The following is a 72,089-nucleotide window of genomic DNA, read 5'->3' on the forward strand; positions in this document are numbered from 1 at the left end:
CGTTTCTGCAACAATGCGTACTCTTGCAATACATCAACATGAAGATGATGTGTGTTCTTTCTTTGGGTAAGTGTTAAAGATGAAGGGGTTGAGGATTGTATGTTCAAATTAGTGTTTTCATCAGGAAAAGAAGCGTTCTCCATTCCTAGAGTTGATAGAGAAAAATACGGAGACTCGAAACTCATGAAATATCTCAGGTTTTGGGAGGGAAGGCCATATTCTCAAGTTTAGAGTTGATAGAGTTTGTGTGGCTTATGTTTCTGGAGGGAACGCTTGTAAGTTGGCATTTCAAATCATTAGTCAAATGGTTAGTTAGATTCTTGACAAGAGAACGAAGGATAAGAATGATAAAGACGGCGGCTACCTACCAAAGAATGTCATTTTCGCTTTTTGTTGTGCAGAAAAGTATCACATAAAATGCACAATTTAACATTTTCATTTTCTCTCTCTAAGCCAACGTGGCACTTCTTACAGGGCCCAAAAGTGAGTCCAACTTTCTCCAAATGGGTCCTCAAGCTTGCTACAAACGGTTGGTATTATTAATTGCATGAGGGTAAGTAGAATAGGGATTTATTATCCTTGGGGTGCGCATGCTTCGTGCAGTTAACGGGGTATCACCGTCGAGAGCTATGGTCTTAATAATGGAGTCCCAAGGGGCTTGCCTATGGCTTAACCATTGTTGAGCTATTAGAAGCTTGACAGTAACCGGTGCCGACTGGGCTATGATAAACCCTCTCTTCTATTCCTTGCAATTAATGATATTCCAAGCCACGGGTATAGATGCTTGAGTGCTTATCTTTGAAAGTAAAGAGGAGTAGCAACTAGGGCTTGAAGTGCCAAATTACAAGTAAAAATTTACACCTAAAACTTAGTTAGAATGGCCGACAATAGTAGAGAGAGTGAAATTAATGTTGATGGCTTTGATTTTGCTAATGGCCAAGCTACTAATGATGCCCCTATGCTTGTGAACCATCTTGTTACTAGGCTTCAACAAGACATGGGCAACCCATCCCTCCAAGGTGAAGTACAACAGCAATTACACATCCATGGGATTCTCCAATCTCCTCACGTAGAAGAGGGAGTGCCTATGAAAGCTCCTAGTGAGATTTCTAAAAGAGGGCTCTCTGCGGTGAGAGAAGAGGAGGACCCATACGAACGACCTAGAAGCTTACAAGTTGACGGGGCAACTCCCTCACGAAGGAGAGCCCAAATCTCAACGGTAGAGCCCCCACCGAAAGAACGAGAAAGAAGTGAATCTCCTGCCACCTTGGCAGAGATGGCACCACGAAGACGGCGGGCAAAACGTTCTCCAACACCCCCTAAACTGAGAAGACCATCGGATAGTCCTTCTCACCGTAATTCAAAGAAGGAAGAAATGAAGTATGAGAAGAAAAAGGCGAGAAAGAGGGCACCCTCTTCTCCATCTTCATCATCCTCCTCCTCTTCTAAAGGAACTGATGGTGCGGCTCCCAAAGAATCCAAAAGGAGAGGCCATAGGAAATCCTATGCCGCTTGGAAGAGGTCGTCCAAGCTCAAACAGTTCAAGGAGGGAGGAAAGAGTATCTTTTTTCTTACCTACGATGGCACCTTTGGTGCTACGGACAAAGCCTTGGCCTTTATTCAACAATTTGATGTGGCATTCGGAGATGAGGGCTTCACGGAGTCCTCTAAGATACGTCATGTAGCCATGTGGTGTAGCCTACGAGCAAACGGTGAAGCTCCACGAACATGGAAAGCTTTAAGAGCTTCCATTATGAAGCCGTTTTTGGCTAGAGATGCCAAAGACAAAGTGCTCACCAAATGGCGAAGCTTGAAGCTCTCTCCCTACGAATCTATTCACAAATACGTAGACAAGTTTTGGGATTTACATCTCAAAACCACTGTGTACAAAAAGATAGATTTTGGAGAGCAAAAACAACAATTTTGTGCGGGTTTATCTGAAGATATGGCGGAGTATGTCAACTCCCAAAGGCCTCGCACAACTTCAACGGTCATACACCATACTATAGTGGCTTCACAAATCCACTTCCAACAAGGGGCTAAGAAAAATCTTAAGCCCATGGAAAGTAAAGACCGTAATGAGCCTAAGGGGAAGGACCATGTCCAAAAGTTTCCCAAGGGCAACTTCAACAACAACAAAGCTAAGGAGAAGGGAGTCTACAAAGGCAAAAATAAACTCTCTCCTGAAGAGCTAGAGTGTTATCACAAGGATAACCGTTGTTTCAAACGTGGGGAGCAAGGGCATGCTTATCATGCTTGCCCACAAAAGAACACACGCAATGAACCTCCTAGAGCTTCCATAATTGAAGTTAAAGAGGAAGATGCTCATCGCAAAGGATCTCCTCTATGCCATGCTTAGGGGAAGGTGAGAGAACATGATGCTTTCATTCTCTTCGACAATGGCTCTACTCACAATTTCATATCCACGGAGTTGGCCACTAAGCTAGGCATCCAAGCCCTTTTGAGATGGGAAATCCCCTACCAGCCCATAGTGCTTTCAAGGGAGAAGAAGTCCGAGTTACTCCCTTAATTGGGAAATTGAGGCTTCATGTCCAAAGTTATGTGGACAAAGAGGATTTTTTCATCTCTCCCCTTAAGCATGAGGATGTAATCCTAGGGGCACCATGGTTTGATCGCATGGCGGCCAACATCAAGTTTCCTGAAAGGCAAATTTACTTTAATTACAGGGACAAAGACATGTACATATATGCTAATGAGTCAGGTAACACTATACCTCTTGTACATAAGCAAGCTTTTGATAAGTCAATAAAGAGCTCTATTTCCGTGTACATGATATTTGTAAAAGACTTTCAAAATGAACCTAATCTCTTGTCAAATAAAAATAAAGGGAATAAAAAAGAATTAGGGTTATCTAATTTCCTTAATGAATTCCAAGATGTTTTTATTGACGATATCCCTAATGAATTGCCTCTAAAACGAGGGGATGATGACCATGCAATTGAGCTTCTTCCAGGAAGCTCACTGCCTAACAAACCTCCTTATCGAGTTTCTCAAGCTCAACAAGAGGAAATTATGTGGCAAGTGCATGAGTTGGTTGAGAAAGGAATGGTTAGGCCTAGTTTATCTCCATTTTGTTCACCAGTTTTATTAGTGCAAAAGAAAGATGGCACATATTGTGTGTGTGTCGACTATAGAGCACTAAATAGGATCACTATCAAAAATAGGTTTCCCGTTCCGCGGGTAGAAGACCTATTTGATAAGCTACAAGGATCGACCTACTTCAGTAGGATTGACCTAAAAAGTGGCTATCACCAAATAAGGATTGTTGATCAAGACATTGTAAAGACCGCATTTCGCACTACGTTTGGTCCCTACGAATTCATTGTCATGCCTTTTGGCTTGACCAATGCACTAGCTACATTCAACCGCATGATGGAGAAGCTCTTTAGGCCTCACCGCAGTTACATTGGAGTGTTCTTTGATGATATAATCATCTACGCCAATTCCTTGGACGAACACAAACAACACCTCCATGTAATTTTTCAAGTTTTGCGAGAAAATAAGCTTTACATAAATCAAAATTTTCTTACAAGAGATTCAGTATTTAGGTCATATTATCTCTAAAGATGGCATCCAAATGGATCCATCAAAGTTAGAAGTAATAAAAGCATGGCCTAACCCAAAGAATTTGCATGAATTAAGAAGCTTTATAGGTATGTGTGCATACTATAGACGCTTCATAGAAAAATTCTCACTCATAGCAGGACCATTGCATGAACTAACAAAAAAGAACGTTCAGTATGCATGGACTACCAAGGAGAACACTGCTTTTGAAAAGCTTAAAGAGAAGCTTATCTCTCAACCTGTGCTTACACTATTGGATCTCTCAAAACCATTTGAGGTCTAATGCGACGCTTGTGGTGATTGTCTTGGAGCCGTGCTGCTCCAAGAAGGGCACGCCATAGCATATGAAAGTCGAAGGCTCGACCCAGTTGAGCAAGCTCTAGGCATATATGAAAAGGAACTCCTCGCAGTTCTACATGCCTTAGACACATGGAAGCACTACTTATTGGGGACTCCTTTCATTTTGCGAACGGATCACCAAAGTCAAGTACTTCATGACGCAAACCAAGCTCTCCGACAAACAAATGAGGTGGGAAAATTTTCTTTCGCAATTTCATTTTCATATTGCTCACATTGTTGGCAAGCATAATCAAGTAGCTGATGCTCTCTCAAGACGACGGAGAGTGAATGTGGTTTCCTAAGCAACTCACAATGATCTATCTTCTATGATAGATGAGTACGCTATCGATCCCGATTTTAAAGATGTGATGCCAGCCCTTGCACTAGGCAAGAAGGAGGAACCATTTACCCTACGTCAAGATGGTTATCTTCTCTATGGTAATAGGCTATGCATTCTAACTCATTAGTGAGAAAGTAATGTATGAATCTCATGCTCCTCCATATGCGGGGCATAGAGGGATTCAAGCTACCCTAAGAGGGATAGAAATATACTTCTATTGGCCTACCATGAAAGCGAACATACAAGAGTATGTTTCAAAATGTGTGGTTTGCCAAAAGACAAAGTTTGATAGAGGGAAGCAACCTGGTTTGCTTCAACCTTTGCCAATCCCTAATTCACCATGGGGGAGCATATCCATGGATTTTATCTTTGGATTGCCTAAGTCTATCCATGGGAATACGGGAATATGGACAATAGTAGACAGGTTCAGCAAACAAGCGCATTTCATACCTGTCAAAAAGACTATTAAGGCCCATCAAAAGGCAACCCTCTTTATATCATAGATCTTTAAGTACCATGGCTTGCCAATGTCAATAGTGTTGGATAGAGATTCTAGAATGACCAGCAATTTTTGGAAGGGTCTCTTTGAGAATTTAGGTACAAGGCTAAATTTCTCTTCGGCCTATCATCCGCAAACGGATGGCCAAAGTGAGATAGCTAACCTATCAATTCTTGATCTACTAAAAGCTTATGTCACTGAAGTAGATCAAAGGTCCCAATGGGAGAAGTACTTACCTTTAGTGGAGTATGCTTGCTTCTTTGTTTGTAGAGTTGATTGCCCTTTTCGAGAAGTTATTTGTGACAAAATAACATGCTAGGTTCTATAAAAAAAGGGACTCAGATGTCAAGAAATGATAAAAAATTAGGGAAAATTACCCAAAAAATTGTAATTAATTTGTGGATATTTCAAGAATACCACCCATTCAAAAAGCATACCCCATATTTTGTCATTGATTGTGGTAAGAAATAGATTTTTAATGACAAACATCCTGTCTTCATATCAAAAGAATCAATTTTTTTGTCTTTTTGAAAAAAAAAAAAACCACTCTAGGGTTGTTTTGGAGGTTATGGACAATTGGGATGGATTTTGGGAATTTATGCCAAAATAGTGCCGAATTAAAGGGGCATTTTGGTGAGAAGTTGGACTACAAACAACTCTAGAGTGTTTTAGCAATATTTTAGGATAAATTAAAAAGTATTTATGTTAGTTATATTTAGAGTGTGAGGTAGAAGAAAATGATAGACATGGTGAGGGAGATAGATATATAGAGTGTCTTGGATGCCTATAAATATATGATATGGGGTTAGCTTGGAAATTCACATATAGGCACACAGCTATATGCTTGATTTGTTGGGCAATGGCTTCATCATCATTGAGCAAGGTGAGTTTATTTTTTTATACTATTGGCAATGTCCCCTTGTTGATTGATTGCCCAACAAGATATTCGATGGTGAATCTTATGGACTATGGAGGTTGTGGTGGCAGTAAGATGTTTGCCATCATTTCAACTTCGGATGGAGACATTCAAACGCAAGTGGCAGATGGACTACAAACTTGGCTAGATATTGAGTAGTTTCTATGGGTTTCTAGAGGTCATAATGCTAAACCCAGTTTTTTCATTGCCCCCAAGGTTCCAATTGTAAGAGATCCATTATCCTTTTGACATGCTCCATGGCTCCTTTTGAATCCAAAGGCCCAAAGGGAACTAAGAAAACATGTATATAGTATCTGTATTGAGCGTGACTATAGAAACTTTGATGATAGGTCCGGAGAATGGCAAAAATGCAACTTTTTTGTACCTTTATTTTTGCCCAAAAAAAATTTAGTGAGGTAAAAGCAACCATATGTTTTGGTCACCAACCCATTGAATTTAACGAGGCATTTTATCTCGGGTCCTACAAAAATCCCCACTCTTATTTATATACAATCAACTGTAAGAAATTGCTGTTTTGGGCAAAATGCATTGGTCCATCAACTTTGGAGGCTTGTAGTGAACAAGGGATGAGAAAAATTACAAGCTTCTCATTTTTTCCATATGTAGTAATTATTGAACTATAAGCTCATGAAAGGATTTTTCAAAATGAGTGGATCTACTATGGTTTTGGATTTTTTTCCCAAAACCCTGAAAGGACACTTTTATGTCCTGTTAGGTTACCATTCTAGTGTTAATTAAGCATGTTCAGTCTAGAATGAGGTATCCAACATTGATCAAGAGAAGTAAATGTGGTGGGCACCTCATTTGCAAGAATAGCTCGTGCTTGATAAATGCAGTATTCTTGGAATGGAAAATTACTAACATCATTTGCTTCTGTTGGTATGTTTAGCTCCGAAAATGGAACACTTAGTTGCTTTCATTGTGGCAATTGTCCAATTCTTCTTTGAGAGCTTGTGTCACATGTATTGTCTGAAAACCTAGTGCGACGAGACCTAGGCACTTGCAATTAAATCTTGCAAAGCAGATGGTTATGGGAGCAGTGGTGCGTGAAAATGGGGAGCAGCTGAATAGTAATGAGCTGCTCTTTGTGCTAGAGGAGATGCGGCTACTAATTCATACACAGAAGTAAAGCTCTCTCATGTCTAATATATGTATCTTGTGTGCTCCCTCTATATGTTCTTACCTGCATCTTCGTGGTTTGTATCTCGGATTCAAACATTGGATGCGAGAAGCTACAACAACACGAATTGGTGTTGGTGTCGAGTTCCAATTGATCTGGTTAAAAAATAGTTGCAGCTACAAGTTTTTTCACGATCTTCTTTTTCCAGGACAATCCACAGATCAAATCAAAAGATGCCAAGTTTCAAAATGTCAGTCAATGGCCCAGGATGTGGTGTTGAGCTTGTAAATAGAATGCGGCAAGACGGTAGTGGAGACCTCCGAAAAAATTTGGGTTTGCTTTGATCGTGTCCGTAGAGTAGCAATGGCAGCCCATGTCTACGACCCTGCGTAAGACCTATTGGTCCTATTCTTTTTCTTTTGTTTGTAACAAATATTAATCATTGCACTCTATAGGATCCAAGAAATGCAGACAATAACCATTTGCAAGATGAAAGAAGAAGACACACAGGCGCAAACCATGTTTTGGGAAATGATGATTTCAATGCTTTTGGAAAGTGGGCACCTTCCAGCAGATTTTAGAGGATTCATGGCAGATGAGGCTGGGGAAAATTAGAGAGCTGTTCGATCTGTATATTGCGATTGCAGGCATAGCCTATGAGAAAGATATGGATTTGCATCCAAGGATTTGTATCGAGCTTGTGGCGGTAGACTCTACAAATGAGGCTGACATGCTGAGCATAGTGATGGGTATAAACAAGTAAGTACCTTGATACAAGTTTGCATCAAGTGCTGACTTTATAATCAAATAATATTGTCAACCTATGCTTGTCGATCTAATGTAGATTGAATGAGACGGGATTCGTGGCAACATCTTACACTGATATGTTATGGATGGTGCGAGCAATGGGGCTTGCCTCGAAGGAGGCAATCATGGAGAAATTGCCTTGTGTTGTCTACAATTGGATGCAGGCAGACACTGACAAGAAAGTAGGGAGAAAACCATGGTATAATGTGCCCGTGGCTCTAATGTCGCAACTACTACATCCCGTGGGTGCCACTTTGGTTTTTTTGCACAAGTTTACGTTAGATATTGCATATCGCAAAGTTTATTTATCAATAATGCAAATACATGCAGGAAAAGTACACTCTTCCATTGAAAAAAAAAATTGACGAGAAGGATAGAATGCTTCCTTCAGAGTTTCAAAGCAATTACAAAAAAGGCATTCTTTGAAACAGATGCACCATCCAAAAAAATAACAAAACATGCGCTGGCCATTGTTGATTCAACGTTAGAAGATGATTGGTGGAGGTATGTTGTTTTGATCTATCATGCAATAAAGTATGGAATTGATCCTTGTTGGTCTCAATGCAGGACATTGCGAACAATCGAGTGGACCAACCGCCCAAAGTGCCTAACAGAGGAAAGATTGTACGGGCTAGCATGTGCAGATCTTCTACCTGTGAAAAAAACATTCATTCTCCGTGCAATGGTGTCAACAAACTAGGAAAACATTAAGAGTTTGGACATACCATAGACAGGTAAACACATTTGAACATCACCTTAACAGTGTACCTATTTGGCTTCGAATGTGGTTAAATTGTAATGATATATGTTTTCACAACCCAGGAGAGTCAAGTGTGTTTAGGGAGTGGTTGTGGATTGAGGTTTTTTGGGCATCAATTGCAAGAGAAGTAGGGAACGTACAAAGCAGCATCCGAAGTATACATTTGAGCTCTATGCCTGGTCTAGACCTTGATTCGTTCATCGATGATGCCAAGCTTACTCATAGAGGAAAGACCTTCGCTTATGACTTGGCTCTAATGAAGAAGGGAACTCAATCAAAGGTGGCCAAAGCATTGCCCGATGCAGGAAAAAGATGCCTTTGCAGGTTAGATCAATTTATTCGGTTGCTTTTAAAAGAGCTTAATGTTAAGTGATTGTGATTTTGTAAATGTATCAGATGGTTGCGAAAGTGTAAGTGAAGGAGTACGAGCGGAAGTGCGACGCGAGAGAGAGTGCGAGAAGAAGAGCACGACGATATGGTGAACTCGCTCTACTGTAATGTGTAGAGCATAGTGAGTTCTTATTAGGTTTTTACAAAAGAATATGTGTACATACCTGGCAGCCCGCCCACTTACCTGGGCGACCACATTGGGCTTTATACCCCAACAACCTCCCACTTAAAGTGCAATGTGGTACTTTAAGTGTGAGAGAAGCTACTATACAAGCTAATATACAAGAGATGTAGAGAAGTGATGTACTACCCTACACCTAACTGCTTGCGAAAATGCGCAAAGCTCTCTGAGGGAAGTCCTTTTGTAAGTAGATCAATAGGATTTTCTATGGTGTGAACTTTGACAAGCTGAAGTTGCTTATCCTCGAGCATTTCCCTGATGAAATGATACTTCACATCCACATGCTTTGTCTTTGAGTGATAAATTGGATTGCGAGCCAATTGTATAGCACTTTGACTATCACAATATAACACAGGCATCTCTTCTTTGATTCCCAAATCTGTTACTAGTCAATTAAGCCAAATTGATTCTTTGCATGCCTCTGATGCTGCAACATATTCAGCCTCTGTAGTAGACTGAGTAACACAATCTTGTAATCTAGAACGCCATGATACTGCTCCACCAGCCAATGTAAAGACATACCCTGACGTAGACCTTTGGTTGTCTAAGTCACCTGCATAATCTGAGTCTGTAAAACACTTTACACTTAGCTCCTGACTCCCATAGCATATACGCATACTCTTTGTAGCTTTCAGGTATCTCAATATTCCTTTCACTGCCTCCCAATGTTTCTTGCCTGGGTTTGACATATATCGACTTACTACTCCCACTGCAAATGCAATGTCTGTGCGAGTAGCAATCATTGCATACATCAAACTACCCACTGCAGACGCATATGGAATCTTATCCATTTCAGCCTGTTCTTCCTCAGACACGGGACAATCTTGTTTGCTAAGTTTCACATATGGTGGCAATGGAGCACTCAGTGCCTTTCCCTTCTCCATATTGAAACGTTGCAAAACCTTGTCAATATACTATGTTTGAGATAACCAAATCAACTTCTTTGATCTGTCTCTCTCAATGCGCATACCAAGGATATGACTTGCCTCACCCATGTCTTTCATGTCGCCATCTTTGACTTCAAAGCTGAAATTTCTTCCAAGTGCTTGCCAGCAATCAACATGTCATCCACATACAAAATAAGGATCAGCCAACTACCATCCTTAGCCTTCTTTGTATATAGACAGTGTTCGAACTCACTACGTTTGTAGCCTTGAGAAAGCATAAACTTGTGGAATTTATGGTACCATGCCCTCGGTGATTGTTTTAAGCCATAAAGACTCTTTAACAACTGGCATACCCAATCTTCCTTGCCTTTCTCAACAAACCCTTCTGGCTGCTGCATGTAAATTTCCACATCTAAATCACCATGCAAGAACGCTGTCTTGACATCCATTTGGTGCAACACCAAATCTAATATGGCAACCAATGCAAGAAAGCATCTCAATGTAGTCATCTTGACCACCGGAGAGAAGACTTCATCAAAGTCAATGCCTTGTTCTTGCTTAAAGCCCTTGGCAACAAGCCTTGCTTTGTACTTTGGCTGACTATCATGAGCGGTGATCTTATACCTGTAAACCCATTTACAAGGTAGAGCCTTTCTGCCCTGTCGTAATTTAACTAGCTTCCATGTCTTGTTTTTATGCAGAGCTATCATCTCTGACTGCATGGCCAATTGCCAATTCCCGGAGTCCTTCATTTGCACTGCTTCCTTGTAACATGAAGGCTCATTGCAATCTGTCAACATGACATAATTCATAGATGGAACAAACCTATCAGGAGGTCGCGTGACACGTCCAGATCTACGCACAATAGCTGGCTCAGGCTCAGCCACAACCTGTGGTTCCACTCTATCCTGTCCTTGCTCCTCTTGAGCTCTGACATTTTGTCTTGCACGTGCAGGTCCATCTTCTTGCAAGACAACTCTTCTAATCTCCTCAACCCTTTCTGGTTTAGAATGATATTTGGATTCATTAAAGTGAACATCATTGCTGCGGACAACCTTTCTGGATTCGGGATCCCAAAGTCTGTACCCCATCCCACCAGAATTACCATAGCCTAGAAAGATGCACTTTCTACTCTTTGGCTCAAGTTTGTTCCTAAATTCCTTTGGAACGTGAGTATATGCCTTAGAGCCAAAGACTCTGAGATGCTTGTATGAGGGCATTTTGCCTGACCATACCATCTCTGGCACTGAATCCTTCTGCAAAACCTTGCTAGGAGATCTATTTACAAGATGAACAGCTGTTGATACAGCTTCAGCCCAAAACCCATTTGGCAGTTGTGCATTAGACAACATACTTCTGACCTTCTCTTGTATGGTCCTATTCATCCTCTCAGCAACACCATTTTGAGGAGGATTGTAAGGAGCAGTAAGTTCACGTTTTATACCTTTTGACTCACAAAAGTCCTGAAAGGCCTTTGAAACATACTCTCCACCATTGTCAGTGCATAGGCATTTAAGCTTCTTGCCACTCTGATTCTCCACAAGTGTCACAAACATTTTTAAAACACTAAATGCTTCATCCTTGTGCTTGAGAAAGTAAACCCATACTTTCCTCGAGTAATCATCTATAAATATCATAAAGTAAGAAGCTCCCCCTAGAGATAGGTTAGGCATAGGTCCACACAAATCACTATGAACAAGTGCCAACTATGTATCTCTTCTACTGCTTCTATGCTTATGTGGCTACAGTGTTTGCTTACCATACAAACAATGTTCACAGAATTCAAAATCATTAAATGAAAAGCCAGGCAAATAACCAGAACGAGACAAGATTTCCATTCCCTTCTTGGACATATGTCCTAACCGGCTATGCCACAAAGAAACGTTCGGCTGCTCGGTTACATTGATTACATTTTTAGAGACATTTGATACATAAATCATGTAAAGTCCTCCAGACTTTACTCCATGTGCTACTGTCATAGAACCCTTGGATATCTTCCACATGTTCTGTCCAAAAGTGGTGACGTAGCCAGCATCATCAAGTAAACCTGTGATGATCAAGCTCTTTGTAATTGCGGGAACATGTCTCACATTCTTCAGCGTGAAAGAAGAGCCATTCTGAAACTTCAATTGAACATTTCCAACACCTAAGATCTCACATGTCTGTCCATTGCCTAGCCGAACATGATCTTTAGTGGTCACATAAGAAGTAAACCACTCCTTGTTTGGAGACACATGAAGTGATGCCCCTGAGTGTATTATCCAGTCACTCAATGCATTTCCATCAGATGCTATAAGAAGAGCTGAGTCCATTGTATTCTTCAAGAAGTAGATGTCTACTGACACTAGACTGTCATCCTCTGCAACAGTGTTTGTCACATTTATTTCTTGAATCTTCACTGAGGACTTGTTCTTCTCACCATGGTCTTCAACTTTCTCTTTGCCTTTTTCTGCTTTCCATTCTCTGCAGTCTCTTTTCATGTGACCCTTCTTGCCACAATGGTAGCATTCTATGTCACTCTTGCCTTTAGCACTGCGGGACTTGCTACGAGACTGATTCCTCTTTCCACCTTTGTACTTTTCTATGATCCTTCCCCTGACAACTAAGGCTGTTCCTTTGCCTTTGTCCATTGTCTTTCTATTGGTTTCTTCAGTAAGCAGACTTCCTTCTACACCTGCTATGTTCAAACCATCTGGAGGTGCAGAATTACTCAAAGCTGTGCGAAAAGTGTCCCAACTTTCCGGCAATGTGATCAACAGGAACATAGCTCTAACAGGTTCATCAAACTTGACACCTTGAGCTGAAACTGACTATAGATTGTGTTGAATTCATTCAAATGATTGGACATAGGTGTCCCTTCTTTCATCTTCAAGTCAACAAGCTTCTTAAGCCAGTATACCTGTGAAGCTGCACTCTGTTTCTCATAAAGATCACTCAGCTTTAACCATGCTTGATAAGCCGACATCTCGTCTGCTACATTGAAGTAAACGCTTTCTGCCAAAGTCAGCATAATGGTAGAAAGTGCCAATTCATCCATTTCGCTCCATTCATCTTCGTCCATATCTTCTGGTTTTATCCCCTTGAGCTTTATAGGTTTTATCTGCTTCTTTTGTACCAACACGTGCCAAATCTGCTTCTTCCACAATGGGAAATTGGTTCCATCCAGCTTCTTGATATTGTAAAGAGCAGTGTCCTGTGATCCAGCCATAGCTACGCTTCAGAGTAGTTTACTTTCCTGGGAAAAATTCGGCAGAGTTTCCCCTGTAAACTGACCTCTGAATCAATATCATCCTGTCAAATGAACCAAGAAAGCTTCAGATTCTACATAAATTTCGGCAGAGTCTCCTTTGTAAAATGGCTCTGGTGTACTCAAAAAACAGACCACAAACAGCTAAATAAAACACTGTCTCTCTGACACTGTAAGCTACGGGTAAACATGTCCTGCACCTGTACTGTCTCTCACTGTCCTGTCAGTGTCCTATAAGCATAGACTGCGACAATGCCTCAACGGCAGTAAAGCAAAGATGCAATCCCAACTGTCTAACTCACTATCAATACATCCTAGCTGCCTATCTAAGGGTGCTCGAGGGATCGCTCCAAGACCTGTATTACCGAAAGGATCTCAACATTCGAGAATCCCCCAGCTCAATAAAACCTCACTCGACCCTCAACAAAGGTTGCAGTAAATCTGACAGTACATAGACTTCCCACAAAGTCATACATCCACAAATTTCCCACTATATGATGTAACCGCTGCGGCGGTTGTTTGCTGCGTGACTCACAGCCAACAAACCCTCAACAGACATACATCATCTCTGACAATACATCCCATGTGGAAGTACCTGCAATGTTAGGATGAAATCTGGAATATCAAGCAGCAAACACAAGCTACCTAATGAACTAGTGGATGTCGCCTACAGTTTGTGTGTAGATGCGCCCGTGTCGTATGTGACACGCCTCCAAGAACTATGAGCCGTCCTTCGATGTGTAGACAGCCACAAATCAACACTCTGGGAGTGTCGATATCGTGAGCACCTGTAGTCATAGGCCAAAAACCCCAAATTCGCAGAGTCGGATCTGCACCCGCTGAGACCACGTAGTCGAAAATGGCCTGCGCAGAACTTTGTCGAAGCCGAACGGTGACCGAGATGACCTCAGAATGAAATTCTGAGCACACAAAGCCCTACGGGCTGATCCAGACAAGATTTGGGGCCGTGTCTTTGCTTGTCGAATTTCACTCCAATCTGAGCTGGTGACTCTAGCCTCCTGCAGTGCTGCCCCGAGCCTCGATCTGAGCTCTGATACCAGTTGATGGAGTACGAGCGGAAGTGCGACACGAGAGAGAGTGCGAGAAGAAGAGCACGACGATATGGTGAACTCGCTCTACTGTAATGTGTAGAGCATAGTGAGTTCTTATTAGGTTTTTACAAAAGAATATGTGTACATACCTGGCGGCCCACCCACTTACCTAGGCGACCACATTGGGCTTTATACCCCAACAGTAAGTTCAACATCAGAGGTGTTTCCAGCTTGCAAAAAATGTTGGAGATCAGTAAACCAGAGCACGTGTTCAACCTTTTGCAAGTAGCCCACACCTTCAAGGGAAGAGTCTACCAAGACCTGCCTTGGTTCTTAGAGTATGATGAGGGATGTTTCCCAATAAGTGAGGAAAAAGCAGTGCAAGAAAGAGAAGAAAGAGCACGTGCAGATGTAGAAGTGTCCACAACAGTAGAGTCTAGTGTTCAATTGCCTCACGGTGAGGGGTTTGATACGACTTCACAGGTACTATCATTTTGTGATTTGAAAACACTCTATTTACACGCGCCATCATAGTGGTGGCAATGCAATTTCACTAAACAATTTAGCTTTGTTATGCAGATAGAACAATCTGTTCGCTCTTTTGGCTCGCAACGAGTGGCTAGAATGAAAGAAAAACGTGCATTCTATTGATGTTCGTAAGAATCATAGTCTCAATTGTTCAACTTATTAATTTGGTCTTGTTGTTCAGCAAAAAGAAGTGAGATGTCTGCAAAGGAGGTTGTAGATTTTGCCACAAGTTTAGAAACAGAAATACGTTTAGTGGCCAAAGGTTTCAAGCAAGAATATGGTGTCGATTTCCAGGAAATCTTTTCTCCAGTGGTCAAGATGACCACACTGAGAATGTTGCTTGCTTTGGTTGCCATTGAAGATATGGAGCTTGATCAAATCGATGTCATTACAACTTTCTTACATGGTGAACTCGAGGAAGAGATTTATATGCAGCAACATAAAGGGTTTGTGCGAAAGGGCAAGGAAAATTTGGTATGGAAGCTTCTGAAAAGTCTCTATGGCTTGAAGCAATCATCCAGACAATGGTATCAAAAGTGTGATGCATTTATGCATTCCCTAAGCTATAAGCGCATTAATGAGGATCCATGTCTTTACGTGACAAGACAACCCAATGGACAACTTATTGAAGGAGTACGAGCGGAAGTGCGACGCGAGAGAGAGTGCGAGAAGAAGAGCACGACGATATGGTGAACTCGCTCTATTGTAATGTGTAGAGCATAGTGAGTTCTTATTAGGTTTTTACAAAAGAATATGTGTACATACCTGGCGGCCCGCCCACTTACCTGGGCGACCACATTGGGCTTTATACCCCAACAACCTCCCACTTAAAGTCCAACGTGGTACTTTAAGTATGAGAGAAGCTACTATACAAGCTAATATACAAGAGATGTAGAGAAGTGATGTACTACCCTACACCTAACTGCTTGCGAAAATGCGCAAAGCTCTCTGAGGGAAGTCCTTTTGTAAGTAGATCAGCAGGATTTTCTATGGTGTGAACTTTGACAACCTGAAGTTGCTTATCCTCGAGAATTTCCCTGATGAAATGATACTTCACATCCACATGCTTTGTCTTTGAGTGATAAACTGGATTGCGAGCCAATTGTATAGCACTTTGACTATCACAATATAACACATGCATCTCTTCTTTGATTCCCAAATCTGTTACTAATCGATTAAGCCAAATTGATTCTTTGCATGCCTCTGATGCTGCAACATATTCAGCCTCTGTAGTAGACTGAGTAACACAATCTTGTAATCTAGAACGCCATGATACTGCTCCACCAGCCAATGTAAAGACATACCCTGACGTAGACCTTCGGTTGTCTAAGTCACCTGTATAATCTGAGTCTGTAAAACCCTTTACACTTAGCTCCAGACTCCCATAGCATATACGCATACTCTTTGTAGCTTTCAGGTATCTCAATATTCCTTTCACTGCCTCCCAATGTTTCTTGCTTGGGTTTGACTTATATCGACTTACTACTCCCACTGCAAATGCAATGTCTGGGCGAGTAGCAATCATTGCATACATCAAACTACCCACTGCAGACGCATATGGAATCTTATTCATTTCAGCCTGTTCTTCCTCAGACACAGGACAATCTTGTTTGCTAAGTTTCACATATGGTGGCAATGGAACACTCAGTGCCTTTCCCTTCTCCATATTGAAACGTTGCAAAACCTTGTCAATATACTCTGTTTGAGATAACCAAATCAACTTCTTTGATCTGTCTCTCTCAATGCGCATACCAAGGATATGACTTGCCTCACCCATGTCTTTCATGTCGCCATCTTTGACTTCAAAGCTGAAATTTCTTCCAAGTGCTTGCCAGCAATCAACATGTCATCCACATACAAAATAAGGATCAGCCAACTACCATCCTTAGCCTTCTTTGTATATAGACAGTGTTCGAACTCACTACGTTTGTAGCCTTGAGAAAGCATAAACTTGTGGAATTTATGGTACCATGCCCTCGGTGATTGTTTTAAGCCATAAAGACTCTTTAACAACTGGCATACCCAATCTTCCTTGCCTTTCTCAACAAACCCTTCTGGCTGCTGCATGTAAATTTCCACATCTAAATCACCATGCAAGAACGCTATCTTGACATCCATTTGGTGCAACACCAAATCTAATATGGCAACCAATGCAAGAAAGCATCTCAATGTAGTCATCTTGACCACCAGAGAGAAGACTTCATCAAAGTCAATGCCTTGCTCTTGCTTAAAGCCCTTGGCAACAAGCCTTGCTTTGTACTTTGGCTGACAATCATGAGCGGTGATCTTATACCTGTAAACCCATTTACAGGGTAGAGCCTTTTTGCCCCATGGTAATTTAACTAGCTTCCATGTCTGGTTTTTATGCAGAGATGTCATCTCTAACTGCATGGCCAATTGCCAATTCCCGGAGTCCTTCATTTGCACTGCTTCCTTGTAACATGAAGGCTCATTGCAATCAGTCAACATGACATAGTTCATAGATGGAACAAACCTATCAGGAGGTAGCGTGACACGTCCAGATCTACGCACAATAGGTGGCTCAGGCTCAGCCAAAACCTGTGGTTCCACTCTATCCTGTCCTTGCTCCTCTTGAGCCCTGACATTTTGTCTTGCACGTGCAGGTCCATCTTCTTGGAAGACAACTCTTCTAATCTCCTCAACCCTCTCTGGTTTAGAATGATATTTGGATTCATTAAAGTGAACATCATTGCTGCGGACAACCTTTCTAGATTCGTGATCCCAAAGTCTGTACCCCATCTCATCAGAATTACCATAGCCTAGAAAGATGCACTTTCTACTCTTTGGCTCAAGTTTGTTCCTAAATTCCTTTGGAACGTGAGTATATGCCTCACAGCCAAAGACTCCGAGATGCTTGTATGAGGGCATTTTGCCTGACCATACCATCTCTGGCACTGAATCCTTCTGCAAAACCTTGCTAGGAGATCTATTTACAAGATGAACAGTTGTTGATACAGCTTCAGCCCAAAACCCATTTGGCAGTTGTGCATTAGACAACATACTTCTGACCTTCTCTTGTATGGTCCTATTCATCCTCTCAGCAACACCATTTTGAGGAGGATTGTAAGGAGCAGTAAGTTCACGTTTTATACCTTTTGACTCACAAAAGTCCTGAAAGGCCTTTGAAACATAATCTCCACCATTGTCATTGCGTAAGCATTTAAGCTTCTTGCCACTTTGATTCTCCACAAGTGTCACAAACGTTTTGAAAACACTAAATGCTTCATCCTTGTGCTTGAGAAAGTAAACCCATACTTTCCTCGAGTAATCATCTATAAATGTCATAAGGTAAGAAGCTCCCCCTAGAGATAGGTTAGGCATAGGTCCACACAAATCACTATGAACAAGTGCCAACTATGTATCTCTTCTACTGCTTCTATGCTTATGTGGCTGCTGTGTTTGCTTACCATACAGACAATGTTCACAGAATTCAAAATCATTAAATGAAAAGCCAGGCAAATAACCAGAACAAGTCAAGATTTCCATTCCCATCTTGGACATATGTCCTAACCGGCTATGCCACAAAGAAACGTTTGGTTGCTCGGTTACATTGATTACATTTTTAGAGACATTTGATACATAAATCATGTAAAGTCCTCCAGACTTTTCTCCATGTGCTACTGTCACAGAACCCTTGGATATCTTCCATATGTTCTGTCCAAAAGTGGTGACGTAGCCAGCATCATCAAATAAACCTGTGATGATCAAGCTCTTTGTAATTGCGGGAACATGTCTCACATTCTTCAGCGTGAAAGAAGGGCCATTCTGAAACTTCAATTTAACATTTCCAACACCTAAGATCTCACATGTCTATCCATTGCCTAGTCGAACATGATCTTTAGTGGTCACATAAGAAGTAAACCACTCCTTGTTTGGAGACACATGAAGTGATGCCCCTGAGTCTATAATCCAGTCACTCAGTGCATTTCCATCAGATGCTGTAAGAAGAGCTGAGTCCATTGTATTCTTCAAGAAGTAGATGTCTCCTGACACTAGACTATCATCCTCTGCAACAGTGTTTGTCACATTTATTTCTTGAATCTTCATTGAGGACTTGTTCTTCTCACCATGGTCTTCAGCTTTCTCTTTGCCTTTTTCTGCTTTCCATTCTCTGCAGTCTCTTTTCATGTGACCCTTCTTGCCACAATGGTAGCATTCTATGTCACTCTTGCCTTTAGCACTGCGGGACTTGCTACGAGACTGATTCCTCTTTCCACCTTTGTACTTTTCTTTGGTCCTTCCCCTGACAACTACGGCTGTTCCTTTGCCTTTGTCCATTGTCTTTCTATTGGTTTCTTCAGTAAGCAGACTTCCTTCTACACCTGCTATGTTCAAACCATCTGGAGGTGCAGAATTACTCAAAGCTGTGCGAAAAGTGTCCCAACTTTCCGGCAATGTGATCAACAGGAACATAGCTCTAACAGGTTCATCAAACTTGACACCTTGAGCTGACAATTGACTGTAGATTGTGTTGAATTCATTCAGATGATTGGACATAGGTGTCCCTTCTTTCATCTTCAAGTCAACAAGCTTCTTAAGCCAGTATACCTGTGAACCTGCACTATGCTTCTCATAAAGATCACTCAGCTTTAACCATGCTTGATAAGCCGACATCTCGTCTGCTCTATTGAAGTAAACGCTTTCTGCCAAAGTCAGCATAATGGTAGAAAGTGCCAATTCATCCATTTCGCTCCATTCATCTTCGTCCATATCTTCTGGTTTTATCCCCTTGAGCTTTATAGGTTTTATCTGCTTCTTTTGTACCAACACGTGCCAAATCTGCTTCTTCCACAATGGGAAATTGGTTCCATCCAGCTTCTTGATATTGTAAAGAGCAGTGTCCTGTGATCCAGCCATAGCTACGCTTCACAGTGGTTTACTTTCCTGGGAAAAATTCGGCAGAGTTTCCCCTGTAAACTGACATCCGAACCAATATCAATCTGTCAAATGAACCAAGAAAGCTTCAGATTCTGCATAAATTTCGGCAGAGTCTCCTTTGTAAAATGGCTCTGGTGTACTTAAAAAATAGACCAAAAAACAGCTCAAAAAACACTGTCTCTCTGACACTGTAAGCTATGGGTAAACCTGTCCTGCACCCGTACTGTCTCTGACTGTCTTGTCACTGTCTTGTAAGCATAGACTGCGACAATGCCTGAATGGCAGTAAAGCAAAGATGCAATCCCAACTGTCTAACTCACTGTCAATACATCCTAGCTGCCTATCTAAGGGTGCTCGAGGGCCGCTCCAAGACCTGTATCACCGAAAGGATCTCAACATTCGAGAATCCCCCAGCTCAATAAAACCTCACTCGACCCTCAACAAAGGTTGCAGTAAATCTAACAGTACATAGACTTCCCACAAAGTCATACATCCACAAATTTCTCACTATATGCTGTAACCGCTGCGGCGGTTGTGTGCTGCGTGACTCACAGCCAGCAAACCCTCAACAAACATACATCATCTCTGACAATACATCCCATGTGGAAGTACCTGTAATGTTAGGATGAAATCTGGAATATCAAGCAGCAAACACAAGCTACTTGATGAACTAGTGGATGTCGCCTACAGTCTGTGTGTAGATGCGCCTGTGTCGTATGTGACTCGCCTCCAAGAACTGTGAGCCGTCTGTCGATGTGTAGACAGCCACAAATCAACACTCTGGGAGTGTCGATATCCTCAGCACCTGCAGTCGTAGGCCGAAAAAACCAAAATTTGCAGAGTCGGATATGCACCCGCTGAGACCACGTAGTCGAAAATGGCCTGCGCAAACCTTTGTCGAAGCCGAACGGTGGCCGAGATGACCTCAGAATGAAATTCTGACAACACCCAGCCCTTCGAGCTGTCCCACGAGATTTGGGGCCGTGTCTTCGCCTGTAGAATTTCACTCCAATCTGAGGTGGTGACTCTAGCCTCCTGCAGTGCTGCCCCGAGCCTCGATCTGAGCTCTGATACCAGTTGAAGGAGTACGAGTGGAAGTGCGACGCGAGAGAGAGTGCGAGAAGAAGAGCATGACGATATGGTGAACTCGCTCTACTGTAATGTGTAGAGCATAGTGAGTTCTTATTAGGTTTTTACAAAAGAATATGTGTACATACCTGGCAGCCCGCCCACTTACCTGGGCGACCACATTGGGCTTTATACCCCAACACTTATTATGCTATCCTTTGTGTAAATGACATGCTTATTGCTGGTCATTCCAAGAAGGACTTTGCTGACTTGAAAACCAAGCTGAAAAGTCAATTTGACATGAAAGATTTGGGTGAAGCCAATCACATTTTGGGTGTGCGCATTACTTGTGACCATAAGAGAGGTTGTTGTACGTTTCTCAAAAAGACTATGTGCACAAGGTTCTTGATCGTTTCAACATGCAGAAGGGAAGGCTTTGAGTACTCCATTGCCTGCATATTTGAAACTTAGCAAGAACAGCTGTCCCAAATCTGTTGAGAAAAAGCTACGATGGCTAAGGTTCCTTATGCTTCAGGTTGTTGTAGTCTCATGTATGCCATGGTGGCTACAAGACCTGACATTGCACATGTAGTGGGAGTTGTCAGCAGATTTATATTGGGATGTTGTCAAGTCGATTCTTAGATACTTGAGTGGCACTGTAGATAGACAATTATGCTATGGTCGTGGATAGTCATCCATTCAGGGATTTGTCGACAATGATTATGCAGTCTGTGTTGACAGTTGTAAATCAACAACAGGTTGGATTTACATTTTTGTTGGTTCTGCTATTTCTAGAGATCCGTTCTTCAAGAATGTACATCCATTTCTACCACAGAGGCAGAGTATGTTGCATTGAGTGAGGCATGCAAAGAAGCTATTTGGCTTGCTCGCCTAGTGAAAGATCTTGGATTGGAGCAGTGTACACCAGTTCTTCATTGTGACAGTCGGAGTGCTATTGCCTTGGCTAACAATCCAGTGTTTCATTCCAGAATGAAACACATTGATGTGCGTTATCACTTTAGCCATGAATGCCTATCAAACAAGAGCCTTGATTTAGTGAAGATTCCTACGTCAAAGTAGACAACAGATGCACTCACTAAAAGTCTCTCTAGCCATCAGTTTCAGCACTGTCATGAGTTGATGGGCATTGGGTGAAGCGTGATAATCTTCCATTCTTATGGTCTCCCACATTGGCCATCAAGTGGGAGAATGTTAGGTTTAATGGCCATGTGGCCGACCGCCCATCACTAATTGCTACTAACCCTAAGTGTAGCTATACACTTGTGTGAGCAAGTGTATACTAGGGGCGGTGCACGTGGTGTTCAAGAACATTATTCATGTTGAGAAGCATTTTGGTTTGGAATGTTTCTTCGCTCACTACTGCTAGGGTCTTCTGTGGAAAATGCACAAGTCAAGAAGGATGGGATCTTGGTTGCGATTTCATTGCTTGATCCGCTAGTATGACTGCTTTACCATCTTGGTTATGGGCGTTTCATGTACATGTCGAATATTGGACTTCTAGTCTTTGTACATTTGACCATGTACATCTCATTATGGAGAGAGAGAGAGAGAGAGAGAGAGAGAGAGAGAGAGAGAGAGAGAGAGAGAGAGTTAGTTGGCCGAGGTTGGTGCAGCCTGTAGGGACATGAGTCACAAGGCTTATGGTGCACTGAAGTCTCTAGGGTCCTTAAGTAGGCCACACAGACAGCTTGTAAAGAAGTATGCCTTTGAGAGTTTTCCTCTTAGAGGTCTCCCACATAGGCCCTTTAAAAAGTGGTGCAAATGAAGGGCCAGCTTGCTCTGCAACACAAGAGGGAAATCATTTTCACCTCCGTAGCAACCATTGCATGCTATTCCCAGCTAGTGAAAAAGGCAACGAGAACTACATGCAATCCGTCCAAAAGGCGTTCAAAGATTGTGGGGGTTGGTTGAAACAGCCCCAACCAAAATGGCGCAGTTGCATGCCAGTCAGCACGTTTTTGGCTATGGGGCTTGCAAACTACGTGTTGTGCGGGTCCTCCAAAAGCGCCTTTAAAGGGCTTACAGGGGGAACGCTTTTAACTTCTAAATATTTAAAATCTTTTGGGAAGTGTTTGATTTTAGTTCGAACACTCTTAAATTACCCTTCTGCCTACAAAGTACTATTTTTGACTACACTGCTCACCCGATGTTTCCTGCATATCGAACCGACGGCGGATACACTTCTCTCTCTCCTCTCGATTAAAAATTTTCACGTTGCTGAGAGAGAGGCGTTTGAAGTCTCGCGCGAGACTGACGGCCGCCAAAATGGCGATGGCGATGGTGATGACGCCAAGTTGCGTACAGCAGACGCTGCGAGCGCGCAGCAACCCAGCAGATTGGCAAAACAGAGTGCAGCGCTTGTGGGGCTTCCGACGACAGCATTGGGAGAACTTCCGAAAGGGCAAATCCAATGCAGTACCTACCTCGGCGTCTGCCACCCCTCGCTGCCTCACCGCCCGCAGTGCTCCCGAGTTGAGGCCTCTCTCTGCTCACCATCTCAAACCTCTCTTGCCCCAGAAGTCCAGGCCCTTTTGCAGCGTTGCCAACTCTGCAAGGTCCCATTCCAAACCGAGCACTCCCTTCTATAAGCCTTCAGGTATGTGTACGTCTTTTCAAGGTTTTGCATTTGTTTTACTGCGGTCATTCTTACAAAGTCGTTTCTGCGCAAGCCAAACGTTCATGTGTGTATTTGCACACCTGTGAATGCCGATTGCTCTATGGGTTTCCCTCTAAGACGGAAGGACACTTATCCGAAGTGTAAAGAGTTTTAATGCATAACCAGTGCAGTGTGCTCTGTTGCAGCCAATGACTAGATGCCAACCTTTCAGGAGCCTTGACTCACTAAGTGGTTGTCATGCTATTTTTAGCTGTCAATGACCACGCCATTAGATTTACATAGTAGCACACACACACACAGAGAGAGAGAGAGAGAGAGAGAGAGAGAGAGAGAGAGAGATTTCATTATTGCGAAGGTCAAATATTACCAGTGGACCAAAAGAAACGTATCATGTGGGGTGTGAGTTGATAACCGACTCTTGATGCTCAAGAATTGTGGAGATGATCGTCACAATTGAGAGTCAATATTGTGGTTGGGAGATGAATGTGTATAGGAAGAGCTCATGGCTGAAAAGCAAGCAAAGGCCAAAATGACCTTACGTTAGGACTTAAGAATTTGTTCCTTTGGAAGTTGTTGTGTGAAGTTTGATTTCTAGGATTAAGGTTTTAAGATGTCTTATCCTTTTTTGTTTAAAGTTGAGTACTTATGTTTCAGCCAAGTAAGCTGCGCCAACTTATTTTGTGCATGCCTTTCCTTAAAAAAATTTAAAGTTAATAATGTTTGGTTTTATCTAGTTTTGTTTCGTAGCAAATAAAGTAATTTAGTTTTTATTTTCTTTCTTTTTTCTTTTCTTTTCTTGTGTCCCTTGCTTTTATAGTTTTAAGAGTGCTTTATTTTCTCTTATAATTCGTGAGTTCAGACTTTTTTGAACTTATGAAGGTATATCTATTAGACCAAACCGTTACAAACTGGTGAATCTGATACCATGTCTGGGTACAAAAAAAGAGGATACTAAAGTGAAACTAAAGGTGCTATTGATTGGAAATGTGTATGGTATGTGTGATCATTGACACACACACACACACACACATAGAGAGAGAGAGAGAGAGAGAGAGAGAGAGAGAGAGAGAGAGAGAGAGAGAGAGAGAGAGAGAGAGAGAGAGAGAGAGAGAGACTTTTTCGAGATGCCAAACTCGGTCTATGAGACAAATGAATGTACATATCTGTTATATCTGTCATCCCACGAAAAGAAACGTCGAGTTGAATATAAGAGAGGTGGCTACCATCCCTTTCTCAAAGATTCCAGATACTAACACTTTTGAGTTGAAAGGGGTGTTATAGTTGCAAAGGATTGTGGTTACGGATTGACCAAAACAGCGTCTTAGGTGTCATGTGATTGGTTAGCCGCTTGTAGAGCTCTTGTTGAGTGACAAGACTTGAAGAAGAAGCCCTGACTAATATCGTGCCAGTAGTTGCCATAAGAAGAGAGGATAGTGTTATTCGGAATGATTGGGTGTAAAGGGCACGTAGACAGTGAATCAGGTTGAACGTCAAAGGCGTGAGCTTAATTGGCATCGGTTTGAATTTTAGTATCCAACACTTATACAGATCAGGATGAAATCATAAAAATTTAGAGGTCGATAGCGTGATGTGGCAGATTACCCGCGGCCCAAGATAGAAGAGAGAGATTTTTTGAAAGTGATGGTGTGGCATGCTGATGTGGCATCCATGGCTGGCTAAGAAGCCAATGTAAAAGTGATTTTGAGGGCTCCGACATTATTAGCAGATGCTTTTCCATAGCGTAAGCTTTTTGTATCTGTTGCTTTCAGCCAAGGGCCTTTATAAGTGAGCCTAGAGGGCCACTTTTGCAAATCAGATTGGTAGCTACTGCAAAGAGTACTCCTTTGGCAGTAGTACTCTGTGATTGTATAATATAAAAGATGTACCGAAAGGGGCACCAGACGTTGGGGCGAGTGCTTTCGGAGCAATGTTCTTGTCCATTATTGTAAAGAAAATGGACTCACCAAGGTGTAGGCGAACGATCGCCATAGCACGAGCATCAAGCTCTTCCCACTCATCATTAGTGTAAACACCCTCTTTATGCTCTTTCAATGGCGTTGCAAGGCCCTTATTGACCAAGACATCAAGTATACACTGCTTTTATATCATGAAGTTTGTGCCATCAAACTTCTTGATATAATACTTTTCTTTCTTAGAAGTTCTAGCCATGACTGACAGAAGCAAATGCAAAAGAGTGAGACTAGGAATTTATGGCGAAACTTTTGCGAAACTTTTGGCCGAGTCTCCTTTGTACAGAGATTAAAATCTCAAGCAAAACAAAATCAATGCATAAAATATCAAGTGTGCTCTCTGGACATAAACTGCTCAAAAGAATTGTCGAACGACTGCCAACTTGGTCAAAGCACCTATACCCATCTATACATATCCTATAGCAAGGCCACGAATGGGGATCTCCAACAACCTAATCCCTAAACACAAAAAATTTAAAAGCCAAATCCTAATGCTGTTTTTTGTAAATTGCACTGACCTTGCTGATGTGGTAGGTTGTATGGACTTTTACGATTTGCGTTGGGTGGTTCTAGTAGCTTTTGGAAGTAGATGCTTTTAGAGAGTGCTTTTGGGGCTTTGCTTTTGGGAATCTCTTGTACTGTTTATAAGTGCCCAGAGGGCCACTCTTCAGAGAGCATTTGGACATAGAGTCTCAAAGAGAGCTGGACCCTTAGGGATTTGTACCTTTGTGAAGCAATATACCGGAAGGGGCGCCAGTCTTTGGGGCCATTGCATCTGGGGATAGATATATATATATATATATATATATATATATATATATATATATATATATATATATATATATATATATATATATATATATATATTCAAGTTAAGTTATTTGCAGATTTTGTTTGTGTGTTGCTATTGATTTCTCGCTTGGAGTGCTCAAGCTTGTAACAATGGTATCAATGCTTAGAACGATTCTTCTTTTACGAAGGATCCGATCCCTTCTACAACACACATGGGTTCTTGTGGAGAATCTGATAGAGATGACACCCGTCTGATTGTTGGTTGCTGGGGAGATGAAGAAAGGCGGAGTCCAGCGTGGGCAAATTTTCGATAGGGAATCACGAAGTGCGGAGTACAAACATCAACTGTAGGTTGATACGCGCATGAAAAGATTGATCAAGTACTCCAAGGACATGTGCATGAAAAGATTGATCAAGTACTGCAGTATTTTATCTGATGAATGATTTAAAATTACTGGCATCTAGACATCTGTTAGATATTAGTGAGATGGCATGAGTTGTGGAATGGGGATTTTTTTGGTTTACATTTTCACGTCGTTATTCAATCTCACTCTCTCTGTCTCTCTGCTTTGAATTGGTGTGCATAGTGATATACAACTCTAGAATTTTACTGTCTCTCTAAAGATTTTAGCAAAGAACTCACTCTCTCTCTAGGGTTTATAATCTCTTCCTCCAATGGTAACGCACATAGATACTATCTCTTTAGAATTTATACTTTCTCTCTCTTTCAACCACACATATATGGAGTCTTATGATGATTGAAAATTACATTAAATAGATACTTTATGCTATGACACATGTTTGGTTAAAAAAACTTAAAAGATTGCTGAAATTGTCAAAAAAACTTGAAATGAAAAACTTTCAAATGTTAAATCCCGGTTCATGAAGATATCTATCTAGATGAGTTCATTGGATACTGTTGTGAGTGTATCAAGAGTTCCGAAAGGATAGATGACTGCACAGGGATCTAGGTGCATCAAGATTTTTGGACGGGATGAGATGTCTAGATTGAATGATTGAAATATAGTGTTCATTGTGAACTAAGTGTGTGATTTGTGAAGTGCATGCTTTGTGAATGTATAGTCTTGTGGGGATATTCATGGGCATGGTTTGTTGAAATGTGAAAAGAAAGGTTATCAATCTGATAGCAACAAGATTTAGTAGATCAGGACATCCGTGAAAGATCAGTGCGATCTTGATGTTATTGCTAAATAGGTTACAATCATCATGATATGTCGGAGACCCTCGACAGAATGTGATTTGGTCAATGGCTGATGTCTTTGTAGAAGTATTGGGTTTGTTGAGTCTAGTGCATGGGTACTTATAGTCGGTCTCCATTGAAGAAAAGTTTTGTCCTTTTGCTGTTTTGTAGGCATAATCGAGGGCGATTACAATCCTTTCAAGAGGGGGTAATGTCACAGAGTGATGACATGGCATGCCTATCTCGAAGAGATTGGCTGAGAAGATAAGAAGATTTGAACCTTGAAGATGTGGCCAAGAAGCCTAAGGGGTTAGGGTTTACCTAACCCTTACCAACTTGAAGAGCATCAGCCGAGGGGCCTAAACCATAAAAATTTAAAAGCCAAATCCTACTGTTGTTTTTCGTAAATTGTGTGATCTTGCTGACGTGGCAGACTGTACAGGTTTCTGTGATTTGTGCTGGCTGGTTCTAACAGCTTTTGGTGCAAGATTTTGGGAGTAGATGCTCTTGGACATTAGTGCTTTTAGAGCAAGTGCTTTTGGGGCTCTACTTTTGGGTGTCCCTTGTACTGTTTATAAGTGCCCAAAGGGCCACTCTTAAGAGAGCATACGGACCCAGAGTCTTGAAGAGAACTGGACCCTTACGGAGTTGTACCTTTGTGAAGCAATAATAAAGAAATACTAGAAGGGGTGCCAATCTTTGGGGCTAGTGCATGTGGGGACGAAACTCCGCCGTTGCGTGTCGACTCTCTCTCTCTCTCTCTCTCTCTCTCTCTCTCTCTCTCTCTCTCCCCCCCAAGTTCAATTATTTGCGGTTTTGTTTGTGTGTTGCTATTGATTTCTTGCTTGGAGTGTCCAAGCTTGGAACATAACAGATCTCGACCGATGGAGTGTCCAAGCTTGTAACATAATAGATTCCGGCCGAGGGCCTAAACCCTAACAGAAACAGAAGAAAACAACAACTTACAAATCTCAGCCGAGTGGGCCCAAAAAATAAATGGGTTAGGATTTAAATTTGTAAACCCCAACAACTTATAGAATCCTGGCTGGTGGGGCCTAAAGATTAAAATAAAGCAACACACACACATAGGTAAATTGCGTAGAGAAGGTGCTAACGTGGCAGCTGTACGGACAACTTGCAAATTGCGAAAATCTGATGTCGTGGTAGCAGACATAGACTAGGCCTATGTGAGGCAGTTTTCTCATGTCGGGACATCCCAGCCATGTTTAGCCTTGGGTTTTGGGCATTGGCTTGGTTCCACGGCCATAAAGGCTCCTATAAGCTTGGGATATTTTATCCCAGCCTCTCCTGTTTTTTCCCTTGAGCCTTATGGGCATCTGGTGCCCTTTTTCCATTCTCATCATATTACTCTCCTATTTTTTAAAGTCATGGAGCTTGAGGTCTGGGTCGGGCAGCTTGGTGGAGGTCCTATATAGTGAGCACGGGGGGTACCTCTCCAGAGGAGTGCAATAGAGCTTAGAGGGGGGTGCCCTCCCTTGGGTGGCCCGGGGGGGCTTGTAGCAGATGAGCCATGGAGGGCAGCCCAACGTTTTTGTTGTAGTTTAGTCTAGCGTTTTTGCTCAGCAAATCAGCCCCAACATTTTTCATTGGCAACACTGACATTGCTTGAAGATCATCTCTATGATGCAATGCATCCTTAGGGCAGCCTTTGTCAGGTGCAGCGGAAGAGAATAAGGATTTGCTCGGATCTAGTACTCCGCACACAAACACAAGGGACACTTTACTTCACTTGAAAGAACTGAACTGAACTGAAAGAAAGAGAGAGATGAGAGAGAGAAAAGAGACGACACAGGGATGTCGGGTCCCAACCCTCAAGGGCCCCCTTGCTTTGTTGCCAGAGCAAGTACTTTCTTGATTCTTGCACATATGCTACTACAATGACTAAGTGCCGAGATGTTGATGCTAATGGGTACTGATGCTGGTTCTATGTCGACGACGAGGTGCTGATGGGTCTGTGTCGATGACAATTATGTTGACGACGGGTATTGCGGGTTCTATGTCGAAGACAGGGTGGTTGACGACGAGGTCTATGTCAAAGACGATGAAGTCGACGAAGAGGTACTAAGGGTCTTTGTTGACGGCGATGGTGATTGTGACGACGACGACGATGGTGTCGTCGTCAAGTCCGGGATTTGCTACGATGTTGACTAAGGTGTCGTCGTCAAGATAGGGATCTGTGATGACGATGACAAAGGTGTTGTCGTCAAGATAGGGACTGTGATAACGATGACGATGTCGATGTTGACGACGATGGCGTCAATGCTGAAAACTAAAAACGCTAGATGTTCTGCTATTGTGCAAAACGCTGGCTGATTTGCTGAAATCTGAAAACGCTAGGCTGGTTTGGTGCTAGATGGGGATTCTGGCGAGGATCTACAACCGGGTGGGAGCGGGTTCTCGCGAGGCTAAGATTGAAAACTTAAACGCTGGTGGTAATGGCTGAAAATGTTGAACTACTGATGTTGAAAACGCTGGGCTGAACTTCTGAGAAATTGTTGGGGAGCCTGAGGGTGCCTGCCGGTCTGTTGTGGTGCCTGTCCTTTCTGTGTTCGGTTTCTTTTGCTTGTACTAAGTGCCCAATGGGTTTCTTTTATAGATCGTTAGCAATTTGCCCTACCTACTTTTCCAACAAACTTACAAAAAGAATTCCAAAAGTCACTTTTAATAAAATGACTTATAAGAGGTGTTTCATGCTGTAAACTTCCTGCATGATGAAATGATTGTTCTTGTGCAAGAGAGGGTATGCAACTATAACCGGCTTGGATATGCACGTCTTGCTAGAGGCTCACAAAGTGCCAGGCTCGATCCTAAGCTAGACTATGACTAATGCTAGACTATGGCATAAGCGTGTCCACGTGGCGCAAGTGAAGTGCGCACGTGACATCCCCCTTGTTAGAAGTGAGGCACAACTGCCGAACTTCTATCTATATTTCTGATGCTGACTGATGAATGCTTCTGATACTGTGGATGTATCACCAATGAAAATTCCTCCGAAACGAGGGACTGATGGTACTGCGGGTACTGTGGGTACTGCTGGCGATGCAAACACCGTGTAAGGGTCACTGTCCAACCTTACTACGATTGCCGAATATCAGCCTGGGCTCTATACCAAATAGTGTTAAGTCAATGACTCTGCCTGCTGTAGCAACAACTGTTCCCCAAACACTGACTATGGTGAAAACATTACCGGTGCTGATGGACTGGGGTTTGGTTCCAGAGTCCTTTCCAAAGGTTCAATGAAGAGGGAAATGGATGCACACTACATGCGAATGCGAATGCAGAAGAGGTTAGGGATCTTGTCTCCAACTCCTTCCATATCCGCATACAAGGCTAGGAGATCTTGGTACTCAAGATCTGGGTTGTCATATATCCGATGTCGATCTTCCTTCAAAGATATGACAATGAAGAGGGGATTTGGTAAGTCCATGGTCGGGACTCAAAGATTCTTCTAGGGTTCTTCTTTAGGTTCCTCCCTTGAGTTCGCGTAACCGAAGCACATAGAGCTCTGATACCAATGTCAGGTGCAACGCACACAAAGACGACACAAGGATGGCACAAATGCTACTACATTGACTAAGTGTCGAGATGCTGATGCTAATGGGTATTGATGCTGGTTCTATGCCGACGATAGTGATGTCGACGACGAGGTACTGATGGGTCTGTGTCGACGACGGGTACTGCGGGTTCTATGTCAAAGACGGGGAGGTCGAAGATGATGAAGTCGACGACAAGGTACTAAGGGTCTTTGTCGACGACGATGAAGTCGACGATGATGACGACGGTGACTGTGACGACGACGACGACGGTGTCGTCATCAAGTTCGGGATTTGCAACGATGGTGACGTAGGTGTCGTCGTCAAGATAGGGATCTGCAATGATGATGATGAAGGTGTTGTCGTCAAGATAGGGACTGTGGTGATGATGACGATGACGATGATGATGTTGGTGATGTCGATGTCGAAGATGGTGTCGACTACGACGACGACGTCAATGCTGAAAACTAAAAACGCTAGATGTTCTGCTATGGATCTGCTACTGTGGCGGCACTGTGGCTTGGATCTGCAACCGTCGAGTCGCACTAATGCTGAAATGCAAAAACGCTGGCTGATTTGCTGAAATCTGAAAACGCTTAGCTGGTCTGGTGCTAGATGGGGAATGTGGCGAGGATCTGTGTAACAGACTTGGACATTCCAAGTCAAGAATCAATCGCGACAGCACCAAATAACCACTTCAAAACAATTCACAGATCACAATAGATTTGCACTGGCCCGACAAAGTTCCGTGCCTAGAGATATTGGCCCCAAAGAGTGGCGCCCCTTTCGGTATTTCTTTATGTATTAAAAATCAATGTCAGAGTACAAGAGCGGTTAGGGTTTCACTCTCACTCTGTGTCTAGATGCTCTGAGAAGTGAGGCCCTCACCGCGTATATGAAGATTACAAGGGATGCCCAAAAGCAGAGCCCCAAAAAGCTTCCAGTTCAAAAGCAATCTCTCTCTCTCTCAAGAGAGCAAAATAAAGCAAATTCTCTCTCTCTCTCTCTCTCTCTCTCTCTCAATCTCCCTTGCGTAGCCAAAAGCATGCCAAAAAAAAACGTCGCTTGCTTTTTTTCAGCTTCCGCAAATTCCGGGACCTCCGTACACTGCTGCCACGTGGCACTGGCACCAGATTTTAGGGTTTCCAGCCACTTAGGGTTTCAGCCAGCAGTTAGGGTTAGGGTTTCTGCAAAATTAGGGTTTTTGGTAGAAATTAGGGTTTGTAGGATTTTTAGGGTTTTGGGCAGAAATTAGGGTTTTTGCTGTCGGTAGCCACGTCATCACTTTGTGACATACCCCCCTCTTGAAAGCATTGTAATCGACTGCGATTACGCCTGCAAAACCGACAGAAGCCATAAACCGTCTTAGCAGACACTGACTGTTAGTACCTACGTACTAGGAACACACATCTAGCACATGTACCAAATCGACAGTCACATCACAAGATATCACAGGACATTAGAGGACATCGCATGACATTCAACATTCATTCGGATCTTAGACCATGATTTATCGGCAATGTAGCTAGCAATCGCATCTAGATCCAATCGGGACCTCATCGATGTCCGATTGACTAACCCCTATTGCAACCATGTCTATTCGAGATCAATCAGACCAAAATGCTGCAGTCATTTCGTCTATCAGTTCCTGCACTTAAAAGAAGTCAAGAACAAATTAGTATCATAATCAGGAATTCCATTTCATAAAGTCATACAGTAGAATACTGTCAGCTTTCAGTATCCCTGAAGCTCAAAGAGACATCGGTGACTCTAGTATCTAAATCAAGGTATCTGTTGACAAAGGAGTGGAGTGACTCCCCTCTTCTGCATCCCATTGCACTAGATCTTCGGCCAAGTTGAATTCTGGGTTCCGTTTGGAATAGACTATGCTAAACCAAAAGCATCAAGGTAAAGTTTCAGAATTTGAGGAGTATCTGCTAGGTCCTCCTCCTCCATCCACTTCGCATCCAATGCAGGATAGTTCTTGAACTTCCAAGAACCGCCTTCGGACTTTACCTTTATTCTTCGTATCCTTATGTGCCAAAATCACAAGGATCTCCTCGTTTTCTTCCACTTCGGGTTGCTCATGAGGCTCCCCATCATCAGGCACATCACCTTTAAAAGGTTTCAAGAGACTCACATGGAATGCATTGTGAATCCTCCAAGTATCTGGCAATTTCAATCGGAAGGAGACATCATTTATCTTTTCAGTGATCTGGAAAGGTCCATAGTATCGCATACTGAGCTTTGGAAAAAGCCTCTCTTTTCCTTTTTTCTTTCTTAGGCGTGCCTTCTCAAAACGTAAGAGCACCCAATCATCGTCCTTCAATTTCAAATCGCGACGATGGCGATCCGTTGCCTTTTTTTGTCGTTCTTGAGACTTCTGCAAAGTCTCGCGAACCTTGGCAAAAGCCGTATCCAAATCTCGCGTATATTCATCCGCTTCAAAGATCTTATCTTTCGTGCTTAGGAAGGGTGGAACCTTCGCAGCACCTTCAACAATTTCAAATGGCGCCTTCCCCGTCGAAGAGTGTATCGTGTTATTGTAGGCAAATTCCACCAAAGGTAAGTACTTTTCTTATTGAGTCTTCTGATATGAGATATAAGACTTCAATAAATCTAGAACCACTGAATTTGCAATCTCAGATCGCCCATCAGTCTGCGGGTGGAACGATGATGAGAACTGCAACCGCGTGCCAATGTTCTCCCAAATTGCCTTCCAAAACAAACTCATAAATCTGGGGTCTTTGTCGGAGACAATCGTCTCAGGCATGCCATGTAATCTGAAGATCTGGGCCACAAAGAGTCTCGCTAAGTGATCCGGCTTGACTGTTTTCTTCACTGGAATGAAATGAGCCTGTTTGCTAAATCTGTCAATCAAGGTTCCTTTTGTTCTTATGGAAGGGAGAGCCTTCCGTTCTTAATGAGAGAGTGCAATGATCATAACAAAGTGAATGGACACTGTGCGTGTCAAGTGTATGAGACTGAGAGATATAGAGAAGAGAATACGACACCAGAGACGTTGTAAAACCCTCCTCCTAGGGCCCCACTCTCTATGGCGAGAGCGGTCTACTTATGATTGCACAAATCCCTACAATGCTTGGACTTGCCGACGATGTCGACGACGATGAGGACGACGACGAGACGGGCTGAAATCTAAAAATGCTAAGGCCTGAAATCTGCAAATCTTTATCTGCTGAATTCTGACTCTATGTCGGGGACGATGTCGACGACGACGATGCGACGACGAAGTCGACCTAAGGGCTGAAATCTGCAATCTTTCTACTGCTGTCCAAAAACGCTATGGGCTGAAATCTGCTGTAGGTCCAAAAACGCTGATTTGGGGGATTGTTTTCTGTGGATCTTTGTCGCTGAAAATCTGCAGGTTTAGGGCTGAAAACTGAGGTTCTTAAAGGCTGAATCTGATGGTCTATCCGGGTTGAATTTGCTACCTTCTTTACGGCTGATCTTGTAGGTTCTTTAATGATGAAAAACGCTGCATGCTGAATCTAGTTGGGACCAAAAACGCTAGAGGTTGGTATATGTAAAAACGCTAGTGGCGGGGTTCTACTGGCGATGGTGTTGATGCAAAACACTAGACTGTGGTAGGGGCTAGGCGATGACGCTCCTTCTAAACGCTAGGCTTGTGGAAGGAAAACGCTAGGGGCTGAAGTTCTTCTTGCTTGGTGGGGGAAACTGCCAAGGTCTTGTTGAGAAGTTGCCTATTGAGCTTGGCTCCTGTCTCCTCTTTTGCCATTTAGTGCTAACTCTAGTTTGCTTATTGTTATGTCCCGCTCACAGGAGAGGGGATCTAGCCCAGATGCCGTCGGAATGGGTGTCCAGTGTCCGGGCGGATGTAGTGCGAACTCGGCCAGTGTGGCCGGCCATTATTATAAAAGGGAGGCCAAGACCTCATTTACGTGGATCGACCCCACTGGCAGAGTGCCAGTGGTTAGCCCGCGAGGCTAGAAGTGCGTGAGGTCACCTCGAGGAGGTGAGGCTGGGTGGTATGGGACGCTCGGTCTTACAGGTGCACGCCTACGTCCTCGGACGTTGGTCCCTAGCACAGGGGAGCTGCCGGATGGTGGCTATGGTCGGGTGGTTCGTCCGACGCGCATCTGTAGGCGGTCCGTGTGGCCGGGAGATCTTATCTCCTCGTTCGTTTCATGGCATCAGAGCCGGCTTGGCTGCACGAGGGACCGTGTGCACACCTACGGAACGGTTTGGGTTGGAAAACCTCAATTTTGCATAATTTTTAGTGATTAAATCGCTGAAATTACTTACTTTTCTTCTCGAGAGCATGTTTGCAGGTGAAATTTGATGTGCTTTTTGCTGATTTTTGATAAAATTCAGCAATTCGGCAGGCGGGAATGCTTAAAAATGGAGTTTTTCAATAGACAGGAATTGGAAGATTACCTATTAAATTGCTGGTTTTACTCAGCACACTGTATCCTTTTCAATTATCTCTCTCTGTGAGTCTCTCTGTGCGAAGAGAGAGAGAGAGAGAGAGAGAGAGAGAGAGAGAGAGAGAGAGAGAGAGAGAGAGAGAGAGAGAGAGAGAGAGAGAACTACCTCTCTCTGTGAGCGCTTGCAGAAGATTGTGTGGAGCCTGCTTTACTTTCCAGCGTGGATTTTTTTTCCCAAGCGCTGGCTCCAAGGTGGAGCCTCTGGCGTGTGTTGGGCACGCATTCCACGAGCCTGGAGGGGGGGGGGGGGCGATATTTCTCTCCACGCGGTAGCCTCAGCGCTGGCCTTCTTTTTTTTAACGTTGGGAGTTTTTCAGCGTTGGCCTTCTTTTTCTTAACGCTAGGAGTTCACGTTGATTTTTTTTTAAGAGATGGGGCGCCCATTAGGTAATGTGGCCAAGGACATTTGAGTTTTTTTATAGTATAGGCAGGACACTTTAATTTTTTTAAAATGAATGTGAAACCTGCACATTCATCGAAACACTCACTTACAGAGTTGTAAAGTTTACAGAAACCTCTCATTTCCTTCTCCTGCTCCTCTCCAAAGCCTGCTCGCGCTCCCGTGCTCCCGCCATCACCTACTTGTGTTCCGACGCTCACGCCAACGCGTAGAGCTCTTCAAACTTCGACTTTTCGTGATCGAAAAGTGCAGAAAAGGCTCGGTTTTGCGTGAATTTTCGAGTTTTTCACGCACTTCGCCATGGATTCCTCTAGTTCAGATGTGCAGCGTGACGACGCACCAGGTAACATTCAAATTCCATTCACGCATGCTCTCTACACATGGATTACAAGCACTTTCCAGAGCTTCGACCAGCGTGTTACCGCTCTGGAAAACGCGAATGTTCAGACGAACCTGCGCTTGGCCTCTCTTGAAGGGGTCGTACAGGGGCTCAGTTCTCGACTTTCTACTCTCGAAAATATGGCTCAGTCGACGATTGCGCGTATTGCCGAGGGCGAAACCCATCTCCAGCATTTGCGGACGCAGATTGCTGCTTTTGGGCGTTCGCAGGGTGGTCCGACTGTCACAATTCCGTACAAAACTACAAATTTTTCAAGTGAAGAGAAGGAGTATATGGAATTGGCTGTAAATAACTGGCTGCACCAGTGGACCACATACTTTGATCTCCATGGGGAGCATGATGAACGGAGGATTCATACGATTCCTCTTCATCTGCGCAGTAAGGTGCTTACCTGGTGGCGTGACATGACAGAAAAGCCTACGACGTGGGCTGATTTTTGCGTGAAATTCAAGAAGGATTTCGCCAAAATGGACCCTTTGAAAGCCTATGCCAAATTGTAGAGTCTTTCGATGAAAACTCTGTCTTTTGATAAGTATACGACAGCTTTCAAAGAGGCGCTCACCTTCTGCAAGGTGGATTCTACGCATGCCGTGCACATGTACTTACTGGGGTTACATGAAGATTACCGTTGGGCCTTGATCAAGGACAAAGCCCCGACTGATGTCGAGGATGCAGTGGCCAAGGCCAAGACGTTCCATTTGATAAATGGAGCGAAGCATGAGAAGAAAAGAACTGCAGACCATCAATCCGGTGAGGGTGCTTCGAGGAAGCGGCCCCGATTCCAGCATAAGTCCAAATCACCGTCGAGATATTCTCAGGAAAAGAAGAAAGCCAGAAATGCTTCAGTTGCTGATGCAGTGAAGAAGGGGGCTTGCTTCGGATGTGGCCAAACGGGTCACCAAATCAAGGATTGCCCTAAGAAGAAAAAGACGCAGAAACAACAAGGCCGTCCTTCGGTTCAAATTCACGAGATCTCAGGTAACTTTGATGTTGTTCAAGTTGAAATCCATCACTTAGCGCACAGTTCATGCACTAACTGTACTTTTAGCACCAAAGTATTTGATAAGCACGATCTTCTCCGTTTCCCCGGGAAGATCAATGGTCACGACGTGACCGTACTCCTTGATAATGGAAGCTCACACAATTTTGTGGATGCAAAATTGGTGCAGAAACTGAACCTGCGGACGCAGGACAGTGACCATGAGTATCGCGTGAAGATGCCTCGTGGCGTGGATACGGATGTATGGAATCGGATGGTTCCAGACTTGTCGCTCGAGCTGGCTGGTTACAAAGAGAACCTGGACTTCCACATCATGCGCTTGGACAGAGCAGATGTTATTTTAGGAATTCCATGGTTTTATGATAAACAAGACTCATTGTATATAGACTATGTACATCACTCTCTTGTTTTTGTTAAGCAGAACATGCCTCATGTATCTGTGTCGCTTTGTAATCAAAAGTCTGTAAATAATGGTTCCAGACTTGTCGCTCGAGCTGGCTGGTTACAAAGAGAACCTGGACTTCCACATCATGCGCTTGGACAAAGCAGATGTTATTTTAGGAATTCCATGGTTTTATGATAAACAAGACTCATTGTATATAGACTATGTACATCACTCTCTTGTTTTTGTTAAGCAGAACATGCCTCATGTATCTGTGTCGCTTTGTAATTAAAAGTCTGCAAACTTAGTATATTCCTCGAGAACTAGAAGCAGTTTTGGATCATCGTACCCGTCATTCGCGCCAAAAGGCTTATGACGAGTACTTAATTAAATGGAAGGGTCAATCTGAAAGGTTTGCTACTCGGGAACCTGTTAGAGCTTTGAAGGCTCAGTATCCCCACTTCATTGATGAGGACATCAATGGTTCTTAAGGGGGGAAGTATGTTATGTCCCGCTCACAGGAGAGGGGATCTAGCCCAGATGTCGTCGGGATGGGCGTCCAGTGTTCGAGTGGACGTAGTGCGAACCCGGCCAGTGTGGCCGGCCATTATTATAAAAGGGAGGCCAAGGCCTCATTTACAGGGATCGACCCCACTGACAGAGTGCCAGTGGTTAGCCCGCGAGGTCACCTCGAGGAGGTGAGGCCGGGTGGTATGGGACGCTCGGTCTTACAGGTGCACGCCTACGTCCTCGGACGCTGGTCCCAAGCATGGGGGAGCTGCCGGATGGTGGCTATGGTCGGGTGGTTCGTCCGACGCGCATCTGTAGGCGGTCCGTGTGGCCGGGAGATCTTATCTCCTCGTTCGTTTCACTTATATACAAACTTAGCAAAATTGTCCTACCTACTTTCCAACAAAAGTCACTTAAAAATAATAAGTGAAAAATGTCAAAAATAGGTAAAATAGGCTAAATGCATTGGAAAATTCCCCTGATGGAATCGATGGGAATGCTTTTGATCATGTTGTGTGCAACCAGAGGATGAGCATCTACACTAAGTGACTGGGCATGCATAGTCTACGAATACTCACAAAAGTGCCATATCACTTCTAATCTAGACCGACTGGACTGATTGAACCTTGATCATGATGTAGCTTGTCCACGAACACATAGGCGTTGGATGTGTCACGTGACATCCCCTCCTTTTCAAAGTGAGGTATTGGTACCGAACTGTATGGTGTCGAGGGAGATCGCCAATAGCATCCGGAATTGTGGAAGGGACTCTTCGCTGGCCCACTCGGATGTGTGGGTCGTGCTGTACTTGAACTTTGTAAAGGTCCGCAACGCTTGCTTCTTTGGGCCGTGCCGAAAGTGACAGTCTTTTGTGGCTCCTTCAATGCTTCAACTTCGTCGAGAGTCGTGCTTCTTTTTTCTTCAAGAATCTCCATGGCTGAAAATTCCTGAACCCTTTCCAACACAAAACCATGAACATACCCATTCCATGTAAAGTGAGTGGAAAGAATCTTGTTTTTCTCAAAGACTGTGCATGCAATGTAGATGAACAAAGAGAGGGAGTGCTAAACCGTTCACCACATACATGCAAACAATGAGATCGAATCTTTCTCTTATGATCTAGAGCAAGCAACTGTGGCAATTCACAACGGAAATGCACATGCTTGGTGCTCATACTTTTATGTGCTCTCTCTTCAAATGTGTCGTGCCAAGGAAGAGACATGAAATGTGACTTCCTTAGATACATACTTTTCAGCTTTTCATGAAAAATCCACATACATTCGTGCTCATTCATGAGTGAAACGTGCTCAACGTACAATATGTCATGCCTAGGAGAAGGGATCACATAAAGACGCTGACTAAAATACAAGAAACGATCACGAACGAAACACTCGAACAATGTGTGCATATCAATCATGCGAACACATAATACTTCCTGTGAGGGTTCTTTGGACCTAGGCTCGAGAGCCAAGATCGGTTCTTCTTTAGGGGGTTCTTTGGACCTAGGCTCGAGAGCCAAGATCGATCCTTCGTGATTGATCGAATCTGCAATGAGGTTAGCTTCGCTAGAAAAAGCATCAATTAACACATAATCTTTGTGAATAATCACATCTTCTTCATGCAACTCCTCATGCTTGTGAGAAATCACATCTTGGTCATGCAAATCATCATGCTTGTCATTATCATCCAAATCATCATCATGCTTCTCATAATCATGCAAATCCTGTGTGTCATGCTTTGGAGAAGAAGAGACTGAGAGAGTCTCCTTCTCGTGAATCCTTTCAATCTTGTCTTGCATATTAGCAATGAGAGAGGGAGAATGAGCAATGTTCTCTCCACGAGTGACAATGGGAGAATCACTTTTGGCATGGAGAGAGAGTATTAGCCTCCCAATCAATGAGAGGGTCAACATCACGAAACCATCGAATGCCCAAAATTATATCACATCCTGAGAGAGGAGACACAACAAATCTTTTAGTGAAAGCAGCTTCTTGAATTACAAGCAACACACCAAGACACCCCTGCGTGATGAGAGCGTCCATACCGGGAACAAAACCAGAGACCTCGAGAGGAGATTTCTGACTAAGTTCTAGGCGGGCTCTCTCAACAAGAGAGGGATTGATCACATCATGCATACTACCTGGGTCAAACAATATGACAAAACGTTGCCCCGACACCTGACCATAAGAATCATCAATGGGAGGGTCAAGAGAAACTTGGGGCACACTCCTGTTATCATTAATTGCATTGACAGAGGAAGTGGGTTCTGTGGATACTTTAGATTCATTGGATTCAAGCTTAGGACATGTTCTTTTTATGTGATCCTCAATGTGACAATGAAAACAACAACCTTCCTTAGAATAAGTGCTTTGCTCTTCCGACGTGATGTATCCTCCTACAATTCCTTGTGCTACCTTTTCATCCGGAGTAAGCTTAGGTTTAGCAATTGTGTTAGCCTTACCCTTAGGTTCATTGGAAGAATTCTTTTCTGAGAGACTGTTGGAAGATTGGTTAGAAGAGTTACCATTCTTACCGTTCTTACCGTTCAGAGGGTTTTGAGAAGTGTGCGAGGTGCTTGTGGAAGTCTTGTTCTCCTTAGGCTTTCCCTTGTGCTTCATCTCTTGTGCGAGAGCAATCGCTACCACCTTGTTGAGATCGATTGGGTCGAAGACTTCTACATCAAACTTGATATAGTCGTCTAACCCAAAAAGGAATGCCTCTTTGCGTTCATCATCCGACTTGCGTAATTGGGTACCTAGTTGCAAAACACGATTAGGAAAAGACATAACCGGCATACCATTTTGCTTGAGAGCGCGCCAATCGTCCTTCAATCGTGTGAGGTACTGAGGTGGCATAAACCGCGCCTTGAGCTTGTCTTGGAAATCAGCTCAATTGAAGGAAAGGGGCGTGAATTCGTCGGCTTCCTCTAACTGTGCCTCTTGCCATGCGTGGTACCAATTAATGGCATCTCCAGCAAGGTACATGGCTGCCGTCAAAACTTTGCTATTTCCTATCTTCTTAGTTGTCGCAAAATAAGCATTGAATTGATGCAACCAAGAATGAATAACCGTAGCATCCATCTTACCATCATACTTACTGAAAGTCAACTTCTCTGTGACTCGATGGTTGGAATCCGCATCGTGGCTTGTGCCACTTGAGGAACTCCCATGATCTTTGGTTGGTTCGGATTTCGAGGCAAGTACTTGTCGAATCAACTCTTGAGTGCGTAGTTCTCTTTGAACCTCATGCTCGATCTCGAAGGCCACTCTTTGAGCTTCACGCTCTACCGCCAAGGCCACCTTTTGAGCTTCACGCTCGGTCTCCAAGGCTGCGCTTCGTGCTGTCGCTTCCTCCTTTCTTTGTTCTTTTCTTTCTTTTCGTTCGTCGCGTTCGCGTTCCAAAGCAATGCGAGTCTCTTCTTGTTTGGTCATCATGTTAATGCGATTTGCTTCTTGTTGTGCGGCAATTCTTTCGTTTCTTTTGTCGCGCTCGCGGTCCTTAGCTTCCTGTTGTTCTGCTTTTCTTGCTAGTTGTGCCAACGCAACTCGATTCGTTTCTTGTTGTTGTGCCATCATGTCCAACATCAACTTGACCATCGCCTCCATCGAAGTTGGTACAACTCGTGGCGTAGATGGCGAAGGGGGAGGGTCGGAAAAATCTCTTGGTGGGGAAAATTCTTTGTCGCCTCTCTCATTCTTATCACCTGTATGCGAAGTATCCATTCCGCTTCGGGTGACGACCATGCACTAGGGTCTTGGGTTCTTGAGGTTCTCGAGGGTCTTGAGGTTTTCTTTCGCTTGCAATCTGTGTTTGAGAAGGATCTTCTCTTCTTTCCTCTGCTTTTTGCCGTGCTTTTTAGCTTTATTTTGCGCGTCAAAAAGCTGAGAAATCCGTGCATCAACCACCTCTTCTAATTCCTTCTTTGAATAGGTCTTGTGAGCAGAAGGTTTCTTGAGAGCGGGTTTCGGGGGTGGTGTTGTAGTTTTTTGCCAGTGCTTGTGCACTTCCTGAAAAGAAGTCTCGCTCATATATTTTCCCAATTTCGGATCCTTCGCAAAACTGAGCATCATCTTTGTTGCATCGCCGATCAATTGACGACGCTTCATCTCTCGTTGCTCCGCCTGAGTAGGGCGAGGCGGGCCATACTCTGTCGGAATCTTCGTTGTGATCCCTACCCGCATCTCCGGATGCAGAGGGAGTCGACTAATCCTTGCGTGAAGCCATAGGTGCCGCGGAATTTTTTTTTTTGGGGATCGGATTTCCCATAGAAGAGAAATCGGCCGTGCTTTGATACCACTGTAACAGACTTGGACACTCCAAGTCAAGAATCAATCACAACAACACCAAATAACCACTTCAAAACAGTTCACAGTTCACAGTAGATTTGCACTGGCCCGACGGAGTTCCGTGCCTAGAGATATTGGCTTCAAAACTCGTGCCCCTTTCGGTATTTCTTTATGTATTAATCAATGTTCAAAGTACAAGAGTGGTTCGGGTCTCACTCTCAGACTCTGCGTCCAGATGCTCTGCAGAGTGGGAGCCCAAACCACTTATTTAAAGTTTTACAAGGGATGCCAAAAGTAGAGCCCCAAAAGCTTCAAATCAAAAGCAAAATCTCTCTCTCACAAGCTCTCTTGAGCTTTTAATAAAATAAAGCAAAGTCTTTTCTTTTTCTCTCTCTCTCTCTCTCTCTCTCTCTCTCTCTCTCTCTCTCTCTCTCTCTCTCTCACACACACACAATTGCGTAGAGAAAAGCTGTTAACTGCCCTAAAATACGCCGCAAAAAGCAGGCTCAGCTGTACGGTGCCACGTCATCAAGTCAACGCTTTTTCCGAGAGTTTCAGCCTGCTGCCCTAGGGTTAGGGTTTATAATGTTTTTACGGTTAGGGTTAGGGTTAGGGTTTTTGGCAGATTTTAGGGTTTGCAGGTTTTAGGGTTAGGGTTTCCAGAATTAGGGTTTTCAGCAGCAGTCAGGGTTAGGGTTTCCCGCATGCTCTTGGGCAGACACGTCATCACTTTGTGACATCCCATCAGTTGGTGGGACTCTTCTTTGAAAATAGGCCACTCAGCAAGACTTTGCAAGTTAGTAAAACTTCTTCTGTTGCTTCTTCTTAGGGTTTAGGCCCCTCGGCCGGGATTTGTGGGTAGGCTCAGGTCTTCAGTGGCCTGGCACGTCAGCAGTTTGTGATAGCTGTTGTCCAAGCTATGCATGATAAAGGTGATAATCTTATTCTTCCTGTTTGGACAAGCAACGAAGTTGAGGTCACATATTGTCAAGTTTGGATCTTTGCTCTTCGTAGATTTGTAGTAGTATTCATTTTTCGATTTCGTATTTAGCTTACCTGAGGACTTAAGAATGTGTTCCTTTAGAAGTTTGTGTGTAAAGTTTGATTTCTAAGATTAAGTTTTTAAGATGTCTTATCTTTTTTTGTTAAAGTTGAGTACTTGTGTTAAGCCAAGTAAGTTGCGTCTACTTATTTTATGGATGCCTTTTTTAAAAACATTTTTAAGTTAATAATGTTTTGTTTCATCTAGTTTTGTTTCGTAGCAAACAAAGTGATTTAGTTAGTTTATTTGTTTGTTTTTGTTTTTGTTTTTGTTTTTTCTTTTCTTTTATTGTGTCCCTTGCTTTTATAGTTTTATGAGTGCTTTATTATTCGTGAGTTCAGACTATTATGAACTTATGAAGGTACATATATAGTTTGTGATAGTTGGTATTCCTGATACCATTGGCCTCTACCATGTTATCAGACCCTCTGACCCTTTGTATTGTAGATTTTCTTTCAAGATATGGTGTTGCGATAGGCACTTGTTTTCTGGATGTGGCTTGGTGTGTATACCACAGATACTTCTTCCTCGGTGGCTTCCTCTTCCTCGATTGCTACCTCTCTACTTGGGATTGCTTTGTCTGATTCCTTGATCGGTACTCAGGGTCCTAGACCCGTGCTTACTTTTGGTAGGTTGACACTTATTTTGGACATCTTCCTCTCGACGTGAGTATTCTTTGGCATGTGGATGCTACCTATGTATTGATTCCTAGTGGTTTCCTAGCCTTGCCTCTCTTTGGTGGAGCTTTTACCCTGTTTCTCCTTGGGTTTATGGCTCCTACCGCTACAATTTGGATGTACCTATGCAACCTTGATTTGATGCAAAGATTTTTGTTAAGGGTCCGACAGCTTCTCAGCATTTGTTGGGTTTTTTCTTTTTTTTGGGGGGGGGGGTTGTTCAAGTTATGTTCACCTTCTAGATGTTCCTCCTCTTGCTTACATGCTCCTCATTACACATACACTAACCCTTGGTTGTGGGTTTGCCACCCATACACCTATTGGATAGGGATCTTAGGCACATTTAGGGTTTGCTCAGCACTTTGCCCATCTCAGGCTTGCTTTGGTCATTTCCATATTTTTAGGATGAGGGTTTTATTTTTGGTCGTGGTATATGACACAGATATTTGCCCCACCTTGCCTTGACTCACTAAATATGTGGCCTAGGGGGCTCTCTATCCGTTGTCTTCTATCATTCACATAGTTTGCCATCTGGAGTTATTGGGCTCCTTAGCCTTTGTCCACCTTTCTCTCTTGCGTGCCATGGTCTCTCTTCTGCTGCACACTCCGACAACTAGCAGCTCCGCCCAAAGGATGACCATAGAGGTGACAAACACCAGTATAAAGAGATGTGTACAAGAGGCTGTATCTTGAATGCTCATACAGTGATTATGTATCATCGACGAAAATCCTGTTGATTGATGATGCTCCCCTTTCTCAGATACTTTGCATCGACTCTTGCCTGATAACTCAAGCAACTAGTCGTGTGAGATGCCTCTTGGGGCTGATGTGGGTGGGGTCCCTGCTGCAAGCAAACTATCACTTGGCTCGTTGCTTTAATAGCAAGAAAGGCGGTCGACTGGTAAGCCTATCTGTCCATACGGTGGTCTACTTACTTGATTCTGCAGCTAGAATTAGGGGCTACCGTCAAAACACAGTGCAAGTGCTGTCTCATGCGACCTTTAGGCTGCAAAGACCTGTCAATTTGAGCACCTAAATCTGGCTGACCGGGACCTTTGTGAGCCTTTTCTCAAGGCCAATGTGAATGGACAACCATTAGAATAGTTAGGACCCCTGCATGACAATCTCTGCATAGTTGGCTATACAAGGTGCAATTTAGCATCTGAGAGCGTCATCAGTAGCCTTGGACTAATAGCTTGCATGATTGCAGTCAGGTACCTGCCAGAGTCGTGGTGCATGATGTGTGTGATCATTTGCATGTTTGACCGGGTGTGTTTTTGCAGGTCTTTGACGGAAGTTCTAATGATGGCATCTGGCACATCTTTGAATGGTTATTTTTTGAAGGCGAAGGCATACACTTTAATTAACCCTCAGTAGAAAGATTTACAATTCAGATAAAAGTGATCTGGGGCCCCTTTCCATCAATAAATAGAAGTGAATGCCTCTAGTAGACTGAGGTGGCCTGTCCACTGCCATCTTGGTGGTGTTTCTGGCAACCCATATCTCAGCCTGGCATTTTTGAGGGCCAAGCTTCCCAGCCATCTCAGCCAGAGGTGCCTTACCTGCTGCCCTATCAGCCCATTGCCCACTTTCCTTGTTGCTGCCAATACAGCCGCAGCTTCTAGAATTTTGGTGGCTTCTTGCTCAGCTGATTGGAGCTTTTCTTACTTGAACCTCGTCTCTTATTGCTACGAAGCATACACATTTTCCTACACAGTTTGTGTTTGAGAAAGAGCTTGGACAAAGATGGCTAGAGCACAAGAGCTTTGTACCAGTTAAAATCACTGTAATAATTGTACAAATTGTATCTGTCTTGAGCTGACTTTTGAAGCTTTTTGATTGATGACAGCATGGAAAGAGGAGTTGGTTCCAGTACCTTTGGGGCTCGCAACGCAAACACAGTCGCAGCTACTAGTGGGCCTTGTAACCAGGGGTTCAGAAGCCTTCTTAGAGCAGCTTCAGCGCCCACACAAAAGCTATGCAAATTTCCAGCTCTTGAAACTGGGTCCAAGACTTTCTGGTTTTGGGAGTAAACCGTCACCAGCCAGTAAGCTATTTTCTTAATTCTAACAAGCGTTCTCAAAGCTATGTCAATGTAAGTAACTTCTAAAAGAGGCGCATTCATTAGGTTATTTCCAATTATGGAGAAATGGAGAAGTGAGACAAGTGTTGGAGTGTGCAACGGAAGGAGAGAGGAAAGAGACAATGGCTCGAGAGAGAGGAGACATAGATGGACGAAAGGCTGGTGAGCCCAATAACTTCACATGGCAAACTCTGTGAATGATACAAGATAAAGGACAAAGAGCCTCCAAGGCCACATATGCAGTGAGGCAGGGTAAGGTCGCCGGTTGGGCAAATATCTGTGTCAAATACCATGACCAAAAAATGAAACCCTCATCCTAAAAAAAAAAGAAAATGACCAAACAACAGGCATGAGGTGTTGGTGCAAACCCTAAATGTGCTTGAGATCCCTGTCCAATAGGTGTACAGGTCGCTAACCCACAACCAAGGGCAAGCGTTTGTGCGATGAGAATCCTGTAAGCAGGAAGAAAAGCATCGGGAAAGTGAACATAATGCTCTAACAAGAAAAAGAGCCCAAAAGTTGGGAAAAGCGTGAAGAGCCTTCAAGATAGTATATTAAGTGAAATAACAACGAAAAGGGGAGAAAGTTGTAGCACTAGTTGCACACGAGGTGTGTTAGTGTCTTTCAAATCTTTTGCCTTATTGGTCAGGCACCTTAACATGACCCTTGAGGCGGTGATTGGAAAAAGTAAAATTATGTATTAACTGCATCACATGCCCCACCACTGTGTTGGCTTTCTTATCTTATATAGTTTCTGCATTTCAGTTAGTTCAAATGAATTGGAAATGGAAGCCCGCAAGCAATTGGACAAACAGTCCTTACCGACATCTATGAATAGGCATGTTAATGGTAGCCAGGAGTTTGCCTAGAAGCTCTTGCAATGCATAGTAGCAACAAGGTGTATGCAACATCTATCACCATTATTAAAATGGTAAAGAAGAGTTTGAACAAGGCAACTCAAAGATTCGATTTTGAGAAGTTGTTATGTTGGTCGCACTGTAAAGTCTACTTTTTTATCATTGGTTATAGAAAGGCAGACAAAACAATCGTCTTAACAGCGCACTTGTGTGTTTTTTCTCCACAGGCCAAGCTGCACTCGAACAAAGCCTTAAGAAAGAACAACTCAGGCATCGAGCTCCCATTGATGCGGGAAATGTTGCATTTGGTAGAAGTAACTATGGAAGCTTTCTCACTCGAAACAGCGACAAAACTCCTCGAAAGTTGGTAGGGCAAGAGAAGCCTACAACGGCAGACACAGCAAGTGCATGCCGTTAGTTTCCACTTACTCTCATCTTGTGCATTGGATTAATCACACTAATCCTGACAATAAGAGGGGGACATTGGTGTTTCATTCTGAAGTCCAAAGGTAATTCGATCAGGCATACGCAGAGTAAATGATCTTAGCTGCCTTCACTTAAATTTACAACACTCGATTTTACTAATCTAGAGGTACAACGACAGGTGCAAGAAGGGATGTCATCAATACAATTCAAGAATATCATATCAATGCCGAGGTTTGCGCACAATTGACAAAGCATGCAGGTATGTAATTGAATTTCCGAATTGCTTTTCATGCACCACACCAAGTATTGATGTGTGTGTGTGTGTGTGTGGATTGACTTACAAAAGAGAACGTTGTTATTTTGACGCTTCTAATTGCATTTATGTTGATGGCCTAATAGAAATTTGCATGAAATAGGGTTAATTTGCAACTGAGTCCCCCCTTTGCACATAATTGGTTTGACAGAGAATGCTCAAAGTGAGCGAAGAGTGTCATCGGCAAGGAGCTTGAGGAGGGAATCTCTTTTTCAGTAGTTTCAATTTGGTGCAAATGTTGCTATGCCTGATATCAATATGGTGGTCTTATCTTGCAAATGGCAGAGTTTATGTGTGATTTTGGTATCATGGCTTTGCTGATTTGAGGCTTGTGGAAGTTGCAAGTTTTCGCAGCTAACATGAACTTTATCATTGACATGATATGGAGGGACATGAAAGTTTCAACAACTTAGTTTCTTCACTTGTGATATGACAACCGACATTCCTCAGCAAAGTGACTCACATATTCTTTAGATTTTTGAAGCATTTGATCACGAATTTTAAAACAAAAAAGAGGATATGTTAGGATAAGTGTTTATATAGAAATGAGCCCGCACGTCCCCTTTCGCTCACTTCAATTTTTAAGCTTGAATGGCAAAGCCATATCAACTCACGGACAAGATTAGGGCATCCATTTGTTACGTCACTTGGCAAATAGTACTGCAAGTGGACACCAAAGGGTAACAAGAAGGCATATATCAATACTCCTCTTGAGTGATTGCTTATTTTAATCAACGAACAACTAGTGTTGCGAGGTGGGCGTTGCTATAGTACATTTATAGAACGTAACAAGACATACACAGATTAACATCAAGCATCTAGCTCGAGTAAACAAGTACAAAGTGCATTGGTGGATTTATAAAATGAAATGCATATATGATGATTGATTAGCTCTATAGTTTGTAAAATGGTCCAATTTCATGGCATTGGCGAACTTCAAAAAAAGAAATGCATATATGATGATTGATTACCTCTATAGCTGTTTGTAAAATGGTCCAATTTCACGGCATTGGCGAACTTCTAAAAAAGAATTGCATGTGTATTTAATCAAGCATAGTCAATTTTTTTTAATTTCTTATAGAACTTGAGAGAGAGAGAGAGAGAGAGAGAGAGAGAGAGAGAGAGAGAGAGTTATGTGTTGTTACATTCGGAGGGAGCAAGGAGTCTTGGCTGTCAATTACGGAGCCTAGTGCTAAACTAAACAGTTGCTAAACTAAACTTAAGGAGCATCAGCAGCCTATAAAAATTGAATTGCACTAGTGACTTGGTAATCATGTACGGGTGTCACATTTGGTATACATGTTGACCAAGGCAATGCCAAGCATAATGTTTTTTGTTCGACAGCCCTTGACTAAATGTCATTGTAAAATCTTTTTCCCATCTCAGCATTTTCCTAATTGCCACATGCTTTCAAGATGCAAACATATGTGATTGCATCTGGACAGATGAGCTCGCTTTACATCAACCAAAAACTTTGCTCGCTGATTGGGTTTAGATCACATGCTATGTAGCTGATTGTGGGCTCAAACAGCCAAAAAACGATATTAGGCTCACCAAATAATCTGTTGCAGGCACTTTGGTCACTTTTGCTAGGCCTCAAATGCTCTGTCATCCCAGTTCCCCTGCTCGTCGTTTTCTTTGTGCTGCTTGTTAACTCTCCTTGCTGCTTGTTTATGAAAACCCTTCTTTTCTTTTATTTACTTGTAGAGAAGAAGCTCCGCCGGGATTCTAGTTGCTTGCCTTGGTCAGCTGGCTTTCTCCTTCGTCACTTTTCCCACCTGCAGCGGCCGCTTGGAACAAAACTGCACCCGGATCCTGTGGCTCAGGCACCCCCTCAACTCCTTGCACTCTGTGCGCTGCTCATCTCTCTTACCTCCCTGTAGACGACGCACTGCATCCCATTAACCTGCGCTCTCCCCCCTGTTTTCACGCTGCTTGTCCTCGATATAAATGCTGCTGCAAGTCGACTTTTCCTTTTAATAAGGGGAAATTACCTAAATACCCCTCTAATTTGAGGAAATTCACAAAATACCCCTCAAATTTAAAAAATTCCCAAAATGCCCCCGGTATTTTGTCATAAATTCTCAAAATGCCCTTCAAATTTTCCAAAATTCCCATGGTTGTGAGACTAAATTTCTCGAAAAATAAATTTTTCTGTAGGTCTTCACAAGAAGAGTGATTGTCTATCGTACAAGATGCTAAAACTACAATTTGAATTGGTTACGTAGGCTTTGGAGATGAATTGCTTCATTAATTTTAGACATAATTGCCTTTTTTGCGCTGGTAACCGGAGACAAATAACATGCTGAGCACTCAAAAACGGATCTCAATTGTCAAAAACGAATGAAGATTAGAAAATCTTGAACATTCCAACCAAAATAGATACAAGGGTATTTTGGGAATTTTTGAAATTTGAGGGGTATTTTGGGAATTTCCTCAAATTAGAGGGGTATTTTGGTAATTTTCCCTTTTAATAATGCATTAGTAAACAAGAGGTATTGGCTTGCTTACGTTTGTTATGGTCCCTATTTTTGGAGAATATCGGTTGGGTGTGAGCGCGTGCAGGGAAGGTGCAAGTTGCAGCTCATGATTGGACCAGCTCATTTTGAAGCGTGTCCATCTGGATAGGTTTGACACGCTTCAGATTCTGAAAGAGTAAAGGATTGATAGGCCATGCTTACTACAGGGTATCCCTGGCTTGTGGCAGCCAAGCGTTCATAGCGACATTGCTTTTTTATCCTTCAATGTCGGTGCTTCCTATTGGTCTAAGCCTACACTTCACTTTTTTTGAAGCGATTATGTTAGGTACATGTTTGCCTTTCCTAAGGCTTGTCTTCATGCCATGAAATGTTACATACAACCTAGAGTTGAACCATATGATTTATGACATTCTTCAGTCTTTTTTGAATGTGCAAAATTAAAAGTTTAAACTAAGTCATGCCCATTTGCTTTTTAGATCTTAAAATCAATACGAAGCTCTTTCGTTAGAATCCCATGTTACATCCATTAAAACTAAGCTTTGCTCCCTTTTTATTAATCTATAGAAGTAATAGCATCAGCACTCCATAATCACCAACAATCTGCATTGTGATAAACTACCAATTAAGCCTTTAAATCAAAATGGGTCACATGAATTTTTTTGTTGTTGCAAAACTAATTTTTCAAGATAGTCAAAATCAAGGTTTGTCTACATGAATGGCTTCCACTGCCTTCATTCATCGTCTTTTATCATTCATAAATAGATTGATAGTGGCTTCTTTTTTGCTCAATTTTCTTTAACTTATTTCCATCTACACATCCTCTTGAATTTTGTATTTTTTGGGTGGAAGAAATTTTGTTAGACACGATAATTGGGAATCTTTATTTAAGAAGTTCTTTCGATTAAGTTGCATTTTGTATTGTTTATCACTTTGTCATTGCGTTGTGGGTTTTTGTCAATGTTTGTGATAGGGATCAACAAGGTGCTAATAGTAAGTCTGTGCTAAATGCAATCTCCAATAGTTCTAGGAGGACCAATTGGACCAATTGAACGAACAACAACTATGCTCTTTATTCATTTGTTGTGAAACAAGTGCTTGCCTCAAAAACATATTGGATAATGTTACAAGTTTGAAAGAATGTAGAATGAATATGGTTCTAGCCACTTTGTAAAGAGGTAGTGGAGCTTTTTCCATTGGAGGATCTTGCTATTAACAACATAGTAACTATAAGATCCACGCATTGTACTAGTATATATTGTGACATGTACGAGATATTATTTCTTAACATAAAACATGTAGAATAGGCAAAGGAGCTTTAGATACTTGGTGGTTTTGTTAACATTATACTATAGTTTTGTCTTGAAACCACCATTAGATAATTTGCAAACCCATGATAGAGCATGCAATTAAGGTGCAAGACCTTAGAAGAAAACTTTTAAAGGTTGATGAGATCGTTCTCAAGGAGGAGAGGGTGAGAAAGAATTCAGTCTTTTGCATCTTTGCCTTCTTCATGGCATATGACATTTTGGACTTTCTCATAGTATTCAAATAACAAAATATAATTGAGAACCTCATAAGTTAGTTTTACTTTTGATTAAGGAAGATTAGCAAGAAAAGAACATGATTAGATTTATCTCAGTGAAACATGCTAATCATGATGCAAAGAAAAGCGAAAGTGGGTTCATCTCAGAAGTCTCACATTGAAATTAAGAAACAGACAAAAGGTCATAAAATTGGACATTACATAATCGATCTCCATAGAGGTTTGCTAAAGAAAAGAGAGAAGAAAAATCAAAGCAAATAAAATTTTAATTTTCTTATGCCGACAGAGTTATGGTGAAATCTTTCTTTTGATAATGGTTTATAAGTTAATATATATAATACAATTTATGTGATAGGTATAAAAAGAATCTAGTATTGGTCACTATGTTTGCACTTCAAGGTTATGATGTAAAGTATAATAATCTAATGTTTGTGCAATGTAAAAATTATCATTCTACTTTTTATTGACAAGTTCTTTGATCTTATAATCTTGATAAGAAGCAAACATCTATTATTGTTAAATGATAGTAATGAATTTGTGGCTTGAGTAGTGTTGTGATTTACATGCTTTACAGTGTTTGTAGAACATGGCACAAGTGAACCTTATAGTTTGGGGCAAAAAATGCAGACTTTTGGTTTTTCAAAAGAGTAATGTTTGTGATTCATAAAAGCTTTGATTCATTCAATGTGATGTATGTGGATGATGATACATTTTTGTTTTAGGCTTTAAATACTATGCTACTTTATTGATTAATTTACACCCTTCCTTGAGTATATTCTTTGATTACTTATTCCATTTTGGGACTCAAAGCTTTTGTTTTACACGTTAAACTAGAAAGAGATTATATGATATTTATGAAATGAGAGGGTAAAAAAAAATATGTCTGCATATGTTGGCTAATCGAAAGACATAAACTTGTCATATTGCCATACATTCCAAAAAAAGGAAATATTTTCCTAATCCTTGTGAGTAGAATGATGTATCACATGCTTTCGAAATCAAGGAGTGCTAAAGCAATACCATGCAACTTGCAATAAATTCTATAAACATGATTACAATACAGTCAATCTTATTGATTTGCAAGTTGGCAAGAAGCTAATTGGTGCTAAGTAAGTGGGTTCTCAAACTAAAAAGAAAGCTTGATGGGTCAATTGATATGTATTTCTCTTAAGTTACAGGCACAATTTTAGTATGAATATATTTGGCTTTGTCTAGATGATTTTCTTTTGCTTGGAGATGGTAATCAACTTTAGCCTCTTTTGGACTAGGGTGCATTAGTGAGACTAATGTTCATGGTGTGTGTGTGTGTGTGTGTGTGTGCGTGTGTGTGTGTGTGTGTGTGTGTGTGTGTGTGAGAGAGAGAGAGAGAGAGAGAGAGAGAGAGAGAGAGAGAGAGAATGTACTTGAAACTTTCCACTGCTTCAAGTGGCCCTTGATTATACATAATGTATGGTTTCTTCTTGATGAGAGCTTTCACAAGTATAATCTTTGTTTTGAAGAATTCACCACATCAAACCACTATGCAAGGAAAAGAATTCAATGATGGTCATGAGCTTTTTGTGCATCTTCTTGAGTGTGATCCAAAGCACAACATTATCTACATATAGCAAATGCATGGTCAACACATAAGCAAAATACGAATTTATTTGCTCCCTTCTTCATAATGTACTCAAGAACCATGTGCTCCACCCCATCTTTGCAGACTTTTAAGATATACTTTTAAGATCATGTGAAAGCAAAGATTTAAAAAAAGATTAATTGATATTAAAGATTTTTTAATATACTGAAAGTTTACATTAGGGTAGGTTGAGCTTGCCAAAAATAATTAAATAGGGTTCTAAAAAATTTATTGGGCTTGCACATGATAACCAATGTTGCTTGTAAGTGGACGCTCAAATAAATTTTTTAACATTGGAGGCTCCATTGAGATGGATATTTTCATATAGCATTTTGTAGCAGACTCAATATGAATAAATAAAGAGAAGTACAATGGTTTTCTTTCTTTTATTTTCTTGGCTAAAAGTAATAACCTTGGTTAGTTTGATTTTGAGGAGGATCTAGCTTTCTTAAAATTCAAATAAGCATGGTAACAACATGGATGTGCCATAATAAAATTTTCATGGCCACTACAAATAATCTTGTGTTTCATGCACATAAAAAGCATAGAGAGATTCCATCTCACATTGTATAGAAGTTGTTTAAGGATGAAATTGAGAAGCTGGAATATTACCCAACTATGTTTGTTTTTTTGCCAAGCCTTGAATAAGAATCATCTCAATTGATATCTCTATTGACTTGACATTAGAGAAAATCGCCATACTGATATTGACGTGGGGGTGATACCTTCTCAGGAGATCATCCATCCCAATACTATTCTTGCACGTGCATGCTCAATTCCAAGGTTTTGATAACTTGACCTAGCCATCCAAATGCCAAAACTTTAAGGTATTACGGAATTTCTAGTTTAGTCAATTAAACCAAGCCTTTTAGTTAGGTACCATTTAGAGTTTACAAATTTTGCCAAACTTGGGACTTTCTTCATCATGATCATTTGAGTTTCATCCTTTTGACATTGATCCTTCATATGGAGTACTTGGTTTGCTCTCAACCATGAGTTTTTGGTTCACTATCAATCCTAGATTTTAGGTTTCCCCATAACCTAGTGCTACTTAGAGAGTCTCCCCTCACCTCAAACTACAGTGGAGGTAAACTAAGCACCAACTTGAGGTTCTCAAGCCTTTGGTTTATAAGTTCCACCCAACAACCTTGGCTATGATACTACTTGATAGTGACTTAGGGGCAATATCTTCCCAGGAAGCCACATATTAGGGTACTAATCTTACATGTGCACGCTTAACTTCAAGGTTTCCACAACTCGGTTTAGCAATCAACACTCTAAATCTTAAGGTCTTAGGGACCTCCAGTCTAGCCAAGCCTTATAGTTAGGCAGCACTACTCATAGTTTACAAGTTGGACTCGGTAACCATCACACAATTGATCCATCGGTGAGACATTGAAGAAGTGTTCATTTATTACGAGTTCCTACCTCTTAGTATTTCCATGTCTTTGTTATACATTGAAAACTTGACTAACCTTAATGATGATGACAAGAATCCAATTATTCGTTTTAGTTTAGTGAAATTTCCCCAATGTAGAAGCCAAAAGGCATAAGTTTGTGATCATTGATGTAACAATTAATGGTCTATAAAACTTGTAAATAGCGGAAAATAACTTAACATAGTGAGAATTTTATTAAGAGCAAATTCCTAATGAGCATACAAGAGTGCTTGGTTGGAGATAACAACATTAGCATAACACCTTATTAGTTTGGCATAATAATACTTGAAAGAGGGAGAGAAATAGAACAATTGACAACTATTGAGGACCAGATTTACATGGACCGGTCCCCCCTCCATTAGGCATTTGTATTATAACTTCTCCCATTAAGAGAGACTTTGTACAATACAATTCTTTGTGTTCCTTGGTAAAAACTCATCAGTGATATAAAAATGGAAGCTTCATGCACCAAACTTACACGTGATAACACATAACATCAATTACTCATTGGTCTCACACCCAAGACCTCACACACCTTCGAAGATGGTGAGAGCTAGCGGGGTATGAGAGTAGATCTAGAGGAAGAAGGAGTATTCTTACGAGAAAGAAGTATTTCCTCACTTAATTACTCTTGTAGCTTAGCTTAGCTTAGCAATTAGATAATAGAGGAGAGAAGCATGGCATTGAAGCTTGGCTCTTGGTTGGATTTGCATTCCATATCCAAGAGTTGTTGGTGTAGGCCTCCATTCTCAAACTTGGAGAGGAAGATGAGCTTTCCATCAAAGCTTGGAGAAGGAGATGTTTTTCTTGCTCTACACATGAGTTGTGTGAGTGTGTGTGGAATAACGCCCTTCAAAACAACCCCCTCTCTCCTCTTGGTTGACCCCCCTTGCCAATTACTCATGCTGCATTCCTATTGGCCCTTGAAAAGCCTAGCCAATAGTATTAGAGTATGAGTTTTACTCTTGCTTGCTAATTCCTATTGGTCCGTAAATAATTTGGCCAATAGCCTTTGAGATGCCCAGTCAAGAGCCTTGTGACAAGTGTCTATCCTTTTTCCCATTTTGTAAATGCCAAATAATTAATTTAATTATCTGCTTTGCTATTGGACCTTTTAGTCCTTTGGCCAATAGAAATTAAGCAATTTTAGGAACTGCTTAATTATCATTGGACCTTTTGATTGTCCAATAGTCTTTTAGGGAGACTATTTCTTATTGGTTATTTTTTTGAGCATTTATAAAAATAAAAATTTAGTTTACACTAGCTAACTTCTCACTGGTCCACCTCTGTGACCATCCAATAGGATTCATGCAAGAATTGGGGGTTTCTTTGCATGCCTGACATGTGTCCTCTTTACTTTGTGGAAAGGGTAAGCTTAGGTGTATAGTGTGTGTGTGTGTGTGTGTGTGTGTGTGTGTGTGTGTGTGTGTGTCTAGTCACTTCTCTAGCTTTGTCATCTTCCCAACTCGCCCTTTAATTTTTCATCTAGCTATTTGGACTTTTGTATATACACAAAGCATCCAATTCCATTAACATTTGACCATTGGACTTACACTTTGAAATTTTGGAACTTAACCTTTTGGAAGTCTTAATGGGCTGAACCCTAAGGTCTTTGGATCCCATTCATTGCACACTGCACATTGCACATTGCTCTTCTGCAGATGGTACCCCTTTGGATCCCTACTGTGGGCCCCCTTCTATGACTAGTCTGCTAGCCTTACTAATAATCTAGCTTTTTCTCCCCTGGTACTTTCCCATATTAAATGATCAGTTTAACATGAGAAAATCATTTAGTAGAATTAGATATTAGTTATTATTGACAACTATGATTTCAAGAGAGAGGTAATTGTCCTTTGCTTAGCGGGTATAGGATCCCTATTTTACCCTACGACACCGTTCCACAATGAATGACTAATCCATTTGGTGCCTTAGAGCCGAAGCTGCCGCAAGCATGTCTGCGCATTAGTCCTATCAATCTTCCATAGTAGAGTGACAAGCTCTACTTGGTGTTTGGGAGACGTTGTCTCCGCAAACGTGATCCTAAGCATGCATACTATCAAGCACTAAACCATATCACTATCAAAAATAGATTTGCCGTGCCTCGGGTAGAAGATCTATTTGATAAGCTACAAGGCTCTACCTACTTCAGTAGGATTGACCTTAAAAGTGGCTATCATCAAATAAGGATAGTGGATGAAGATATCCTAAAGACCACGTTTTGTACAACGTTCAAGTATGGAGAAAGCTTTTGAAGGAAGCTTTTGAGGGAGCTTTTTCATGTTCTTTTACTTGGATAATATATTCCAGCAAAAAGCTTCTTCCTTTGTCGCTGGAGAGAGCTTTCTTTTTCATTTATCAATCCCTCTGAATTTTCAAACTATGGTTGTCTTTGATAAAACTTATGCTACAACCATATTTGAAGGACAATATGGTACAATCCACACTTTCAGGAGAAGTGAGTCACTACACAGATCCCAATTTTAGCTTAGTACACATAATCTATTAGCAAAGAAATATGTTATGCACGAAGCAGACGAACTGCAAAACGACTTCAACCCAACACATAGCATATTTAAACAAAGCAATATGGTAAGGTCCAAGTAGACAAACTACAAGACATTTAGTGCCAACCAACAAAGAGACATGTTATGCACAAAGTCGACGATTTTCCAAAAAATTGAGATGACATCATCTTGATGGAATTCTCATTAAAAGAGTTTGAATACAAATCAGTCCGCAATTACATAAAAAGTCACAAGCGCTCAATGGAAATTATATTGCATGTCTACAACTGAACACACGCAGTAGATCTTCATTTGTAAGCTTTCTCTGATGGGGACGAACATATTGTGGTTCAGGTCCAAGCCAAAATAGCGTAGGAAAATGTAGTATATGTGCTTACAGGCCATATATGGTTTACTTTGTGCTACTCGGTCTGCAAAGTCTCCACATAATGTGTACTGGCAACATGCACTTTGTATCTCTCTCCTTGAACTTGAGAAGAAGACGTCTCCACCATGAATTTTTCATGCATGCCTGCCTTTACAACAATGTGTTGAATAACATGTGCTTCCATGGTTATGGTTGATTCTCTCAGAGGCCTAAATTGATACGCCTGGCCGATAGCGCACATTGCTAGTTTTCCTTGCTGCAATCTTATTTACTGTGAAGCCCCCTGTCTCCAAATCCAATAGCTCTAAGGCAATTATGTTTGTTCCCTTCTCCACAGGCCAAGTTTTAGGTACTCTTGCAGAACTTTAAGTGATTGTCTTGCAAATTTTCCGCGTGTGGTCCACACTATCATTGCAAAATCACATGAATTGTGCCTTTGAAGTGCTTCCCTGACCAATGGAATTACCTCTTTCCCATGTACAAATCCCCCAAAAGGATGGTGCAACCGCACTTGCACCAGTGTTCTTTATGTTTTTCTTGCATTTACCAATTCTAGAACCCCACCACCTTTTACATTGAACTCTACTACCATTGGTATACGACATAGTGCCCACTGTTGGGGTATAAAGCCCAATGTGGTCGCCCAGGTAAGTGGGCGGGCCGCCAGGTATGTACACATATTCTTTTGTAAAAACCTAATAAGAACTAACTATGCTCTACACATTACAATAGAGCGAGTTCACCATATCGTCGTGCTCTTCTTCTCGCACTCTCTCTCACGTCGCACTTCCGCTCGTACTCCTTCAATTGGTATCAGAGCTCAGATCGAGGCTCGGGGCAGCACTACAGGAGGCTAGAGTCACCAGCTCAGATTGGAGTGAAATTCGACAGGCAAAGACACGGCCCCAAATCTCGGTGTTGTCAGAATTTCATTCTGAGGTCATCTCGACCACTGTTCGGCTTCGACAAAGGTCTACGCAGGCCATTTTCGACTACGTGGTCTCGACGGGTGCAGATCCGACCCTACAAATTTAAGGTTTTCGGCCTACGACTGCAGGTGCTGAGGATATCGAAACTCCCAGAGTGTTGATTTGTGGCTATCTACACATCGAAGGATGGCTCACAGTTCTTGGAGGCGTGTCACATACGACACGGGCGCATCTACACACAGAATGTAGGCGACATCCACTAGTTCATCAGGTAGCTTGTGTTTGCTGCTTGATATTCCAGATTTCATCCTGACATTGCAGGTACTTCCACATGGGATGTATTGTCAGAGATGATGTATGTTTGTTGAGGGTTTGCTGGCTGTGAGTCACGCAGCAAACAACCGCCGCAGCGGTTACATCATATAGTGGGAAATTTGTGGATGTATGACTTTGTGGGAAGTCTATGTACTGTCAGATTTACTGCAGCCTTTGTTGAGGGTCGAGTGAGGTTTTATTGAGCTGGGGGATTCTCGAATGTTGAGATCCTTTCGGTGATACAGGTCTTGGAGCGATCCCTCGAGCACCCTTAGATAGGCAGCTAGGATGTATTGACTATGAGTTAGACAGTTGGGATTGCATCTTTGCTTTACTGCCGTTGAGGCATTGTCGCAGTCTATGATTATAGGACAGTGATAGGACAGTGAGAGACAGTACAGGTGCAGGACAGGTTTACCCGCAGCTTACAGTGTCAGAGAGACAGTGTTTTTTGAGCTGTTTTTGGTCTGTTTTTTGAGTACACCAGAGCCATTTTACAAAGGAGACTCAGCCGAAATTTATGCAGAATCTGAAGCTTTCTTGGTTCATTTGACAGGTTGATATTGGTTCAGAGGTCAGTTTACAGGGGAAACTCTGCCGAATTTTTCCCAGGAAAGTAAACTACTGTGAAGCGTAGCTATGGCTGGATCACAGGACACTGCTCTTTACAATATCAAGAAGCTGGATGGAACCAATTTTCCATTGTGGAAGAAGCAGATTTGGCACGTGTTGGTACAAAAGAAGCAGATAAAACCTATAAAGCTCAAGGGGATAAAACCAGAAGATATGGACGAAGATGAATGGAGCGAAATGGATGAATTGGCACTTTCTACCATTATGCTGACTTTGGCAGAAAGCGTTTACTTCAATGTAGCAGACGAGATGTCCGCTTATCAAGCATGGTTAAAGCTGAGTGATCTTTATGAGAAACAGAGTGCAGCTTCACAGGTATACTGGCTTAAGAAGCTTGTTGACTTGAAGATGAAAGAAGGGACACCTATGTCCAATCATCTGAATGAATTCAACACAATCTATAGTCAGTTGTCAGCTCAAGGTGTCAAGTTTGATGAACCTGTTAGAGCTATGTTCCTGTTGATCACATTGCCGGAAAGTTGGGACACTTTTCGCACAGCTTTGAGTAATTCTGCACCTCCAGATGGTTTGAACATAGCAGGTGTAGAAGGAAGTGTGCTTACTGAAGAAACCAATAGAAAGACAATGGACAAAGGCAAAGGAACAGCCTTAGTTGTCAGGGGAAGGATCATAGAAAAGTACAAAGGTGGAAAGAGGAATCAGTCTCGTAGCAAGTCCCGCAGTGCTAAAGGCAAGAGTGACATAGAATGCTACCATTGTGGCAAGAAGGGTCACATGAAAAGAGACTGCAGAGAATGGAAAGCAGAAAAAGGCAAAGAGAAAGCTGAAGACCATGGTGAGAAGAACAAGTCCTCAGTGAAGATTCAAGAAATAAATGTGACAAACACTGTTGCAGAAGATGACAGTCTAGTGTCAGGAGACATCTACTTCTCGAAGAATACAATGGACTCAGCTCTTCTTACAGCATCTGATGGAAATGCACTGAGTGACTGGATTATAGACTCAGGGGCATCACTTCATGTGTCTCTCCAAACAAGGAGTGGTTTACCTCTTATGTGACCACTAAAGATCATGTTCGGCTAGGCAATGGGAAGACATGTGAGATCTTAGGTGTTGGAGATGTTCAATTGACGTTTCAGAATGGCTCTTCTTTCACATTGAAGAATGTGAGACATGTTCCCACAATTACAAAGAGCTTGATCATCACTGGTTTACTTGATGATGCTGGCTACGTCACCACTTTTGGACAGAACATGTGGAAGATATCCAAGGGTTCTATGACAGTAGCACATGGAGTAAAGTCTGGAGGACTTTACATGATTTATGTATCAAATGTCTCTAAAAATGTAATCAATGTAACCGAGCAGCCGGACGTTTCTTTGTGGCATTGCCGGTTAGGACATATGTCCAAGAAGGGAATGAAAATCTTCTCTCGTTCTGGTTATTTGCCTGGGCATGTCTTTACATTGGCTGGTGGAGCAGTATCATGGCGTTCTAGATTACAAGATTGTGTTACTCAGTCTACTACAGAGGCTGAATATGTTGCAGCATCAGAGGCATGCAAAGAATCAATTTGGCTTAATCGACTAGTAACAGATTTGGGAATCAAAGAAGAGATGCCTGTGTTATATTGTGATAGTCAAAGTGCTATACAATTGGCTCGCAATCTAGTTTATCACTCAAAGACAAAGCATGTGGATGTGAAGTATCATTTCATCAGGGAAATGCTCAAGGACAAGCAACTTCAGCTTGTCAAAGTTCACACCATAGAAAATCTTGCTGATCTACTTACAAAAGGACTTCCCTCAGAGAGCTTTGCGCATTTTCGCAAGCAGTTAGGTGTAGGGTAGTACATCACTTCTCTACGTCTCTTGTATATTAGCTTGTATAGTAGCTTCTCTCACACTTAAAGTACCACATTGGACTTTAAGTGGGAGGTTGTTGGGGTATAAAGCCCAATGTGGTCGCCTAGGTAAGTGGGCGGGCCGCCAGGTATGTACACATATTCTTTTGTAAAAACCTAATCAGAACTCACTATGCTCTACACATTACAGTAGAGCGAGTTCACCATATCGTCGTGCTCTTCTTCTCGCACTCTCTCTCGCATGGCACTTCCGCTCGTACTCCTTCACCCACATTGTCTTATGAATATCTTTCTCTTCTACTACCAGACCACTCTCGTTATCTTCGACCTCCTGAGCTGCCAGTGTAAATGTTGTTTGTCTTGCTCGACAATTGCGAGGAACGTTCTGTGTAATATATTTAGGTCGATGCGACACGTTCTCCTCCTCAATGTATTGTACTAGCTTTTTTGCGCCTTCTGGCTATTGTAATATTATCTGCATCCAATGCTAGTTTTTGATATATGGGTGTACCTACCATACCATCTTCAATGTATTTAGCAATGGCTGCCGGACTTGGTGCTTTTCCTTGTTGTGCACGGCAACCAAGTTTTTTTGCTAATGAACCTGCTCCATGATCTACCTTCGACAAAAACAAGAATCTTTACACTTTGCAACAATGAATTTGATAGATCGGAAATGCATGCATCGACAAGCTCAACAATTCTTTGTTTCCTTCATCGGCTAGCCAGCTGGCATGCTTTGTTTTTGCAGGTTTGTAGTTAGAATGTATGACAAATCATCTACTTCCTGCAACCCGAAAAAAAACCTAGTTAATGCATTGAAGTAAATAATTTTACTTGCCACTAATTCATATTCTACATAGTTTTACCCCAACAAAGTGCTTTCTCCAATGAGGTAAACGCGCATGTTACCAATTGAGCCAATAATCTATTCGGATAGGTTACTGTCGGTTACTTTACCAGTTGCCCAACAAGCTCAAATAGTCCTATACAAGCTTGTTGCCTCATCCTTGCTCCTTGCACATCGCCAAAGTTCATAGAGACGCTTGTGCTCATCTTGGAAATTTTTATGCACGTATTGCATGGTGTGAATTTGCAAACTTTGCTGCCAATGAAACTAGCAAGAACGTTCTCTTCCCTCCATAATATTGTCAGCTCCTTGTAGTTTACTCCCTAATTAATCCCAAAACACCGCATTCAAGTTAACTACATAGAGAACCAAACTTACTCTCCTTAAAAACTTCCATCTAAGCAACCAACCTATGGTTCCCATCCCATTATAATATTTTTCTACAGAGGTCACCCCAACATGTGCCTTTGATTTCAACCTCAAACTCTTCGTTGACCATTCACGACAATGGATCCCATGTTTGAATGATTCCATCTTCAACATCCACGCTAGGATGGCCTGGTGCATCGATAGAGCATATGAAGGATCCCTTGGGCTCATAATATCCCTCCAACAAAAGGGTATCTACTAGTCGTTGAAGACGCTTGGAATCCCAGCTTACTTGTCTTCCTTTTTCAAGTTTCACCAATCGGCAAAGAGGGACCCATGCCCTTTTAGAAAATTAAACAAGTCTAACTCTTCTTGATTCTTAGCATTTACATTTGATGAAACATTAGGACCTTTTAGGGACTCTTGACAAAAATCATGTACGCAGAAACTGAGCTCTTCATTGATTTATCAAAAGCAAGAGGATTTACATGTGGTATAGTACGACCACTCACTAGCATCTATATACATGTTCTTTCCCATGTAGGTGAAGGGAATTTCATGTTGGCAGCCATGCGGTTGAACCATGGTGCCCCTATGATAGAAGCATCATGTTGGAGAGGAGAGATGAAAAAGTATTCTTTGTCGACATAGATTTGGACATGGAGCCTCAACTTTCCAATCAAGGGAGTTATGGAGGCTTGCTGTCCCCTGAAAACAGTGTCGGCCGTTACCACATCTCCCATCTCAAAAGCTTGAATGCCCAACTTGGTGGCCAACTTGATTGATATGAATTTGTGAGCAGAGCCAAGTTCAAACAAGATGAAGGCATCATGCTCCCTTACCTTTCCCCAAGCATAGGAGAGAGGTGCACCTTTGCAATGAGCATCCTCTTTTGGAGCTTCGATGGTGGAAGCTCTAGGAGTCTCATTGCGAGCATTTTTCTTGGGGCAAGAACGATAGCCATGTCCTTGATCTCCTCACCTTAAACACTTATGGTCCTTGCAAAAAGCTTCAAGATCTTCAAGAGGAGAGAGTTTGTTTTTACCTTTGTTAACTCCTTTCTCCTTGGACCAATTGTTGTTGTTGTTGGAATTGCCTTGGGAAGAAATTTGGGCATTGGATTTCCCCTTTGCATCATTTTTGTCTTTGTTTTCCATGGGCTTAACATTTCATCTAGCCCCTTGTTGGAAATTGATGTGCGAAGCAACCATAGTGTGGTGGATTACTTTGGTGATAGACCTAGGCCGTTGAGAGTTGACATACTCGGCCATCTCTTCAGGTAATCCCACACAAATATGTTGCTTTTGCTCAACAAAGTCTATCTTTTGGAAGACAGTAGCCTTGAGATGTAAGTCCCAAAACTTGTCTACATATTAATGAATAGACTCATGAGAGAGAAGCTTCAAACTGCGCCATTCGATGAGCACTTTGTCCTTTGCATCGCTAGCAAGGAATTTCTTCATGATGGAAACTCGTAGATTTTTCCATGTCTTTGGGGCTTCATTGTTTTTACAGAGGCTAGCCCACCATTGACGAGCCAACTTCTAGAAGTGCATAGCTACATGGTGTAGCTTGGAGGACTCCATGAAGCCCTCGTCTCCAAAGGCTGCATCAAATTGCTGGATGAAGGCCAATACTTTGTCGGTGGCACCAAAGGTGCCATCATAGGTGAGAAAAGAGATATTCCCCCCCCCCTCTTTGAACTTCTTGAGCTTTTGTGACCTTCGCCATGCAGGGCATGATTTGTGATGTCCTCCCCTCTTGTATTCTGTAGGAGAATAGCCATAGCTTTCATTGGAAGAGGAGGAAGGTGAAGAAGAAGGAGAAGAGGGTGACCTCTTTCTTGCCCTTTTCCTTTTTTGTTTCCTCTCTTCCCTTTCGGAGTGACAAGGAGAAGGACTGTGTGTTGATCTTTTCCTCTTGGGAGGATTTGGCGATTGTCTAGACCGCCATCTTTGGGGAGCCACATCTTCAAAGGAACTTAAAGTTTCATGACCTTCTTGCTCTTTGGATTCCTCCTCTCGTATGGGAGAGAGTCTTCTTTTGGGGGTCTCTTCAAGAGGCCTCCTAAGCTGTGTCTCCTCTTGGAGAGGAAGGGAAATCCCATAACTACAAAGTTGTTGAGTAACTTCAGCTTGCAAGGCAGGGTTGCCCATATCTTGTTGCAACCTAGTAATAAGATAATTGACAAAGACGGGGGCATTATCATTCACACCTTCATGTGCAAAATCAAAGTTATCAATGTTCATTCTACTCTCTTGGTTATTGTCAGCCATATTGTTAACAAAATTTGTGTACTTAGTGTATGCTTTGGCAATTCAAAACCTTAGTTGCTACTCCTCTTAGTCTTTGAAAATCGGCACTTAAGTATCTACACCCACGACTCGAAGTGGTTAATTATAGAGAGTAGTGGAGTGGGTCTAATATTGCAGCATTTCTGAGGGCTAGCTCCTTTCAGACTTCTTATGGCTCAATAATGGTAAAGCCGTAGGCAAGTATAAAAAGACCTCATTATTAAGTCCAAAGCTCCCGATGTGTGCACCATATCCCACATAGTGGGCTCAACAAAATCAATAATAGATCCCAATCCCACTTACCCTAATATAATTAACAAAATCAACCATTTATAGGCTACTTAAGGACCTCTATTCTTAAGCAAGAAAAGAGAAACCAAATGCTTTGATACCAATGTAATTGAAATGGCCTTTTAACTTTGAGAGTAGCAAAAATTAGAGAAAGTACTTTTGTGAAATTACTTTGTGAGCATAGCGGGTGAACTTAATTGATGGTAGCAACATAAACATAGCATTTAGTCAACTTGGCATGAACAATACTTTTACAAGAGAGAGAATTTAGAGAGCATGACAACAGTTGAGGACCGGATTTATGTGGAGCCCATCCCCCCTCCAATAGGCATTTGTATTATAGGTTCCCTCATCAAGAGAGACTTGGTACAATACAATCTTTGTGTTCCTTGTGACCTAGGTGATGCAATGAAGATGGAAAGCTTCATGCATCATGAGCATAACATAAACTTTGTGGAAATCATTAACTATCCCAAGCCTCAGTCCCAAGACCTCAAACACCTTCGAAGGTGGAGAGAGATAGCAGGGAATGAGGGTAGGGAAGAGGAAGAAAAAACATTTTATAGGAGAAAGAATTAGTTCCTCACTTATCATCACTCTTCTTGCTAGCATACATAATAGGATAGTAATGAAGATGAAGATGGAAAGCTTAAGCATTGAAGCATGGATCTTGGTTGGATTTGCATTCCATAGCCAAGAGTGTTGGTGTAGGCTCTCCACTTGCTTGGAGAAGGAGAGGGAGCTCTTGGACTTTGCACAATACACAATGTGTGTGTGTGTGTGTGTGTGTGTGTGTGAGAGAGAGAGAGAGAGAGAGAGAGAGAGAGAGAGAGAGAGAGAGAGAGAGAGAGAGAGAGAGAGAGGATACCCCTCAAGAAACCCCCTAGCATGCTTTGGTCAACCCCCCCTTGTAGCTCATGCTTGAAGCTCATTGGACCCCTCTAGGCCTAGCTAATCACAAGCAAGAGGCATATCAAGCAAGAAGGGTAGCCTTGGGACAAGTGTCCCCCTTTCCCCTTTGAAAGAGAGGATTTGATATTTAATGCCAAAACAATTAGTTAAATTAACTAATTTATCATTGGACCCCTTGGAAGGGTCCTAATAGGCTTTAAGCACATCATGAGGGCAACATGAAGAGGAACTTGACAAGTGTCCCTTTTGCTTTCTTTGTACCAAGCTTGCCTTGTGTGAGGGTGTATGTGCTCTCTCTCATTCCTCCTCTTGTAGGGCTCGTCCCCTCCTCATAGGGATAGTTGTTGACTTTTGCACACCTTAAACCCAAGCACCTTAGTCAAAAAGCATGACAAAGCACCTCAAGCATATAATTCATCAAGCACCTCAAGCACCATAGTCATCAAGCACGGCAAGCACCTCAAGCACCTTAGTCATCAAGCACGACAAGCACCTCAAGCTTGGGCCGGGTTTCCACCTCAAGCTCAGCTGTGGCTTACCTAAGGTCAAAGGACTTTTTAACACTAATCTTTGGAGGTCTTTAATGAAGCTAACCCTAATTTATTTAAGCTCCATCAACTAGCCTTGCTCTTTGACAGACCATCTTTCATTTGGATCCCTTTACCATTGGCCCTGTGTTGAGATAGATCTGAAAGCACATCTATATTCTAACCCTTGTTCTCGTTTATTCTCCCACCTTAAATGATCAGTTTAATATGAGAAAAGCATTTGGGTTGGTTAGATATTAGATTATGACAAAGGATGACATGCATGAGAGCACTTTCCAGAAACCCAATCATGCAGAGAAAAAGATTCATCAACAACATGAAACCAAACGAATGAAACAAAGGCCCATGTCTTCTTGGCAAGAGGGCAAGTAATGAAACAATTTTTTTTGTCTTCTCTAAAAGTGCGACAAAAGAATATCTCATTGGAAAGACGGCAACAATGCAAACACACGCTCCGTCCATAGAGTACCTAAGAAACACCTTTCCCTTATAAGGAAGTTCAGCGTGCCAGTTTTGAAACAATATATCTGTGCACTGGGCAATAGATTTCTTAAGCCACCAAGCCTTGTTGGCCTTGTCAGCCACCTAATGCTTTCATCCACTAAGAGAGTGGATGAACACATGATTCACAAAACTATTAGTAATGAGTTTTTTTGTTTGAATTTCCAATCTTGCCAAGGTTGATGAACAAGTGAGGTAGGGAGCACATGAAAAGAAGAAAAGCAATGCAAAATCACTCCCAAATACCTAAATATCCACGAGGGATATAATATCGATGCCACACTCTATGAAAAGAGAGAAGCAGTCATTCATTGTGGCAACATAGTATCAAAGAGGGAACAATATCAAGCCTTGCTATAAGGTTGAATTGTCAATGAAGGTGCTCTATGCTAGGTCAAATAGTAATTCCATAGGCGGTACACACCTCAGATTGTAGAGTTTGTTTTGCCTCTTGATAATGGGTGGCTTCTAATGAGCAAGCTTCAATACCTCTTTTCATGAAAGCACCAAGCACGTGAGAAAAGAGGACTACTAGCTAATTTGCATTTAGAATATGCCACCATGGTGCCTTAATCAAAGTCTTGTTGTGTGGGAGACCTATCTGGTATAAGAAAAAATTTGCAATGGAAACCCATGGCTGCATGGAATTAACACACATATTTTGAAGAAGGCTCCAACTCTTGGCTATCATATGTGTCCATATATCCCAAACTGTTGCCCCACCCATCCTTTTAGGAGTGGATAAGTGCTCTAATGAGACCCAAACATCCATGACTTGAGGTTATTTTTCTTCCAATAGATGGGTTGAGTGATTCTCAAAATTGCTTCAGAATTCCAAGGTAGCAAAGGCATGAAATACAAAAGTATAGTAAGTATGATTGCTTGAGCTACTTTTAACCACACATGAAAAGGCCATGCCTATGATTTCTGTTGGAAATAGGGGTGCAGGGAAACACACACAGCTTGGAGAAGATGAAGAATCTCAAGGCACGCAACAGAGAGTATGTATTGCTTTTTTAGTGCACAATGAAAGATTAGTTAGCCCTAGAGTGATGGGCATATATACAATGCACGGGGGTAAAAACCTCCTGGTGAGGGAAAAAATGCCTCGATGGTCCTAAGTGTGTTCACACACATCACTACCACATATGTATGGAAACAAATTGCCCCTAGGAGTGATCCTATGAACAAGAGCTGGCACATAGAGTAAAGGGAAGTGCCATGGCTTGAGGACATGCTTAGTCCACAAAGGGGAGTAAGTCCAAAGCTTTGCGAAAAGCTTCGAACTTCTCATGAGACAAGGCCTTTGTGAAAAGATATGCAAGGTTGTCCTGTGTTGGGACCTACACCAAGCTGATCTTTCCAGCTGAGAGTCTCTCCTTGACATAGTGATAATGCACCTCAATGTGCTTTGTGTGAGCATGAAAAACTTGGTTCCTCGAAACTGCCAATGCACTGAAAAACTTGGTTCCTTGGAACTGCCAATGCGCTCTGACTACCAGTGCAGATGATGTTGGCAGTGCCCTTTCCAACACCCAAATCAGCCATAAGGTATCTGAGCCATACACACCCAATCGTAGCTATGAAGAGTGCCTTGTACTTAGCCTCACAACTAGAAGTGGCCACAGTAGGTTGCCTCTTGCTCAACCATGATATGCATGAACTACCGAGCATGAAACAAAAACCACTCATGGACACTTGTGTGTCATAACAACCAGCCCAATATGAGTCCAAAAAAACATGTAAATCTGGCGGCAATGATCCCCGCTTGGGATAAAACAACCCAAAGTGTAAAGTGCCAATCAAGTAGCAAAATATTCCTTTAATAGCCTATCAATGCTTAGACCCTGGGCTATACATAAATTTGTTGACCTATGAGACTGCAAACTGAATATATGGCCACACATTGCATTCATGAGAATAAGGCATCCAACAACAATTTGGTAAACAGTGACATCGGCAGGATCACCAGCATCATGAAGACTCAAGTTTAAATCTATTTCCGTGGGAGTGGAAATAGGCTTGCAGTCCTTAAGTCCAAACTTACATAGCAATATCTCTATGTAGCGTGCTTAACACAAGGCAATGCCACCATCACATTGCTTAAATTGTATGTCCAAGTAATGATGCAATAGCCCCAAATATTTCATCTTGGAAATAGCATTCAAATCAGCTTTAAATTCAGCAATATGTGTCTCATTTGGACCAATGATCAACAAATTATCAACATAAAGAACGACGATGAGAAGTACATCACACCTCATGCTTTACATACAAAGTGCTTTCTGTTGGATTGTTACAAAAACCTCATTTGACCAAATGAGTGTCAGCTTTCTCATACGAAGCATGAGGAGACTAATTCAACCCATACAAAGCTTTCTTACATTTTCACACTTTATCTTCTTATCCTTTCTTGACAAAATCGCAAGGCTGTGTTAAACTTCCTCAAATATGTCACCATTCAAAAAAGCAGTAACAATGTCTGATTGATGTACATCCCATCCAAGATGAGCTTCCAATGCACATAGAAAATGCATAGTAGTCATACGACAAGTGAGAGCAAAAGTAACTTCATAATCTATGCCTTTCTGATGTGCATAACCTTTTGCAACAACTCGAGCCTTATAGCGGTCAATCTCACAATCCAGCTTATGTTTCAACTTGTAAACCCACTTTGTACCAATGGCCTTTTTGCCAGGAGGCAAACCACATAAAGTTGATGTGTCATTTTCTATAAGTGCATCATATTCTGATTGCATGGTAGCCATCCAATTTTCTAAATCCTGTGCTTCATAAAAAAGATAGAGGTTCATCTACATCACATAGACTAGAAACAACCAAAGCATAACAATTTGATGCAAAAGATGCATGGCAAGAACCTGAACGATTATGAATAGACAAAGGCACATCCAATATTCTATCACACAAAGTATGCACCATGCATTTTGGCATACCTCTAGCCTGCTCATTCTCAGCCCTTTCCACATCAAGTACATCATGTACATCTGCATCAGTAATAGGCTGATCTGTAACATTTTCAAAAACCCCCCATAGGCTGTACATTGCCTCATTTGAATTTACATTCAAGTTTCCACCACTGAAAAGAGGCAACAAATGTCATGTGAGCTTACATTACTGCCTCTAGTACATGGCAACAAGGACTGAATAGAATCTTCCACAAACACAACATGCTGTGAAACCAAGATACGCTTTGTTTGCAAATGGTACAACCTATAACCTTTTCTTTCAGTACTATAACCAACAAAAATGAATTTGACAGCCCTATCATCCAAATTTCTAGGCCACGTTTGTGGAATTAAAGCATAAGATATACAACCAAAAATGCGCATGTGATCAATAGATGGATTTTGTAGGACACTTGCTAAGCACACATGATAGCCTCAAGCCAAAATAATGTGGAAAAGCTTGACTTTTGACCATACATTGTTCCATTTTTGTAAGCAACCTGTTTCTCCTTTCAGCAACACCATTTTTCTGAGGTGTATACAACATGTACATTGGTGTTTTATCCCACGACTAGCTAGCAAATGCATTAAATTCATGAGACATATACTCCCCACTTTGTTCTGAACGGAGGGTGTCCATAGTACATTTAGAGACATTGAAGCACTTAAGGCCTACCATCTCATCTATTTGATGACAAAGGGAGACGGGAACTTGGCTCTTACATTTGGCCATGGCTATTGATAGCCTTGGAGCTACTAGTGGATATTAAGACAAGAGCTTTGAAGCAAGTCTCTCTTATGCAAAAGAGTGTAGGGAACTATCACAACAGCACTCAAAGTCCTTCCATGCACGGTTCATAACATGGTAATGTTATAGTCACAAGCAAGAGGTGGAGGGAGCAACACAAGAAGAGGATCTTGGGCAGAGCAAGGCCTATTTCAGCCATGTAGCACTCATGAATAGGGAGAGAATGAGCAGGAGAAAGGTGGGAGCGTAGTAGCACATGGCTAGGTGTGTGGAGCTTTCCATGCAAGAGAGGAGAAAGAAGAAAAGAGGGAAGGGGTTGCATACGAGGGCTTGTAGAAGAGAAGTCAGAGGGCTGTTGATGGCTTGAATTTGGTGCAACACTTGGAAAGTGGTGGCGTCAGCAAGCAAAAGCGGATGCAAAAAGAATTAGAACTTGGAGATGGATTGTAGGTGCCGTGGTGCTGAGAGAGGGCAATGAGTTTGTTGCCAGTGGATGGGTTCGTTGCACAAAAATAGATTTGTGTGGTTCTCTTGTAACTAGCTAGTGTGAGTGAATGAGGATCAATAGCTTTCAATGAAGCTTCCACATTTCCTTGGCCATGTGTTGGATTTCATGGCACAAATAGACTTTAGTATTAATTTCCTTCCAAGTTGCTTTCAACACCTTCTCCAATTTTGGTGTAGGATGAAAACAACCTGCCTTCTTTAGATCCAAGGATTGATGCCTTCTAGGTCAGATCTCCATGAGGATGGTGGTGCACTTAATGCCGAGCCCCGAATAGGATGATGCTAATGCAAGAGGCTTGATGATAATGATGGATGCAAATATGTCCTAACTGGATCTAAGCTAAAAATGAGATTAGCCTATGACAAGCTTCCCATCATGCTTCCCACATGATGGGAAGCATGTATGCTTGCATGTATGCTTTAGCATGGATCAATGTTGGTTGAATTCATGGGGCTTGAGCATAGTATACACTAATCCCAACTTAATCAATGAGTAGACTCAATGTGAACAGTAAGCAGACAATGCTTTAGATGAAAATGGACGAGATACATAGTGCTTTTATAGCCCAAAGCCATGCTTCTAAAAAGATAGCGATAACGAAACTTTTTATAATGCAATCTTTGGACTTCATTTAATGAAGTCTTCATAAGTCATGGATGTATGTTATGCATGCATGTATGCCTCATATATTATGTGTCATAGGGATGGTACCCATGAGAAGGTTTACCCTAAATTTTTTTTGGTGTTTCCTCATTGAAGAAAGGATCATAAGAAAAAGTATTCATGGATGTA

At 42.1% G+C, this 72,089-nt stretch overlaps 1 protein-coding gene across 8 annotated transcripts; it reads left to right on the plus strand.

Moving 5' to 3' along the window:
- Nucleotides 1-22,846: 22,846 nt before the first annotated feature.
- On the plus strand, nucleotides 22,847-49,991 carry LOC147435727 (uncharacterized). 8 transcript variants are annotated; one of them, XR_015185047.1, is made up of 6 exons: nucleotides 22,847-23,256; nucleotides 45,807-46,004; nucleotides 46,086-46,202; nucleotides 47,125-47,406; nucleotides 47,502-47,582; nucleotides 49,344-49,391. XR_015185047.1 is itself a non-coding variant. In XM_086488027.1 (6 exons), exons 1-6 carry the CDS (start codon nucleotides 22,926-22,928, stop codon nucleotides 49,517-49,519), a joined length of 1,089 nt encoding a protein of 362 aa, XP_086344153.1. In that variant the 5' UTR covers nucleotides 22,847-22,925; the 3' UTR covers nucleotides 49,520-49,991. The 8 variants fall into 8 exon arrangements, 5 of the variants coding, with proteins under 5 accessions (XP_086344153.1, XP_086344154.1, XP_086344156.1 ...); XR_015185046.1 differs by lacking the exon at nucleotides 49,344-49,391 and adding an exon at nucleotides 47,788-47,843; XR_015185048.1 differs by lacking the exon at nucleotides 49,344-49,391 and adding an exon at nucleotides 47,740-47,758.
- The last annotated feature ends 22,098 nt before the right edge of the window (nucleotides 49,992-72,089 follow it).

Source organism: Adiantum capillus-veneris, chromosome 18, assembly GCF_014529385.1.
Source record: "Adiantum capillus-veneris isolate H3 chromosome 18, ASM1452938v2, whole genome shotgun sequence".
NCBI classification, from domain to species: domain Eukaryota; kingdom Viridiplantae; phylum Streptophyta; class Polypodiopsida; order Polypodiales; family Pteridaceae; genus Adiantum; species Adiantum capillus-veneris.

Excerpts from the sequence above, each read along its gene's own strand:
- LOC147435727 (XM_086488027.1), top strand. The coding sequence starts at position 22,926 with ATGGCGATGGCGATGGTGATGACGCCAAGTTGCGTACAGCAGACGCTG. Across the intron at positions 46,005-46,085 it reads GAGTAAACCGTCACCAGCCA|GTTATTTCCAATTATGGAGA; the intron begins GTAAGCTATTTT and ends CGCATTCATTAG. Across the intron at positions 46,203-47,124 it reads CATAGATGGACGAAAGGCTG|GCCAAGCTGCACTCGAACAA; the intron begins GTGAGCCCAATA and ends TTTTCTCCACAG.